The sequence below is a fragment of the Peromyscus eremicus genome, chromosome 12, assembly GCF_949786415.1.
Source record: "Peromyscus eremicus chromosome 12, PerEre_H2_v1, whole genome shotgun sequence".
NCBI classification, from domain to species: Eukaryota; Metazoa; Chordata; class Mammalia; order Rodentia; family Cricetidae; genus Peromyscus; species Peromyscus eremicus.
In genome coordinates this window covers 64,465,928-64,537,666 of record NC_081428.1, presented here as the reverse complement: position 1 = coordinate 64,537,666, position 71,739 = coordinate 64,465,928, and the positions used below count along the sequence as shown (strand labels likewise).

Genomic DNA, 71,739 nt, shown 5'->3' with positions numbered 1-71,739 from the left:
AACCCAATCTTAGGGACCTTAGCAGCCTCCATGTTCTATGTGCTGTGGATATAATGAAAACTGGTCTTTGATGAGCACAAATAGCTATTATCCTAGATATCTTGTTGAGAACATGCAAGCAGATCAAGGAAAATGAATCCCATAGAAATCCAGGGCCTAGTTATTTTGGTATAACTTCTGTGGGTCTGGGCATGTGAAGATGTTTCACCCAATGTGGAGAGGATGTCGCATGTGGCTTCTCTGACCACTATGCAGATGTGGAATGCCTGGTAGAGCTCTGGAAGTGGAGAAGCCTTTGGGCATGCTCTCTCAACACATCTATTGAGTGACCAAAGGACTGCTCAGTGCAGGCCGAGAAATGAGAAGACTTTAAAAAAAGATCCAAGCTCCTAGGCAAGTGGTTCTTCCGTCTGCAGTGGATTCACATGCACATTTGTGTTGGGAAGGTGAGGAAGCTGTGCAGAACTGTTTGCAGGTCCTTATAGCTAAGTCACAACCTGTTAGGACTTGGGTACCAAACTATGCCTGCTAAGAAAAGTTTCTGCTTGGCTACTGGGCCTAATCGAACCTGAATTCCCCACGTGCAACCCACATGACTGTCGTGAGCTGAGTTTAGTTTCTGTAAGTTTCACTCTGCTCTGTGCTCGTCTGTGTATGCTGTTCCCACCGCTTTTCCCGCTGAGGCATAGAAATGTCAAGTTAGCACCAAACACAAAGCCTTACCTGGACGCCTACACCTGTCTCTACATGGTCCCCAGTAAGTAGGTTACTTTTTTCTGCTCTTTTGACTGTGCCTTTCTGGATCGTCTGTTGCTATAACAAAATAGCAGTTCTGGGAGCTAGATAACTTGTAGAGGATAGGAGTTTATTTGGTTAAGGTTCTAGAGACTGGAGAGTCTAAGCACGGTGCAAGCATCTGCTCAGTGGGCGAGCAGGCAGGGCTTTATGCTGCCCTGAAGTCTGGTGGAGGGCGTATCACATGCTACCTTGGATTTCTATGTCTCTGTAAAGCCGTTAATGTCATCACTGAGACCCATCTTCCTGATATCATTTAATCCTATTTATCGCCTCAAACTCTCACTTTCAAATAGCATTGGCAAAGGTTATTTATGAAGAACTCAGTCAAGCCATTGCACACATCTTCTCTTTCTCAGCCACAACTGTGATGGCCAGTCCTAAAACAAGGCCTCGATTCCGTGTCAGCCAGAATGGCTCGGCCTCCCTCTGCAAACCCTGACTGGAAAAACTGCTCGATAGATGTGTGACTCTATTTAATTTCCATAACAGCTCTGCCTAACAGAGTGAATTTCCCAGTTTTACAGAGGCAGAACTTGACAATGGAAGCGGTTTGCCCAGCGCCTCACACCCAGTCTGTGGGAAGCCGAACTGGAACCCACTCATGCGCATCTGACTCCAGAGCCCAACCACAGCCTGCGGAGGTCTTGGCCAAGCTGCGCCCAGGGCCTCCCCTAGGAAGAATCACCCCAGTCAGTTTTTCCACTGCTTCTTGACTAACACAGCCAATGAGGCTTCTGGATCTTCCCATTTCTCAGTGGCCAGTGTGAGTTAATACTGAACTATAAAACATGCTTAACTCATGAAGTATTTCAAATATGTGGTGATATCTAGAGAATAACATAGCAGACATTCTTAGACTCAACATAAAAAATAAATGCCTTATTCTTTTCCTTCGGCTTAATTTTATTTCATATCCCTTGGTTTTGTTTTGTTGAGATAAGGCATCATGTGACCCAGGCTGGCCTCAAACTCCTGATCCCCCTGCCTCCGCCTCTCTAATGCTTCAATTATAGGCATGTGACACTGTGTTCGCCTTTTATTTCATATCTTAAAATATACTGTGGGTGGGGACCTGGGTTCAATCTCAGTACTGCCAAGAAAAAAAATATATAAATTGTTTTTTTTTTTTTTAAGCATTTTTGCAAACATCCATCAATATAAACGGGCCAGTAACCTGTGCTGTTAGAATGCCAACAAATAGCGAAGAGCAGCTAAAATTAATAAATTTAAATGATGTGTTGAGAGAAAAGGCAATTCTAAGTGCACAAAGACAACATAATAGCATCTGTGTGCATTGGAAAGACCAACAACAGACTTCCATCAACACTCAGAGCTGGGCGTCTCATCCTTGACTGGATGTGTCCCTGAGTCTCTCTATTCCTGCCTTTGCTTTCCCTCTTACAAACAGTCCTGAAGTCCTATCTCATCTCCTTCCAACCGACCTCTTGGCCCCAGCAACGCATCCCTGCCAGCTGGACTCTAAATCCATCCGGTAGTTCCCAACGGTCTTCCATGTGTCAGGGCATCATCGAGTGTCTTCTCCTGAAAGGATGTTCATTATGTTCATGCACACGAATAAATTTAGATCTGAAACTGCTTCGGTAGCACCTCAGCCCTTCATTATGTGTTCGGGATCCCCACAGCCTGCTTGGGTGATAAACCATGAGAAAGATCACTGAGAAGGGGTTTGGGTGAGCACGCATGGAGCTGGGAGTGAATGCATGGAGTTGGGAGTGCTTCTTAGCAGCATGGACTGTGTAACCATGGAATGCCGCTTCAGTGTCTTCTGAAATGAAGATGTTCCCGCTTTTTATGGCCCAGCAACTCACTCTGTGGGAGAATCCTAATGGAAGAGTACACGACATGGATGCAGGGTGCACAGCACGGATAAGAGTTGTTGTCTGAATCTTAGATGGTCTTTTAATAAAAACCCAAAGCCAGATATCAGGGTGAAAGCTGAAAGATCAGAGAAGCAGAGCAGCCAGCCCCTAGTTCTTACCTCTACAAAATCCTCAGTCTAAAGAGAGTGAGTTCCTGTTTCCTCACGCCTTGTATACCTTTCTCTGCCCTGCTATATTACTTCCTGGGATTAAAGGCCTGTGTATTTCCCAAGCAAAGGCATGATGTCTCAGGTGCTGGGATTAAAGGTATGTGCCACCACTGTCTGGCTCTGTTTCAATCTCATGCAGCCCAGTGTGGCCTTGAGCTCACAGAGATCCAGATGGATCTCTGCCTCCCGAGTGATAGGATTAAAGGCGTGTGCCACCACTGCCTGACCTCTATGTCTAATCTAGTGGCTGGCTCTGTCCTCTGATCCTCAGGCACATTTATTAGAGTACACAATATATCACAACAGAGAGTGCCCAACACGGATGAAAAGTGAACAACACAGACAAGAACGTTTTCATTATCACTGTTCAAACAGCCATTGAGAGTCAAGTGACGTAAACTCTAATGTGTTAACTAGTGCAGCTTCACACCAGTGGGGTTGGTGTTGCTCCCCACATGGAGAGAGGGAAGGCAGATTAGAGAACTCCTGCTCAGGATCCCACCCTACAGAGGTCAGAGACGACCCGAGGGGTTGGGGGTGTGTACTCAGGTGTGGTGGGGTGTGAGCAGGGAGGAGGGGTGTAGAGTCAGGATGAGACTCTCCCCCGGTAGTGAGGGGAAGGTGTGGCGGGAAGGGTGCTGGCTGCGTGCTGCTGCCTGGCCTGCTTGTGGCAGGGTCAAGCCAGTGCTCAGCAGAGGGCTGTTCCGCTGCAGCTCACGGACTCCTCTGTGACGTGTGCTGCGTCTGACAACACGGAACAGCGCGCACATCACGGTGCCTGTCGTTCCCGCAGGGACAGTGCCCAGGCTGCTTTGCAAAGTCCTTTGGGGAAGCTTCAGATTCTCCAGCAACAACTGGCATTGGCTTGCTGACCCTCTGAACTTTCCGTTTTCTGCCCAAGAAACACCGCTTTTTTAGACTTCCTTGTTTTCAGAGGAGGTCCTCCTCACTCCCAAAGTATTTGTCATTTGATAGGACTGCTCACGTGTGTTATCAGGTAGTTAAACCTGTAGAGTGACCCTCACTAGCAGCAGAGAAAAGATGCACCAGGTACCCCAGGGATAACTGATAACCACAACAGCTAAACCGTGAAAACAGGGATGGGCAAGAGTTTACTGTGTAATTTGTGCATCCACTTCTAGAGAAGAGGACCCTGAGATACAGAGAATCTAAGGAACTTCCCAGTAGCTGCTATGGAGGTTTGGGATGGAGGTTCTTGGGGCCCCGGGGAGCAGCTACCAAACCATCCTACCACTACATGTCACCAAAATTAGGAACCAGCACACATCGGGAATCCTGAAAATGCCCCACGTCCTGCATTGGGACAATCTACCCTACCCCAAGGTCTCTTGATTCTGTTCTTCCTATTGGTTCCTCCATCTTGACATTAGCGGTTCACCTCCCCCCCCCATCTGATTTCATGCACTTTCCCTTCAAACTCAACACGTCTTGTCAGCTATCAAATCCTCTGATGGATTCCAATGCCCACATTCTCAAACTCAGCCCTCCACAGCCTGGCTTCTGCTTTTTAAGCCTCATCTCCTCATTCCTAGTTATTTATTATTTATTTAGGGTATTTTTTTTTGTTTTGTTTTTTTTTTTGTTTTTTTTTTTTTGGTTTTTTGAGACAGGGTTTCTCTGTGTAGCTTTGCGCCTTTCCCGGAACTCGCTCTGTAGTCCAGGCTGGCCTTGAACTCACAAAGATCCGCCTGGCTCTGCCTCCCGAGTGCTGGGATTAAAGTCGTGCGCCACCACCGCCCGGCTGTTTGTTTTGTTTTGCTTTGCTCTTTTCCTTTCTTTGTTTGGAGACAGGGTCTCACTATGTAGCTCTGGCTAGCCTAGAACTCACTATAGACCAGTCTGGCCTTGAGAGATCCGCCTGCCTCTGCCTCTGCCTGCCCATCACACCTGGCTTCATTCCTTTGTTTATCTACTACTTACTAGCAACTGCAGGTTATTAGCTGTACCTACCTGCAGCAGGTACACACTAATCACCGTGATTTCCTTTGTGTTTTTCCTCATCCCCATCCACTCTCTCTACAGTCTCATTCACCATCAAGACCCAGGGGGAATACCAGCTCTTCTGGGAAGTACTGCCTGATGTCTCCAGCCAGATCCTCCATCTCTCTGTTGCTTTCTTGTCACTTTGATCTGAGTCCACCCTGGCTAACATTTACCCACCCGTTCCCCCCATAGACCCTAAACTCTGAAGGGAAGGATTGTGTCTTACTTACTTTTTCATTCCCGGAATCTGACATAAAACAGCGCCAGCTCTTTGGTTCATATCTGATGATCTGTGGCACTCACTCAAGTTCATATCCAGAAGTGACCGCTTATACAACACACCACAGGTTCTCACGCTGAATGTCCGGCCAGTCCCCCACAGAGCAAAATGGCTGAAGCGGAGCTGGAGGCAGGTGGCGGGAGTCCTTTTCTGACTGATGGGAACAAGTGATACTGGACCCTCATAGGGTCCAGTCATGAGGGTCCAGTCATTTGAAGTGAGAGTCTGGCCAGAAGCCTATCTGGAGCAGACTCTCCCTGCCCTCATCTGGGACTCCACAGACTGCCAAGGTGAATCAGAACAAAGAGAAATGGAAAGTTCCTCCTTCAAATTTTGTTGGGAAACTTGAACCCGAAATCAGTGCTTCAGGCCCAGCTTGTCTTGCTTTTCCAGACAGGACTCCCTGACTCTCCCCCTCTGCCCTATGAAAAACTGTCATGGGAGCAGCATGATGCCGCCTGGAAGGCTTTCATGTGGCCTCCGTGCTAGGGAAACACAGTCTGGAGACCCTTAGAAGACAGTTTTGAGAACCTGGCTTGTCTCCCAGGCCAAGCATGGGGACTATTTGTCAAGGGAAAAGTACACAAATAATTGTCAGCAAAATACACACATTTCATTTTCTTTTGAGCCCTTGAATAAATCATCCTGTGTGATCCTGGGACCTGAGACTGGAAGTGGTTTTTTGTCCTGGACCCAAGCCACGGCCTCCAGAGAGAGGAACTCTGTCCCATTTGGACACCCACACGGACCCACACGACACTGCTTTGTTCTCACCCAGCTGGGCAGGCCAGATGGAGTTGCAAAAGTCTGTCATCTGGAGTCCTTTTCCAGGAGTCGGGCAGGTATGGCCACCTATGAGCCTCGAAACCCGCTCAATACATAGAGCAGAGCACTGAGGTCCAGAGAGGAAATTCCTGTCACCAGCTGTGTCCCAAGTCCTGTCAAGATGCCACCTCTAGTCTCCTCTGGAGCACACAGGCAGGTTTCCTGAGAAGCAGGTTTGTTACTGTTGCCGCTGTTGTTGTTTGGAGACAGGGTCTCACTATGCAGCCCTGGCTGACCTGGAAGTCTCTATGTAATCCAGTCTGGCCTTGAACTCACAAAGAGCTGCCCATCTCGGCCTCCTGGGTGCCAGGATTAAAGGTGTGTGCCACTACTCCAAACCAGAGAACTAAGGCTTTGATTGGCTCCTCAAGTTTGGGAACCCACATTATGCTTCTGACCTTTCTGAGTCAAAGCAGGCTGAGCTCATGATCTGAATGTCTCTAGCTGCTCCTCTGTCTGGCTGTGGGTGTCTGTCTCTCCAGTTGCCATTGGTCCATCCTGGGATTTCTCAGGTCCAGACCACCTCTCCCTCATCCCCTCTCCGTCTAAGGCTACACTGGACCCTGGCATGGTCTCAGAGAGACTCTGATGCTGCCGCTCCTCCCTGTCTCCATCTGCACACACTCCTGCCTCTGTCTCACTTGTATACAAAGTGGTGATATTATTCATGAGAGCAGTAGCATCTGCTGTCTCCAGAATCCGGGGCTTTGTGTGGTCTCAGGAGGGCTCTGTAAGACGGATAAGGCACTTTGTATTGGGGAGTTTACTCAAGGTTTAGTACAAGTAACCATTTTGCTAACTGTCTCTGTAGACTTCTAGTACGTACAGTTTAGAGATTTACCAAATTTGTATAATTGTCCCTCAGTACCTGTGGGAGATTGGCTCTAGGAACCCCACAGGTACCAGAATCTAGGTGTGTTCAAATTTCCCATAGAAAATGCTCCGGTATTTGCATATAATATGTGCACATCTCTCCTACACTTTAAGTTATCACCTAATACACTGTGAATGCAGTAGACATGCTGTTACGAAGTATTCTTTCAGGAATAATAAGAAAAAATATGTGCATGTTCTCTATACAAAGATATGTTCCAGATATTTTCAGTCTGCAGTTTAGAGTCATGAATACCTGCACCCACAGATTTGCAGGGTCAACTATAATCTTTCCCCTCCACCCATCCTCCCCCAAGGTCAACCATCAATGAAAGTGAATGCCATTTTTGAGGAAGTCTTTTGTGTGTGAGTGATGTTTCTCTGAAGGCTTGCCTGGCTAGGCCTCAAGGGACACAAGGAAGAGCCATGGGAGCATGGGGCAGTAGACTGTGATCCAGGTAGGCCAGAGTCCTGCTTCTCCCTTTCAGCTGTTGGGTGTGGAAAAATCTCCTGCTCCCTGTAAATCATGTTCCTTCACTTGAAAAGGGATTTCAATTCCTGCTTCAGAGAGCAGGTGTCGTAGACCTGGAAGCAGGTCCAGTGGTTGGTACATAGGGAATGTCTCTCTCCTGTTCCCAACCGTCACAAGGCTGCTATTTCAGATAACACTTCTGGAAGGGTCGCTATGCTGTTGAAAAGAGAATGGTTTCTAAGTCTCTTCCATTTTAATGAAGAGGTACTTACACTAAAATCTGTCAGAATGGCCACTTCATTTAATTTTTTAAATTTTTATTGTTTTTATTTTATGTGTACAGATGTTTTGCTACTTGTAGGTCTGTGTACCATATGCATACCTGGTACCCTTGGAGGCCAGAAGGTGTCCAATACACCTGGGACTGAAGTCACAGACAGCTGTAAGCCACCATGTGGGTGCTGAGAATCAAACCTAGGACTCTGGAAGAGCAGCCAGTGCTCTTAACCACTGTGCCATCTACAGTGGCCCACAGTGGCCACTTTAAGAAGAACCCAAAAAAAGGTACTTTACCTATCTTACAGTGGGTAGTATCTAAGGTTCTTGCAATGCCGGCTAGCTCAGTCGGTAGAGCATGAGACTCTTAATCTCAGGGTCGTGGGTTCGTGCCCCATGTTGGGCGCCAGATATTGGTGAAATTATTAAGGCCACTCCACATAGTTAAAAGGAGATTTATTTAATGGCGTAACTTACAAGTTAAGGGATAGGTAGGTTGTGGGGTCTGGGGAAGGTGTATCGCAGTCCAACTGTGTTCTCTGGAGTTCTGCTTGGCCCACCTTCACTGTCCAAGGTCCTGGAACCGAGTGAGAGCACCGCCCATCCAGATCTCAGGTCTCCAGGCGCCTCCCTTTGCCCTGCCTTGTAGGCATGACAGTTGCCGAAGTCTCAATGGGGTTTGGAACTTCCAGATCAAAGCTGGAATGGCTACCCACTACAGGCTTGTCTTGACAGTCACAACCAATTTAGTCTTATAGACTCATGTGACTTTAAATCTGTAAGCCCCATATTTCATCCAACCCACAAACTTTATTCTAGACTACCTGGACAAACTTTCCTACAACTAGATTTCTGATTCTTGAATTGTCCAATCCTCCTTCCTCTTCAAAGTCAATTTCCAGCCATCTTGTTGGAAGAGTAGGACCCAAGAAGCCATATTGATCTCATATAATACTTCCTAGTCAGAGACTGACCCAGGAGTGGACATATGTCTTTGGATTACACTGGACCTAGTCAGTAATCTCCTTCCCAGAGTTCATCTTCCAGCAAGAGGCTCCAATTTGGAGAAGATGTATAAGGGTTCTTCATACCTGGCCATTTGTTGGGTCACTACCCTAATGATTTGTTGTTGTTGTTTGTCTTTTGTTCTTCGAGACAGGGTTTATCTGTGGAGCCCTGGCCATCCTGGAACTCACTCTGTAGACCAGGCTGGCCTTGAACTCAGAGAGCCTTCTGCCTTTGCCTCCCAAGTGCTGGGGGTAAAGGTGTGCGCCACCACCGCCCGGCTCCTAATGAATCTTAAACATCGGTATCTACAAGAAGCTCTACAGCAGTGGTTCTCAACCTTCCTAATGCTGCCGACCCTTTAACACAGTCTCTCATGCTGTGCTGACCGCCAAGCATAGAATTAATCTTGCTGCTACTTCATAACTGTAATTTTGCTACTGTTATGAATGGTAATGTTAATATCTAATATGCAGGATATCTGATATGCAACCCCTGTGAAAGAGTCATTTGACCCCCTCCCCCCAAGAGTTTGCAACCCACAGATGGAGAACCACTACTCTGGAGAGGCTGCTGGTTTGTGGTGTCCTTACTGGAAGGAAGAAGGCAGGAGCACCGTCTGAAGGCTCTTTCATCAGGGCATCAATCCTGTTCACAAGGGCTCTGCTCTTGTGACCTAATCGCCTTCCAAAGGCCCCATTGCCTAACACCATTACATTGATGCTTAGGACTTCAATCTATGAATTCTGGGATAGGGAGATACAAAGATTCATATTATCACCCCAATACACACCCCAGTGATCTATGGAACCAGCAATCATGCCTAAATTTACACTCCCCCTGGGAGGCTTACTCACAGCAACATGTGAGGTCATGAATTGCTAGCAGGAACTTCCAGAACCTCCAAGTTTATAAACCTGTGTTTGTTCTGATTATCCCTGTCAACTCAAAATGAGAAACATTAACATCATCTATCCAGCATATTGTGTCATACCTCCCTGTGACTGCGCCTACCACACACTGTTCTCCTCACAGCCCCTCTGTATTCAGAGGATTCCTAGCCATCCCTCAGGCTCTCTTTTCCAAGCTTCCCCATGGACTTCTCTCACCTCATCCAGAGTATACTGCACCGTCACCTGGGTCAGCTTCCATGATGTTTCTGTCATGAAGGCAGCACCTGAAAAGCTCTTCATTGGTCGTGCTGACAAGCCTGGATGTTCCTGGTGATAAGAACCATGCATAATTTAGCTTTGTAATGCTTAATGCTCACCAGAATCTCGGGATGTGTTGAATAATGGAAAACCTGTGTTCTTTATGCTTTTTTTAGTTGTTTGGTTGGTTGGTTTTGTTTTTGTTTTTTCTAGACAGGGTTTTTCTATGTAACCTTGTCTGTCCTGGAAGTTGTTCTGTAGACATGGCTGACTTCTAACTCATAGACACTTCTTTCTCTGCCTCCAGAAAGTTGGGACTAAAAGTGTGCACCATCCTGCCTGGCTTGATGACCATCTTAAAATAAGGGCAAAAAAGACCTTCACCCAGGCCACTCATACCCAGTGATCACACTTGGGAAGGCTTTGCAAACCGTAAACCGTGGTGGCAGTTAAGCACAGGAGTGGGGAGGGGTGTCGTTCTCTGGACCCACTACGTGTTCTCAGGACAGCCTGCTGACCTGGCCCAAGAGAAAGACAGAACATCATTATGTCCATGCTTGGTTTGTTTCCATAGTCTTCTAGAATCTAGATAGTTCCGCATGCTGGCCTTGGCTCTAGATCCTGACACCAACTGTGTTCCCTTTTGTCTTGGTGGGTCCTCCCTCACTGAGAGCAGTCAGCTCACAAGAGCACCCGCAGCTGCTCCTGGAGGCCCAGGCATGGCACGATGAAAGAAAGTTACAGCTGATTCCCTGGGCTTCTAATCGGGGCTTTATCTGATAATACCCAGGGATGGTAGGTAGTCAGTGAAATTTCCTTTCCCAAGTCTTCCGTTCAGCCACTCACTCACTCACTCACTCACTCACTCACTCACTCACTCACTTGCTATTTCAGCCTATCCTTTATCCTTGTATAAAACCAGCAGTCACAGCACAGCCCTGGGTGGGTAAAGCTGTCACAAGACTGCAAATATGCTTTCTCAGAGGATTGCACAAAAGTAGCATTCAGCCAGACTCTGGGGAGCAGCTCCCAGCTGAAGCCATCATAGGAGCTGACTCTTGAAAGGACGGCCAGGTGCCCTTAAGGAGGATGGGATGGGCTTTCCCTGCTGGGAACAGCTTGTGAAACCCTGGAGATGTACTGTGGGAGGGCAAGTTGCTCAGAGCGTCTCTGTGGCAAAGAAAACTGCGCACGGGCAGAGATGAAACCAGAGCAGACACAGGAAAGAGGGGGACTCGGGAGCCCAATGTTAGCACTCGCTTGGGAATACTATCTTCCTGGAAAACGGGCTCTCTTGTCAGGAAAGAGGGCTCCCAGGCGAGCCACTGCTCATTAGTGCTGAGGAGCCTCTGCTCTGGCTGGCACCCAGGGATCACATGGCAAGTTGCTGAGTCCAAGGAGAACCTCCCCTGCGTGTGACCTGCAGAGAGGTCCCCTGCGCAGAGCCGATTGGCAGCTGCACATGGGGCTTTGGAGCTGGGACCAGAGATCCTCCAGGAGGTTGCGTCGCAAGCCACGCGAGCCCTTCCCTGCCGTGGTTAATTTTTCACTTTTCTCAATGACGAGCCCTTGGAGGAGACCAGCTGCAGGAGCAACGCCTGCTGGGGAACACATGCCTCCCCAGGGGCGGGCGCTTTGAGCCCTGCCGAAGCCGGGCTGCAAGCACGTTGTCCCCGCCGCCGCTCCAGCTGCCACGGGGCCTCCGGGAGGCTGTGCGCGTGGGCCGGCCTCGCGTGCCGGGAGCCCCCCTGGCCACATGAAAGCGCGCCGCGGCTTCCCGGAGCGCCCGCGCCAAAGCCGCGCCCCCGCCCGCAGCCACGCGCTCCAGCCGGGCGCACAAAGGAAATGGCAAGGACGTGAGTCACCCGGAGGCTCGGCGGCCCCGGGCGGCGGGTCCACAAGGAGACCTTTGTGCCGCGCTCCGGAGGACGACCGGCACCCGCTGCAGGGAGGCAGGCATTTCAGGGCGCTGAGTAATGCTGGGGAGACAGGAGAAGGCCCTACAGGAAGAGGGAGCGACTTTTGTGGCCCGCCACTCTGCAAAGCCTGTGCTCTGAGCACTCCGTGGGCAGGCTCAGAGAAGCTAGGTTCCTGTCTACCAGACCCATCTTTTCTTTCTCATACTGCTGACAACCCCCCCCACCCCCACCCCGTCTCTCAACCCAAGGGGGATCTCTCTTGTTTTGCAGAGATACAGTCTCACTATGGTGTGAGGGACTCGCTCTTCCGGTGCAGTTCCCAGCAGAGGTCAAGAGATGTTAAAAATGTGTATGGTAGTGGATGGAGGGAGGGTTGGATGGAATAATTCATTTGTACAGATAGAACTGTTAGGAGCTAGTCCACTTCTTCATTTCTCAAATGGAAGAAATGTAAGCCCAGAGAGGCGCACTCTTCCAGGCCAGGTGTATTTTACTGTGTGGTGGCTCTGAGGTTCAGGGAATGCCCCTGAGCATGACTGACAAGGAAGGGTTAGATTGGTGAAAATCTGCAGGCACAGATAAGGTAACACCCCGGGGACTTACTAAGGCCCATAAAAAAAAAAAAAAAAAAAAAAAAATCAGAAGAACAGCAGTCAGGACTCCAGGCGCTAGTGCAATCACAATTACAGGAATGGGGCAAGCTTGTTGGGCAGTTGGTCTACACCAGGCATGAATCTCTAATCTACTTGGCCCCGAGGAAAGTATTGTTCCGGACAAAGGTGACTGGGAAGTCTTTGCCAGTGGTGGGAACCCACTGGCCATGAGCTATGTGATGGAAACTAAGTAACAGCCTGCTGGCCCAGAAGCTCACTTCGCAGCGACCTCGGAGGTCTCAGCATCTCAACACAGCCCACTTTCAGTGACCGAGAAAGCAGGGTACCAAATGATCCGACATTTTCTACCTGTGAAAAGACAATGATTCGCCCACCACATCCGGGAGTACCAGCATCTATTCCTCCTTCCCACGGCGGGGGCGGGGATATGATGACCTGTCACTGCCCACCAAGATTCCTACAGACGGGACTCAGAGCATGCGCAGACTAGGCTTTGCGCTGAAGTCTCTTTCCCCAATTCTTGTGCCGATTGTCCGCCCAAGGCCCCAAGCCAAACAGCAGGCTTACTATGTAGACAAGCTGGTACAGCACACTCCGAAGCCCACACCCAGAGCATACTGATGGGAGTCAGGCGGTCCAGATGCCCTCCATCTGCAGCCAGGATCATCCCCTGCCTCTGGTCTTGGCTAATTTCTCAACAGAAGCCAACTTTGAGTTAAGGACGGTTGTCATCCTCAAAAACTTACTGAGTTATCCAGAGTTTAAAGACAAGGAAGGAATCCAGAGGACGCCCTGCACCCAAAGACGGTGACTAAGAAGTTGTGCCGATTCCAACCAACTCTGGTCAGCTGTACGCCTCCCTGGACACCATTACCAATAACGATAAAGGCTAGAGGGTTTGCTGGATGCCAAGTGTAGTGCTTGGCCATGTGCGTGCTTCTTCATGTAATCCCTGCAGCAACACTGTGAAATTGTCCGTACCCACGTTTACATTTCCAGGTGAGGGTTGAAGTGCAATCAGTCAGGAAACTTGGCCAAGCCAGGGTCACATGGTTACTAGGTACAAGGGCTGCCATTCAGGGCCGTGTGTCTTTCTCTAAGTTCTTAACCCTCCCACCTTAACCATCCTGGGCCGAGCAAAGCAAGAGATGTCTAGTCATTAAACCCTGGTTTCTTCTGGGTCCTGTCCGAGAGAAAAGCAGCTCTTTCAGTAAGGAAAGGACATATCGACCGCACTGTCGGGTTACCAGAGTTCCTCAGTCTTGGCTTCTGCCTTGTCAGTTTAGGGATTAGGTTTGGATCAGCTTCCGGGAGAGGAACAGGTTCGGGCAGTCTGATCGAGGATGACTCAATCCACAAGGGACTGAGCCAAACCCAATTAATTGATTCACCTGGGAGATAATACCGCCCAGAAAGAAGATTGTGGCCAAGAGCACCAGCTTCGGAGTAGGAGGCAGCTGGGTTTGAAGTTTTCTTCATCACTTCCTGGCCCTGTGAGTCCAGACATCCTGTTCGCTCTTTGCCTCCTACCATCAGACACTGAAGATGGGTGAGAAACAGCGTCTCGTGTGATGACTGCGCCTTAAATAGAATGTGCTGCACAAAATGGCCAGTGGGAGTGCTTGGTGTTTAGTAGATACTCAATACACGGCGGTACTTAGAACCTTAATCATGAACTGTGTTTGGAAACTAGGTTTGGCCATTGAATAAGATCTCCCCTGCCCAGTGGGTAGGTCCTATCTCCCAAAAAAAGAACAAAGAAAAAATCGAGCTCGGATGGATGGACACTGGGAGAGTTCAGTTCTTTCAGAGATGTACTAGCAGCACCCACCCCTTGCCCTACCATCCCAAACATTTCTGTCCAGATGTCTAATGCTGCTTCAAGACTCAGAGCTCTGTCTTCGGAGCTGACCCCTGACTTACCACCTCTCCCCCTAGCTTCCGGTGGTGTACTCTTGTTTTCCACGTGAAGCCCCGGACACATATACCTTCGTCTGTAAGACTGTCCCAGCTGACCAGGAAGTGACCACATGTTGACCAGGCATCGGCACATCTCAGGTACAGAGTCACGGCCATGAGAAACACAGCTGGTTTCTTTCTGAGCTTGACGTCTAGTGGGACAAGAAGCAGGCAGAGCAGCACACCCCGTCATTACCGCTTCTGCCAATTGCTAGGGGTGAGGAGCGGTGGCGGGGAGGGAGGGATGCAGGATGTGATAGAAAATCCAGGAGGGAGAAGTGACTAGAAAAGGCCTCAGTGAGGAGGTAGCATTTAGCCTGAGGCCTGAAGGACAGGGAGGAGCCAGCCCTGCCAAGATCTGGGAACAGAGGGTTCCTGGAAGGAACAGCTTTTCCCTTTGGAGGAGGGACGGGACTTGATGTGTTTCTCATGCTCCGACCAGGATGGAGCAGATGGTGGAAGGGTGGGGGAGGAAGAGCCACGGGGATCGGCAGCAGCTTCCCTCCTCTGTGCGCTGCGCACCCAGCTGGATGTTTGATGTACAGTCAGACTCCTTGACATTTATTCAACACCTACTCCGTGCCGAGCCCTGGGCAGGCACGTTCCTCCTCTCTCACTAAAGCCTCCATCTCCCAGCCCCCTCTCCCTGTACACCAATGCCTGCTCTTGTGTTGTTATTCATTCTCTGTGGGGTTTTGCCCTCCCTGGCCATCGTCCTCCCCTGTTAGTCCGTCAGCTCCCCTCTCAGGCTTCTTGGTATCTCAGCACATCAAACTAAAAAAGGGTGGTCGTGTTTGCAAGGTTTCGGACAGTACTTACACCCTTCCCTTTGTCGTGGGCAGCTCCAGTGGTGGGAGATGATAATAACAGAAACGGATGCTTTCCAGATCGAGTTTGTGGAAACACAATGGGTGCCTCCCTGCCACGGTTGATTTGGTAACAACCCTGACGAGTGTGGTTTAGGCCAACACGTTCTTGGTACTACACACAGTGGTCCATCACACCCTTTAATGTGTTCGTTTCTACTTCCCCTCTCTTCCTGTATGATCTTTCCATAGGCCTAAGCTCCGATGGAGCGAGGTGGTCTGGACAAGCCATGTAGACTACACTGCCTTCCTCAGGAAGGAGTCCATCTGTCCCATACTTCATCATTAGGAACCCACCATGAACTCTATAGATCCTGTCCCAGCAGACAGAAAGATGGATTCAGCATCCTGTGCTGTTCAGCTAAAGAACTTTAAGGTTGACTGTGTACAAGGCTAAGACGGAAGTACCAGAAATAAAGTTACGGGAAGAAGGTGAACTTTGAGCTTTCGTATGACAGAAGAGGGGAGGACCTCAAATATGGTTTTCATCACGAATTTCTTTTTCTTTTTTAGCACGTGATTATAAAGAATGCTGTTTTGAAAGGGCCATTTGAGAGAAGGCGAAGGAAAAAAGGAAAGCTGATAAAGGGCTTGCAGTGATAGGCAGGCGTGAGGCCAGCAGAAGGCGTTTGGAGACTGTGTGGGAGGTTACTATGTGATGTAAGGGGCTCACAGCAGTTGCTTCACACGATGTGAACAAGCCCTGGGGCTGGGACCAAGTACAGAAACTGAGTGAGGTACGAGTGGGTGAGGGTGCAGAGCGGGACCGTTACTATGGAGACGATAATCAAAGTTTCCCAACCCAAGCCTCCAGAAGCCAGAGACCACTGAGATGTCACACGGCATGGAAAAATACTGGCCTTGGGTTGGAATCGGATTAGTCTAATCTCTGCCATTGATTAGCTGTGTACCTTGGATCGAGTGGCTTCGGTTTCTGAACCTGTTTCCTCAGTTGCACAATGGGGGTCACAACCTCTGAACCTCTGGCTGTAATGTGTAATGAACAAGGCTACCTTCAACTGAGGCTAAGAGCCCAGGCCTTTCTCCAGGTCCTCCTTGGACTCGGCTCTCCTTCCTCCCTGTATGTTGTTATCTTCCGTCAGCATGACCTTTGGAGAAAGACAAGCTTTCAAATCCTAAAGAACTTTGTCGGATGGAGTTTCAGGCTATGGGACACCCAAAGCAGCAGGAAATCATTATCTAGTCTCTAAATAATACGGCCGTGTCGGATCCTTACACATCCCTCCCGTGGACACTGGTGTACCTTGCTTGCTCTTTTAGTTTGATTCTCAAGTGAGAAAAAAAAAATGTTTACTTAAAGCAATGAAAAGGGCCGGGCGGTGGTGGCACACGCCTTTAATCCCAGCACTCGGGAGGCAGAGCCAGGCCGATCTCTGTGAGTTCGAGGCCAGCTTGGGCTACTAAGTGAGTTCCAGGAAAGGCGCAAAGCTACATAGAGAAACCCTGTCTTGAAAAACAAAAACAAAAACAAAACAAAAAAAGCAATGAAAAGGTAGTTATGTTATTATGGTCACTGGGAAGAGGGCATATGGATTTCTCCCACCCTTTCCAACTTGGCATTTCCTCCAAAGCCAAACTACAGAGTTTACTTTGAAAGTGTTAGCAGAAAAGGAAAAGTATATTGCCCAGGAGGGTAGAAGAGGCCACCTGACAGTTTTTCCGGTCCTGCTTAAATGGCATCAATGCCCCTGTGAGGGAACTTCAAGCTGAAGGTGAGGAACTAAGGCGACGTAAAGAGCTGGACTTACCAGGTTGGTCCAGGACCTTCTGTGTCTGGGGCCTGCATCTGCAAATGAGTGAGCCATGCGTGGTCTCCACTTTCACAGGGAGTCAGGACAGGGATATGTTAGACTATATATTTTCTTCCTCTCCAGATCACCAAATTAAAGTACAGGGATCTGAAACAGAGCAAATTTACAAAAGGTGTTTTAGCCTATTCTGGTGGCTAAACAGATAACTAACAAAATACTGCAAACTGGATAGCTGATAAACAAGAGTGTATTTCTCACAGTTCTGAAGGCTGGGATATCTGCCATCAAGTTGCCAACAGATTTGGTGAATGAGGGGTTCTTTGGTTCATAAATGCTGGCTTCTTGCTGTGTTCACATGGTGGGGGTGGGGGACGGAAGATCTCTGGGGCTCTCTCTTACTAGGACTTTAATCCCATTCACTAGGGCCCCACCTCACCATCTAGTCACCTGCCAATGGACCAGCTCCTCAAATCATCACAATGGAGGTTGAGTTTCCACATATTGGGGAAGGAGGCCATGTCTAAAAATTCAAGGCACAGCAAAATGCCATCAGTGTGTTAACAGGGAAGATGAAACATAGACATAAGAACCTAGAAGTGGGGAGTTTCACTTCAAGACAACTAAAAAAACTCCCTTGGGGCAACTGTTACCTCTTTGAGTGAAGTATGATCTCACCCTCAGGTATACAAGTCACCAGAGCCTCGTGTTAGCTGTGATGGAGGTGTCTATGGGTCTACAAGATGCCAGAGCTCCATGTTAACTGTGATGGGATGTGTCTATGGGTCTACAAGGAGCCCAAGCCCCAATGTTAGCTGTGATGGGATGTGTCTATGGATCTACAAGTCACCAGAGCCTCATGTTAGCTATGATGGGATGTGTCTATGGGTTTACAAGGCACCAGGGCTCCATGTTAACTGTGATGGGGTGTGTCTATGGGTCTACAAGGAGCCAGAACCCCATGTTAACTGTGATGGGAGGTGTCTACAGGTCTACAAGGCACCAGGGCTCCAAGTTAACTTCAAGGAGGTGTCTTAGCCTGGACCCAATAGAGGCTTGTAGTTTCTGTGAAGATCTCAGGAAATAAGAATGAGAGAGGAAAATGAATAAAAGAATAACAAAGAAAAAAAAGAAAACATAAAGAAGAAAAAACAACTTGGGAGGCAACTGCTGATCTGGTCTCAAGGGGAAGCCGGCTTGAAAACTCTACCCCACCTCTAGCAAGCCACGTAGATGTTCAGCCCAGAGGTCACCGTAGGCGCTATCTGAAAGGCCAGATGGCAGTATGGGTTTTCTCAGGCATGAGGAAGAGAAGACACAGGGAAGCCTGGGGCAGAAAGTGGGGACTGAAAGCAGGTGCAGCAGTCAGCCAGGACATGCAGGGCTGCAGTGAAAGGCTGGCTGAGAGGTGGAGGACGGAGGGGGAGCTGGAGGGGGGAGAGAAGTCGGCTCTCAGCAGCAGTCCGTGCTCTCCTACCTTTCTGTAGCACTAACATTTCTTGTTAGGACATAACATGTTCTTGTAAGGACATAACATGCACAAAGGATTTGGGGCAATCAGGCTTCTTGGGGGGGAGGGAAACAAGGGATGATGAACAGAAAGAAATGAAAGGAAAGGAAGGCGGGAAGAGACATTTCTAGAACCTCGGGCAGATTCAGATTTTCTAACTCCTTTCATTAGCAGTTTTCAAAATTAGTTTCCTTTTTGTAATCGTTGCCATCAAAACCCGTGCCCTGAATAAGATGTGCAAACCCTTAAAACAGCACGTGTGAGTTTCCTATCCCAGGTGCCAGGCACTCTCCCCAGAGTTCACGCTACCAAAAGTCTCTGTGAATTCCTCCAGAAGTACTGTATGTACATGGACACCTATGTACATTTTAAAAATTTACCACTGAACATGGGCTTAGTGCTGAACAGTGAAGTCTCACCACACACGAGGCTGAGGCAGGAGGATCAAAAATCCAAGACCAGTATGACTCCATAGTGAGTTTCCAGCCAACATAGGCTATCCAGGAAGACCCTGTCTAAAAAATATAGAACATACAGAAATGCATTTAGACCTTTTTTTTTTCTTGCTTTGAGGCATGTTTCATACAAACATATGCAAATGTCCTCCACTGAAAAACTGCTTCACAAGGCTCCTCTAAATTGACCCTCACAGTTTAACAGTCTCCCTTTGCTGGGCCCTTGTGTTGGTTCACACATCATTTTTCCTCATGGATGACAGTGCCCTGCTAAACACACTTATGTGTCCTTCTCTGTACACATATCTCAAGCTGTTTGTAAGAAACATTGCCAGGGGCAAATTTACCAAAAACTCTGTGCGTTTAAACTTTTGGTAGATGGGCTGGAGAGATGGCTCAGAGGTTAAGAGCACTGACTGCTCTTCCAGAGGTCCTGAGTTCAATTCCCAGCAACCACATGGTGGCTCACAATGAGATCTAGTGTCCTCTTCTGGCCAGAAGTCATACATGCTGTATACATAATAAATAAATAAATCTTTAAAAAAAAAAAAAAAAAAACTTTTGGTAGAGTTTGTCAAGTTGACCTTGAGGGATCCCTGCCGCAAGAGAGCTGGCTGATGTCATCTGCTGGTGTCACTTCCTCCACAGGGCTTCGCAAGGCTGATGTCATCTGCTGGTGTCACCTCCCCCACAGGGCTTCGCAAACCTTAGGGGATCGAAGAGATGAAGAGCCAACCTGAAGGCTGTTTTAATTTCCATCTTCTTAGTTGTTTGTGCTAGTCAACATTTTATCATCCTTTGATGAGCGGATGTTTGCCTCTTTCTGAGACCGCCTGTTTAAGAGCCGGATTAACCGACACACACACACAAGCTGTGTATAGGCTAAACCCTACAGCCGCATTAGTCACAGGCCAGCAGGGGACAAGGGGGGCCATGCAGGCCCTGCCACAGGAGGAGGCCTACCCCAGACAATGACACATGCTATACTAACAGTGTCACTGGGTGAGTAAAGAGTGCCACACCACAGAGTCAGGCTGGTCATCTAGACAGGTGTCTAGATGACACCTGCCTGCAGGAAGTTATCTTTCAACCAAAACCAAGAGGGAGATTTCAGAGTTAAAGGGCCAGAGGATGTGGGACAAATCACTCCCAGAGGGAGGCAGAACACAAGTGTGAAGACTCCAAGATGTGGGGGTTTTTTTGATTGTTGTTTTTTCGAGACAGGGTTTCTCTGTGTAGCTTTGTGCCTTTCCTGGAACTTGCTTTGTAGACCAGGCTGGCCTCGAACTCACAGAGATCCGCCTGGCTCTGCTTCCTGAGTGCTGGGATTAAAGGCGTGTGCCATCACCGCTGGGCTAGGCTCCAAGATGTTAAGTGAGAAATTCAGGTGAAAATGGTGTAGGATGGTGGGGAGGGGGTAGAGAGGAGGAAGTGATTACTGACTTCCTCTCAGTTTGTCTGGGAGTACAGGACAGCAGCTGAAGAGTCAGTGAAGTCCCTTCCTAACCTAGCTGGTCACCAGACACATCCAGTACTACATACACTACAGAGCTGCTGAGGAGTGGGGACTTTCTCAGAGGCTGCACCAACAAGTTTCCCACATGTTCCAGTTTCACGGTTCAGTGTCGTGGAGCCTGTGAGGGATGGGAAGGTGGAAGGGGGCAGTGTGGCAAACTCAGAGATGAGACATCAGCTGGGTGACACTTGGCAGCATGGTCAGCCAGTGGTGGGGTCCCTATCGTGTGCAAACCGGGAGGAATCAAGATGCCTACTCACCAGGGGCTACCTTTTCTCTCTGCTTGGGCACCAGACTCTGTCTTTACCCCAGTGGAGCTGTGGCATGTCCTAGACAGCCTGCCCGTCCCATTCCAAACCAGCTCCATCCCTAGGCTAGGCCAGCCCATCCCGGGAGTCCATTCGCCCTCCCTAATGATGCTGCCTTAGCAGGATCGCTGGCAACACAGAGGTCAGCATGCCTGCTGTGGGAGCTGTGGCTTCCTGAGGAGCGAGGAACACCCTGTCAGGGGTGGTGGCCAGTGGAAGAAGCCAAAGAGAGTTCAGAATTCACTCTGTGAAGCCAGTGCCTGAGAACTACCCAGAGGTGGAATTCAAGAAACAGTTTGATATCTAGGTCTACAGTTGAAGAGTGAGCTGGGAGAGACATAATTTCGGACAATTCGTCTTTCAAAGCTAAAACTGAAAGCCACTGAAAAAGATCAGAACATCCAAGGGTATAGAGGGAAGCTGGAGTCAGGGTTGTTACAATAATTCCACTAACTAAAAGCAGAGTTAAAAGAGTTTACAATTAAAGTACATTATGTAGATATACGAGAATGTCACAGTAAAGCCCATCATTTTATACAATAAATGTACATAATCATAACTGCAAAATAATTCAGGTTAGAGTGACAACTTAAGATGTTTGGTGACATGTTCTTCTGTGTACATATACTTCAGGGGCACTCTGCCTGTCACTTAAACTGCCTCTGCTGAGTGAGGCCTTGGAACACGGCATGCTGTCATCGGCCAAGGTCAATCTAGTAGGAGAGTCCAGGAGTACGGATTCCCACCCCAGTGCAGGCAGAAGCCTCGTCCGTTAGAGTGGGAGGGTGTCCATCCTGCTCCTCTTTGAAAGTGCCCATCTGTCTCAGCTCACAGGGAAGGCACTGAGTTTGCCGCTGGAGAGGACCGTTTGCAGGACGCCAAGGCCAGAGAAGCCAACAGGGCTTGGGGAGGGAAGCCACAAGGCATACATCCTGATGGCTACAGCCCATGTTCTCAGGCGCATCACGCTCTGCTCAGGAACAGCACTACCCTCAAGTCCACCCTTGCTGTGTTTTAAAAGTTCTGCTTCACGTTAGGCACAGGAGTCGTAGATCGGAAGTGCAGGAAAGAGGCGAGGGGAAGGGATCATACATTCTCAGGTTCCATCCCGAGGGGTCCAAAATCTTGGCAAAGTCTCTGGCTGTGCCAACATATGGGGCAAGGAGCACAAGCACCCCATTGCCTGCCCCTGTTTCCTCTCACTCTACAACACTGGTCAAGGCCTGCATAGCCATCAGAATTTTCTATAATGACAGGTATGTTTTGTGTCTGAGCATTGGCAGGGTCTCCATTAGCTGTCTGTAACCGCTGTGCACCTGAGATGGGCTACTGTGAATGATAAACATTTTTGTTGTTGTTGTTATTGGTTTTGGTTTTTTGAGACAAGGTTTCTCTGTGTAGCCTTGGCTGTCCTGGAACTTGAACCCCTAGAGATCTGCCTACCTCTGTCTCCCAAGTGCTGGGATTAAAGGTGTGCGCCACCATTGCCTGGCGAATCAAATGGGTTTTTGATGTCTTTAATTCTAACTAATTTTTATAGTGTATTCATTCATTCCTGTTGTCTGTAAAATGATACCACAGAGGAGATGAGTTATAAAGACAGGAGTTTACTTGACTTTCTGATTTTAGAGGTACAAGGTTGAGGGACCGCATCTGGTGATGGCCTTCTTATTGCAGAGTCCCAGAATAACACAGGACTTCTGGCAGGGGCTTGAGAGTGCCCATGTATTTGTGAGTGTGTATTCTCCCTTTCTTCCTCCTTATGAAGCCACCAGGATTCAATTACAGGGGCTCCGTCCCGATGACTTTATCTAAAACTAATAATTTCCAAGGGCCTCACCTCTAAGCACCATAGTCCGATTAGGGTTCCACACTCTTGATACGCCACTGTGGGAACCAAGTTATAACACATGAAAGCACAGCACATAGCCACACACGGCTCATGGCTGCTATAACGGATAGCACAGCCTGGATGATGCCCAGTTCTACTGGGTACCACTGTTTTGCTTGGACTTTGATCATGTGGCTCTGAATTCCTAGTGGCAGGAGCCAACACAGACACTCGGGGGAGCCTTGTAACTGGAAGACTGCGCAGGGCTAGATCAGCCATGATCTCTGCCAGCAGACTCTTTTTGCTCCTTTTTAGACTTCCTTTATTCAAAGTCTGAAAAAAACCCAATCCCTTTCTTCAGAAGCTCACCGACCTTTGAGAATAGACAGAAATTATCTGTTCAGGCCAAGAGGCCATGAAGGGATTTTCCCTGGGGCAACAGTCTATCCTGCACACCAGAAGCATAAAGCTGGGAACTTGTTGGATATGCAAATCTGGGGCCACACCCGGACTCTTGAATCAGAAATTCCCGGGGTGGAGCTGACAGTCTGTGTTTTAACAAGCCTGCTCACTCCGGTGCCCTACGAAGTGTGAGAACCACAGCTCCAGAAGGCTTGGGGCAGTGGTGGGTGGGGGCAATGGGAACACAGGGCTCAAGATTCCCAGAAGAGCCCCAAGGACTTGAACATGAATCTGCCAACGAGTTCAACATGCAGACATGCCCCGGCAGAGGACCTGCACCACATGCCGGGCATGTCCTGCACCACATGCCGGGCATGTCCAGCACCACATGCCGGGCATGTCCAGCACCACCTGCCCACTGCCATTGCCTGAGTTCTGAGTACCTTCCAATATACGTTTAGTAATCACAAAATAATAGTTTGTTTATATTGCATTGTTCAGGGTAAATTGTAGGATATTTGAAAAGTAAATAAAATTGTATTGTTTAAGACAATGTTCTTGATTAGACTTCCTTTGAGTTCTAAATTTAACTGAGGGTTATCTCAGTTTAAAGTTTGGAAAGTCTAGTACATGTACCTACTGAACTCCTCCAATTCCTTCCCTTTGACTTCTTTAAAGAAAACATAAACCTTTCACACAAATCTGTTCAAAGACAAAAAATGACTAGCTAAAATGCTTCAACTTAAAATCCCTTTATTGCTGGATGATGGTAACATATACCTTTAGTCCCAGCACTTGAGAGGCAGAGGCAGGCAGATCTTTGTGAGTTAGAGGCCAGCCTTTTCAGAAAGAAGTTCTTGAATCTAATGTCCTTTGTTCAGCCTTTTTCCTGACCATTACCAATAACAGCTTGTAACCAACTCCCTTTAAATGATAATAAATATTCATAACCCTTCTTTTGGGAACGTGGGCAAAATGCTGTGGAACAATCTTTGTACACTGTAAATATGTATTACTCTCATTGGTTAATAAAGAACTGACTGACCTATAGCTGGGCAGGAAGAGATTGGGCGGGAGAGCCAGACTAGGTGGATGCTGGGAAGAGGGAGGGTGGAGTCTGGAGTAGCAAGCAGACACAGAGAGAAGCAAGATGGGCATGCTGTACTAAGAAAAGGTACCAAGCCACATGACAAAGCATAGATAAGAAATATGGGTTAATTTAAAATGTAAGAGTTAGGTAGTATCAAGCCTGAGCTATTGGCCAAGCATTTGTAACTAATATAAGCCTCAGTGTGTTTATTTGGGAGCTGCTAGCAGGACAGAAACTTTCATCTACGCCAGCCTGGTCTACAGAGTGAGTTCCAGGACAGCCAAGGCTATACAGAAAAACTCTGGCTCAAAAAAAAAAAAAAAAAAAAAAAAAAAAACCCAAAATAAATACATAAATATTAAAAAATAAAATCTTGGGTTTTTTTGTTTTATTTTGTTTTCTTAGACATTTATGTTCTCCATCAACTTAATTCCCCAGGAAGTCTATGTACCCACACTCTTGCCACACATATACCTACTTCCTGGCTTTGAATGAACAAACCAGATAAGCAAACTGGTTAAGGCTGGACCAAACTAAGGATGAAGTGCTAAGTGGGAAGCTTTCTTTAGACATTCTTGCCTGGATGCTTCTCTAAAATTTCCTGTGTTAATAAAAAAAAAAAAAGAACCACAGGTTCTTCCTTGTCTATCTCCTCACATTCTTGACTATACCAGGAGTCTTACAATCTGAGGGCAAAGTTCAATAAGAAGATATATATAAAGTAGCTAGCTTGGTAATAAGCATCTGAAAATCTACTCTACCACCCTTTTCTTCTTCCATAAAAACTGAAGATAGGGAATGGAGAGATAGTTCAGCAGTTAAGAGCACTGGCTGCTCTTCCAGAGGACCTGGGTTCAATTTCCAGCACCCACATGGCGGCTCTCAACTGTCTGTAACTCCTATTCTAGGGGATCTGACACCCTCACACAGACATACATGCAGGCAAAACACCAATGCACATAAAATACAAATAAATTATATTTTTTTTAAAAAGGAATATAAGAAACCCAGACCTTAAGCTAAACTACTGTGACAGCTAGATTTGAATCTAGCCAAGCATCACGTGATTGTGGATAAGTTATTGAAATATTCTGTTTGGGGTTCTTTACCCTTGGAGGGAGAATTTAAAAGTTGCATCTGCCTCATACATCTATTTCATAGGGTCCTTGTACAAAACTTTTGAACTGTTTATCTTAGTTATTATTATTAGTGTGAGGGATGTGGGCATGTGAAATGCACGTGTTGAGGTCAGGGGATGATATTATGGCATCAGTTCTCTCTTTTCATTGTTACATGGGTTCCTGGGGTTGAACACAGGGGCCAGGCTTGTCACTCATTAAGCACCTTCACCTGCTGAGCCATCTCACCAGCCCCAGGATTAAAGAAACGCACTAAGTGCCCGGGACACTGGAACATAGCAAACACACAATTGAGGTGGTCGGTGTTACTGAAATGGCTCTCAGTTCTTGCCCCAGACAAGAAAGGTTGACAAGAGCTGTGATCTACAGATTAGTGACGTGTTCCCATCCACCCAGCTTTTTGGAGCTTTTATCAACTCCCTAAGCACCACACATCTCCCACAGTCAATTTGCTACAGTTCCATTCAGTGTTTCAGAAATATTTTTAGGAAGAAGAGATAGAATAATTGATTGATTCTTCTACTTTGTTCCATAAGCTAAACGGTCTCATTAATAAGAAATCCAGAGCCAGATATTGGGGTTAAAACCGAGAGATCAGAAAAGCAGAAAGAAGTGTCCTCACCACTTGGAAATCCTCAGCCAAACAGACCTACTTCCTGTATACCCATGCCTATATGTTTTTCTGTTCTGCATTTCACTTCCTCTCTCCACCCAGCTACATCACTTCCTCTTCCTGCCCAGCTCCGTCACTTCCTGTCTGTCTGTACAAACCTCCAGACCTTTTTGGTTAGTCCTGGGATTAAAAGTATGTACTACCACGCCTGGCTCTGTTCCCAGCGTGTCTTTGAACTCACAGAGATCCGGACAGATCTCTGCCTTCCAGTGATAGGATTAAAGGCGTATGCTACCATTGCCTGACCTCTATGTTTACTATAGTGGCTGGCTTTTTCTTCTGATCCTCAAATAAACTTTATTGGGGTACACAGATAAAATATCACCACAGAATTAGGATGACAAAGTTAAGAATCTAAATTTTTTAAAGCAGAGCATGGTGGCCCATGTCTTTAATCCCAAGCACTCAGGAGGCAGAGGCAGGTGGATCTTCCAGGCCAGTCTCCAGAGCAAGTTCCTGGCCAGCCAGGGTTACCTAGTGAGACCTTGTCTTAAAAATAAATAAATAAATAAATAAATAAATAAATAAATAAATAAATACATCCAAATTTCACAAGTGTACCTTTTTCCTTTTTTTAAAATTTTTATCAGGGCTGGAAAGACGGCTCAGCAGTTATAAGAACACTGACTATTCTTCCAGAGGACCCGGGTTCAATTCTCAGCACTCACATAGCAGCTCACAACTGCCTGTAGCTCCTGTCCCAGGGGATCTGACACCCTCACAGAGATGTATGTACAAGCAAAACATCAATCAATGTACATTACATAAAAATAAATAAATCATATTTTAAAAATTGTATCTCTCTGATCCTTAAAGAATGAGCTGATTCAACCCCAGCATGGTGGCACACACTGCAATCCCAGCACTCAGAAGGCTGAGGCAGGAGCACTGAAAAGTAACTAATATGCTCTTGCAAAATCAGAAACATCACCAAAGGTGCCTACAATTTATCAAATCAGCAAAAGCGAATGTCTGGAGGTGATTGACAGGTGCTCTTCAGGACAAGGGCCCACATCTCCTAGGTGGCCACAGCCCCTGCCCCCTCTGCACAGTGAACCTGGCTGTGCCCCCCATCTGTAGTTTCTGATTTGGACCCTCAGAGCATTTGGGTTGTTACCCGGACCTAACCCAAAGCTTTCAGGGTACAGGTAAAACTTGGTCAAGTGATGTGGTAACTTATGTCCAGAACTGAAAGGATTCATGTCACATGACTCCTTGCCCAGAACATGTTTTGTTTCCAGCCTTATTGAAACATAACAGACATAGAATGGACTGTACATAGGTAAACAGTTGGCTGAACTGAGACATCTGTGGCCCTAGCTATTTTTCTATTGTCGTGATAGGACATCAAGACCAAGCCTGCTTATGAAGAAAGTACTCATTGGGAGCTTGCTTAAGTTCCAGAGCGTTGGAATTCACCATCATGGCACCGAGCGTGGCCGCAGGCAGTCAAGCATGCGGCTGGAGCAGTAGCTGAGAGCTTACATTTCATCTACAAGCACAAGGCAAAGAAAGAGATGGAGAGCTAATCAGGAATGATGTGGGCTTTCAGTGACACACCTCCTTCACAAAGTTCTGCCCACTGGAGAACAAGCATTCAACAAACATATGAGCCTGTGGAGGCCACTCTTACTCAAACCACTACAGAGTGTATGTATAGTCACCAGAGTATGAGAATGTCCATCATTCCCAACGTCCTTCATGCCCCTTGGCCAGGCCTCCCTCCACCTTTTCTCTACATCACCTTGTCTTCCACCCCAAGTCTTCAGCAACACTGGTCCACTTTCTGTCCTTTGCACCTTCTGAAATGGTATACAAACGAAGTCCTACATCATGTATTCCTTTCAGTGTGATGTTCCATCCTCCAGGAGGAAGTAAACTTTACCGCCGAGCTAGATCCTGGTTCAACTGTTTGTATTCTTTTTTTAAAAGATTTTAATTTTTTATTTGTGTGTGTGTGTGTGTGTGTGTGCTTGTGCTTGTGTGTGTGTGTGTGTGTGTGTGTGTGTATGCCACATGTGCAGATGCCCAGAGAGACCAGAAGAGGACATCAGATCCCATCCCCCAAGCCCCGCTAGAGCTAGAGTTATGTGAGCAACCTGATGTGGAAGCTGGGAAGCGAACTCAGATCCTCTGGAAGAGCAGTAAGCACTCTTAACCAATGAGCTTCAGTCCCTCAGCTGGTTGTATTTTGTCCAGCAAACCCATCTTGAGATTCATCCACACTCTTGGACATTCCAGTAGCTCACTCCTTTCTAACTTTGTTTGGTATGCTGTTGTATAACTACATCACAACTTTATCCAGTTGTACTATTGGTGGGTATCTGGGTAGTTTCCAGTTTGGGGATGTTACAAATGCAGCTTCTGTGATATTTTCACATGAATCTTTCTCTAAGAACATCCTTTAATTTCTCTTAGGTGTATGCCTAAAAGACTCGGAGGAGAATAGCTGGATCTTATGTAGGTACTTGCTTACTGTGCTGGCTCGTTTTATGTCAACCGGGTATATGCTGGAGTCACTTTGGAAGAGGGTATCTCAAGTTGAGACAATGTCCCACCAGATTGGCCTGTAGAAAAGAAAGCCTGTAGGACATTGTCTTGATTGATGATTGCTGTGGGAGGGCACAACTCACTGTGGGCAGTGCCACCCCTGGGCAGGGAGTCCTGGATACTATGAGAAAACAGGATGAGCAAGCCATGTGGAGCAAGCCCATAAGCACTCCTCCATGGCTTCTGCATCAGCTCCTGCCTCCAGATTCCTGCCTTAAGTTCCTGCCCTGACTTACTTTTTCCTCCTCAAGTTGCTTTTGGTCATGATGTTCTATCACAGAAACAGAAACCTCTACCTAAGACAGAAATTGGTACCAGGTCCTGAGGCATTGCTGTGGCAGAGCTCACCATGTGTTTTAGGGAGGATTGTGGTGGGATTTGAACTTTGGGCTAAGAAAAAACCCATTGAGTATTCAGAGCTTGGTAAACTATTGTGGGAACGCTTGGTTGGTGATTGATGTGAAAGGGTTCAGCTCACTGTGGGTGGTGCCACCCCAAGGCTGGTGGTTCTGCATGGTATAAAAAAGCAGGCTGAGGAAACCATGAGGAGCAAGTCAGTCAGCAGCATCCTCCAGGGCCTCGGCATCAGTCTCAGCCTCCAGGTTCCTGCCCTGCTTGAGTTCCTGTCCTGACTTCCCTCAGTGTTGGACTGTTACCAGGAAGTATAAGCAGAAATAAACCCTTTCTTTCCCAAGTTGCTTTTTGTCATGGTGTTTAATCACAGCAATAGAAACTCTAAGACAAATTTGAAAAGAAAATGGCCAAACTTTTTTATGAGTAGTTGTGCCATTTTGCTCACCCATCAGCAATATCACATATTCTTCTTTTTTAATGATCTATTTTTATTTTATGTGCATTTGCTGTGGAATAATCCTTCTGTACACTGTGTGAATATATGTTGCTATGATTGGTTTAATAAACAAGCTGACTGGCCAATAGTTGAACAGGATAAAGTTAGGCAGGAAACCTAACTGAGAACGATGGGATAAGGAATGGTGGAGTCAGCCAGCCAGATGCAGAGGGAGCAGGAGAGGAATGTGCCATGCTAATAAAGGTACCACTATGAGAGTGTAAGTAAAAAATATAGGTTAACTTAAAATGTAAGAGCTAGTTAGTAATAAGCCTGAGCTATTGGCTGAGCATTTATAAGTAATATTAAGTCTCCAAGTCAGTTACTTGGGAAGTGGCTGCTGGCTATTTGAGAGCAGGTGTTTGGGACAGGGAAACTTCTACCAACATGCATTGGTGTTTTGCCTGAGTGGATGTCTGTATGAGGGTGACCGATCTCCTGGAACTGAGGTTACAGACAGTTATACTGTCATGTAGGTGCTGGGAATTGACTGGGTCCTCTGGAAGAGCATCCAGTGCTCTTAACCTCTGACCCATTTTCTCCACATACAGACTTGGCCTGTATTGCCACTGCTAACCATCTGTCCCAATCTGTTGGCTGCTCTTCCCACTGTCTGGGTCGTTATCAGAGTTCATGATGTAGTTTAAGTCCTTCTGTGAAAAACTACAGTTCCTTTAAGTAGCTTTCATTTTGTTTTGTAAATGTTTTTAACAATCCTTTTTGAGCAGTCCAGTTTATTGGTTTTTAATTTTTGTTTTAAGGTGTTGCTTTTGTGTGTGTGTGTGTGTGTGTGTGTGTGTGTGTGTGTGTGTGTGTGTGTGGTATGTGTGTGTCAGTTTTGAGAAATATTGACCAAATCCTAAATCACTAAGATTGGGTTTTGTGTGGGCTCTGGAAGTTGTGGAGCTTCTTCTCCTCTTCGGCCTGTGGCTAGCAGTCACCAAAGGTCTGGGACCTGTGTGCTTGAGACACTTGCTCAAGACGACCTGGCAAGTCGGTGTGAAATTGGCTCCATGTCACATGACCCTTGCCTTGCGTACTTAAGAATCATTTATAGAATTGACTTATCATGCTCCCGAAATCATGAGCACACCATTGCCAGTGGTGTAAGACAAGGCTCTTTTGAAAAATTATCTTTGGTCCTCTTGCTGGCTCAGGGTATTTATCGTCTCAGAGCCCAGATCTGTCATTTTTCCATTCTGTGTCTTTGCCAGCTGGCTTCCTGGGAGCTTCTGCTTCATAGCCCAGTGGTCAGAGACAGAAACACCGTCTCCGGATCTCCGCTTCTGTCGCTCTCCCCCACCCCAGCTGAGGCCAAGCAGAACTTCAGGCCCCACTCCGCCTTCCCCAGCACTTACTTCAACTCCGGCCATCAGTGCCTGCTGTGTGTGTCCCTTCACCAGAGGTCTGAGAGCCTTGTCTCCTGTGGTTCCTCCTACAGCTTTATAACTTTTCCTTTCCTACATCCGTCTTTAGGATATCTAAGATTCTCCTTGTGCACCATATAAGTTAGGGCTCTAACTTTAATTTTCTTCAGCGTGTCCCAGAGAGGGCATTAGAGAGGATAAATTGAGCCAAGCATAACAGACACGGCTATGAAAGCACTATGAAACTCACTAATCTGCACAATTAATATATTAATTATCGTCTTAGTTGAGTTTCTATTGCTGTGAAGAGACACCTTGACCACAGCAACTTTTATAAAGGAAAACATTTCACTGGGGTGGCTTACAGTTCAAAGGTTCAGTCTGTTATTATCATGGTGGGACATGGTGCAGGAAGACATGGTGCTGGAGAAAGCTGAGAATTCTACATCATTGATCTGAAGACAACAAGAAGTGAACTGAGACACTGGGTGTGGCTTGAGCATATATGAGACTTCAAAGCCCGTCCCCATGGTGACAAACTTCCTCCAACAAGGCCATACCACTTCAACAAAGACACACCTCCTAATAGTGCCACTCACCATGAGCTTATGGGGGCCATTACATTCAAGCTACCACCAGCAAGCAACATGGGGAATATTTCTCCCACCAGGGAATGAGGACCCACATCACATTTTAATATTTCCTTGCCGAGGGTCACACTTCCAGAATCAGGAATGGCAGGGACTGGATGCCAACTCCTCTGGTCCCAAGAACATTCTCATCAACAAGTCCTACTTTCCAGTACAGACAAAGGGACTGTCTCTACAGCAGGATTGTTGCTTATGGGTTTGAACCTCCAGAAAGTATTTACCTTAGCTTGGTCCAGATAAACTGCAGCCATAGAGGCCACTGCTCTTGGGACCTCAGCTGGGACTGCATCTTTGACTTGGAACAGTTGCATTCTGCTGAACAAAGGAGCATGAATATTTGTCACAGCATTGATCACAGCTATAATTACAATACCTCTTGTGTTGTAATTATTTCTCATCTGCCTCTCTCCCAAATTCTGTCAAAACACAGGCTCCCTCTATCTTTTTTCTTTAAAAGAAAAAAAAAGTATTTTATGAGTATGAGTATTTTGCCTGCATGTATGTATGTGCACCAGGTGCATGCAGTGCCCATGGAGGCCAGAAGAGGGCATCAGATAGAGTGGAACTGGAATTACAGACACTTGTGAGCCTTCAGTTGGGTGCTGGGGATCAAATCCAAAGCTCTTACCTGCTGAGCCATCTCTCCAGCCCCCATCTGTTTGTAATTGTGCCCTGAAGGTGAAGCTCCATACTCAATAAATATCTGTGGTATGCAAGGCAATGGTGGTGAATGCCCTTAATCCCAGCACTTGGGAGGCAGAGGCAGGTGGATCTCCAAGTTCGAGGCCATCCTGGTCTACTGACAGGAGCCATAAGCCTAAGTGACCCTTGACACACATGCTGCCATATTTGGGCTTCTCTCCTCTTTTCTTAGATCTAGGCCTTGCGTAAGTCTCCATAGTACCAGAACCTCATCTCACAGATACCAGAACCTCTTCTCAGATATCAGGTGAATGAGCTGCAGTTAAGCAATTAGACAAGGGTAGATAGATAACCTTCAGAGCAACATTTCCTGCTGGCCCAACAGCCCATAATTAAGTCTCTTCCTGCTTGCAACCCCCATAATTAAGTCCCTTCCTGCTCTCAACCCCCTTTGCCTACCTATATATGCCTTGAGAGGAAAATAAAATTTTGGAGCTTGATCAGACGTCCTGTCTTGCTCTCATTCTTTGTGTCTCTTGTCCCTCTCATTCACCGGCCCTCCCTTTAGGTCCCTGTTGAAGACCCCACAGGCCGGGGCAGTCTACAGAGCAAGGTCCAGGATGGCCATGCTACACAACACCCCTCAACACATACACATCCCTCCACACACCCCTACACACACACACACACACACACACACACACACACACACACACACACACTATGGTATGCACCAATAAACATACAAATAAATGAATGCATTTCTACACATTCTCAGCCACTCTCTAGGCACCTATCAGACTGGCCCAAGAACCTACATTAGCATCTCTCCTGCCAAGACCATTACTACAGTGCACATCTTCCAGGGAGCAGCTGTACTTGCCATGAGACTTCACATTCAGCACGAAGGCTGGCTCAAAGTACAGCCTGAAGGTCAGTACTACCAAAGCACATGGCTCTCCAGCCCAAGTTCAGGCAAATTCTGCCTGAGGCCCCATGTCCAAGACCTCCCATGTTAGGGTCTTCATCTATGGCTCCGTCTCAAATCAATTCTCATGAGTTCTGTACAAAACAGACCCTCCATCAATGTTGATGGATGACAAGCTCTTTATTCTTCTTGGGAAGCTGATTTTTAATCTGTCTCATAAACATGAATGGAAAGCAGAACTGATGGGTTAGTAAAGAAAAATGCTTCCAGCTTCCAGTAATGTGCCGATCCCTGCCTGAGTGCAGAAATATCCGCCAGTGGAGCACAACACAGCAGTCGTAAACAGTGTTCCTTGAACGATTACTCTGAAAAGAAATGTGACCCTTAGCACTCCATAGATATGAGCCTGATCATAAAAGCCATTAGAATATTCTCTCGGACTACCCAGGTCCTGGTTGAGTGAACTTTCTATTAAATAAGGAAACCAAATACTAAGATATATAAAGAACTCATACTGAACTAACCTAGTAGAGCAGGATAGTTTGAGACAAACGTTTTGTAGTCAGTAGAGGGTTCAAATTCTACCTCTAATTTTCCTAAGTAACTTACCTAGGGCAAACCACTTCTTTGAATTCATTTCCTCATCTATAAACTGCGGTATGATACTTATAAAGTTGTTGGAAGGTTTAAATGAGATAGATGAACAAAGCTCCAGGAAATGTAGGAATGGGCAGAGACGTAAGGGCTGTTATTGGTACCAACAGTGTACTGTTGACATCTCAGGAGCGGAACAGGTAGACGTTGGGCTAATGCAGAATAAATGGTGAGATGGAATCTCGGGGGGAAAGCCAGTTTAGAGCTAGGTTTGGGTAAAAGGGAAAATGGTCTGGAAAAGAGAAATCAGAAGGAATGAAGGTCTGGTGAACACAGAGAGGAATGTCAGCTCCAGCCCCTATTCTAGCTGTGGTCCCCACTGAAGAGTCCCAGGGGACAGGCTTGTATTTCCTCAGACTCTTATACAGTCTTGTGTTGTTGCTAACATTCTATTGAAGTGGACTCAGACATTCCACCAAGCATCCCCGTGGAGCTCTGTGGGAAGGTGCTAGGCTGACGACTTCCACTCCAGCCCATCTTCTCGTCTACTTAAGGCCAAGAGAAGAACCCCAGTTAGTGAGGTCCCTGACGGCACACAGACCCGAGGTTCACATTGGAAATCCAGTGTCATCTTGACTCCTGTGTTCCAAAATTTCTCTTCCCTGAGGAGGAGATCAAATGTAAAGATTTGCTACTCGGAATGGATGGGTTGCCCAGAAACCCTGTTAGAGTTCTGATTCTAGGACCCCACCTCAGGCTTCAGAAGGAGCCTCTGTGGATGGGACCTCAGAACTTCCTGTGTGGACTAACATTAATGATGCCCTGATTTAAGACCAAAGTTAAGTGAGTCAGCCCATCTTTGGGCCACCTGCTTCACCTGTGGCCGCCTTTTACTGCATAATTATAGATGTCTATTCCTACACAGGAGAACGGGAATTTCACTCTAAAACACAATCAACAAAGCCTAACCAGTTGGCATTGCTTGATTCCAGGCAAAAGAAACCAAATACCACAGAAGGAATCTAGTTGCAGACACAGAACCGGTTATAAAATCAGAAGAATCTATCTCAGAATGGAGAGGGTCCAGGGCAGGACCTAGGGAGCAGAAACTAATGGACAGGGAAAACTCCTACAGGAGATGACTTCCGGGAGCTTTTGGTCCTAAATGAAAATTCCCAAGAGAGAATCTGACTGGTCAAGGCACGATCATATATGACAAGCCCTGACACTCCCCTACCCCTTCACTCCCTCAACCCCCCTCACCCCACCAAGGAAGCAGGATACCCCGAGGATGGAGCTAGAACGCCTTCCTGCACAGTGGGTTGGATGCTCCTCTGAACACAATCAGGTGCCATCCCCGCATGCACATGGATAGAGGCATTAGGAGAAAGGTTCCCAGCCTTCCTAGGCCAGCAGACTGCAGAAGCCTGGAAATGCAAATGTGTGAGACTTCAGAGACATGAAAGGAAACGTGAAAGTTTTCTTAGAGTGATTGGGGGCGTTCAAAAACAAGGAAAAGCCAAGCAGAGGCAAGCGTGTGATTGGATGTAGTTGGGAAGGCCAAAAAGAACGACCTTATGTAATGACTTCAAGAAGCCACGTGTTTGGAAACTTGTGGGGGCAGATGTGCTTCATGCCCACAGGAGGGAGGAAAGCAGACTTCCTGAGGTGTCTGTGAGAGATTGTAGCGGAGGGCAGAGTGCTCAGACGTATCCTCTGCAGCCTGAGCCTGAGGACTAAGCACATACAACGCATGCGTGACTTCCAGAGGTGGTGCAGAATCATGGCCTGGAACTAGGAGAGAAACAAGGCTTGGGTGCAGCATTGGGCATGCGCAAGTGCCGAGGCCTGGCGGCAAGAATCTAAAGGGGTGCCAGGTGGTAGCGGCACACGCCTTTAATCCCAGCACTTGGAGGCAGAGGCAGGTGGATCTCTGTGAGTTCGAGGCCAGCCTGGTCTACAGTGTGAGTTCCAGGAAAGGCGCAAAACTACACAGAGAAACACTGTCTGGAAAAAAACTCAAACCAACCAACCAAATATACAAAAAAAAAAAATCTAAAAGGGCAACATTGTCAGGATGGAGGTCTACAGATCATCCCACATGTAGATGTTGATAGACTTTTTTTTAAAAAGATGTTGGAAATATCAACTTTTTTAGTAAAGGCATTAGAAAAAGATCTCAAAGCAGAAAACTCACTAGTGCTTCAGAGTACTTAGTGTGACAGGCCAAGAGGGAGTTAGATGTGACTTAACAGACATGGCTTGTCTGCTGCCGCACATCAAAAGAGCAGGCCTGATTAAGCCAGGCATATTTAACTTCATAGTGTTGCACCCATTTCGTGAAACCCCCAGAGACCACCAAGGAGCCGGTTTCCGATGCAAGCACATAAGGGTCCTTTTATTCAGGTTCAACCTGGGCCACTGCCCAGCAGATGGAAGGAAATGTGGCAGCGGCCACGAGCCCAGGTGTAGAGTTTTTATAGGGAAAACCACAAGCCGGGAATTGGCAACTTGGGATTGGACAGAAGGGATATGGTGATTTTTTTGAAACTCTTGGTCTAGACTTTGGGCACAAAACCACATTTGAAACCATTGGGTTAAACTTTTGGCGGGGAACCACAACCTGCTGAACAGGATTATCTGGACTGCTCAGAAGGATTATCTAGATATCTTCAAGGGCCATAAACCTCAGACAGGATGTCTGCAGGAAGACACCGCTCTGTATCCGTTCGAGTTGTCATGGCACATTCCTGAGGTCCTTCCTGGAACTGGGTACAGCAGGTGGTCTGAGATGGTGGCCCTTTCCCTAAAATGGAGCCTGTAAAGTTAAGTCTAGACCTTCACATTAGCCTGTGCTAAATAGTCTTTATTGGTATTCAATATATTAGCAGGTTGAGTCATGGGGGTTTTGGTGAGATGCTGACATAAATAAAACTGTTAAAAACTGACCAAAAAGTATGAGAGTCACTATTAGAATGAGCATGTGGGTGTAGGAGAAGGAAGCCGAATATGAGCTGGGCGCTTGAATACATGTGAGGAAACATCACATCGAGCCCCATTAGCATTTATAATTAAAATCTATTGTCTTAGCTACTTTTCTGTTGGCATGATAAGAAACCATGACCAAAGCAATTTATAAAAGAAAATTTATTGGGGCTTATTGTAAAGTGACTTCATGACCATCATGGCCGGAGCCATGGCAGCAGGTTCTGGACCATGGCAGCAGGCTCTGGAGCCATGGCAATCACGGCTCTGGAGCAGTAGCTGAGGGCTTACTCTGATTCACAAGCACAGGGCAGAAAGGGCTAACTGAGAATGATGTCAGCTCTCAAAACCTCCAAGCCCACCTCCAATGACACCCTTCCTCCAATAAGGCCAGACCTCCTAATCCTTCCCAAACAGTTCCACCAACTAGGAACCTAGCATTGAAACATATGGGCTTATGGAAGCCATTCTCATTCAAACCATTAAATTTTTAAATGAAGTTTTTTAGTGCTGCATGCATATATATTCTATAAATAGTTGCATAAGAAGAAATTTGCCTTTCTCTGTGGTATCTGTTCATTTTTTTAATGAAGCAAGGACTTTATGTACATAGTAGGCATTTCACATACAGTGAATGATAGAGTATATATGTATGGTTAGATATATGTAACATATATCATTATTTTTATTATAATTTATTTTCAGCTGGCTAACTCTAAAGAGAAACTGTCAAAGGTATACAAAACCACTTGGTCAAGAAAGACATCAAGCACATGAAAATCTGTAACTTGTCAAGTGTCTCAATACCAGTTGAAACCAGACTAATGCCTTGGTTTTGATCCCACACTGACCCCCTCCAAGTAAAGTGAGAGAGACTCCATTCTGAGGATTGAACCAGGATGGTTTAAATGAAGCCAAGGGGCTGAGAGAGTGAAACTCAGTGGAAAAGTGCTTACTAAGCATGTGAAAGCACCCTTCCTCCCCCCAACCCCAGGATCATAGTACACAGTTCGGAACCCATGACACATTTATCTCTGGGGCTGGCACATCTTGTTAGGAAGTCAATGCACAACCCAAGAGATGCTAATGCCATTCCAGGAAGTGGAGGTGGGGGGCAAAGGTACAACAGACCCAAGGCTTTGAAAAGTCATATTGGGGGTATGGTGAAGGGGGGTGGGGAGGTGGGGGGGTGGGGGCAGTCCTATCCACACTTTCCTAGAAGTCCTATTCCCTCAACAGGGCCTTCTTTTAGCAGGAAATTGAGGTAGTCCCTTCTGAACTCTCAGGACGCTGGAGCCCACAACTCAAGGACTGACAGTCTAGTTCCAGCTGACCACACACACACACACACACACACACACACACACACACACACACGCACGCACGCACGCACACCGTCTAAGGAATCTCTCTGCGGTGTTGTGTGCCCCCTCAACCCATATACTCCTTGTTCATTAACAGCAGCAGCGACAGTGTGATTTGGATGCCCAAACCATTGAGGATGCACAGTTGGTCCATGATTTATTTCTCTGTTCTCCCCAGTGCTTAGCATTGTGCTTTTATTAAGCTAGTGCTGAATAAAGACTTCCAAAAAATGCTAAATAATATAAACTCTGAACACAGCTGTATAACTGATGGGGAGTACCTAATTTAGCAACATTTTGCTGGTTTGTGCTTTGGGGTACAAAATAAATATGCTTTTAAATGTTTCCCTCAGAGGACTACAAATGTAGAAGCTAAGTCTCTGGCACATAATAGGTTTAAGAAATACTGACTGATTAAATGTATATTCTGTATTGTGTATGTATACGTTTTCCGCTTTGATTTATTTTTTTAGCTGTGTTGAACCCAGAGCCTCATGAGTAGTAGGCCAGTGCTCAACCACTGGGTTATACTGTGACCTCTGAGTGGATAAGTTAACCGAAAAAATGCACACACAGCCTGCACGGAAAGATAAATGCACAAATTAATGGAAAAATTGCAGCAAGCCTCAAATCAAAATGAAAAAAACAAACAGGGAGGAGGTGTCCACGTCACACTGAAATGCATTGGAAAGGCACCATGCCACACGCTGGAGGAAATGTCTCCGACCCGTCACACCGGTGTCACTGTATGACACCACACAACACAGAAGGTGCCTTCCAAAGTTTCTCCAGTTAACTTTCAGACTTGCCTAACTTTCTGAGGCGAAGAAGCCTCTTTGGGGGAAAACCCCGAATGAGATTATAGCTATAAATAAACGCGCTTTTAGTCCCCTTTCTAAATTGCACAGGTCAGAAGGCTTTCTGGGGTCTGGGTTTTCTTTAGTGAGAAAGACGTGCAAATGAGGAATTAAATGGGAAAGTCAGACCTTGTCTGGAACGTGGCCTCTCTGCTTTTTAATAGGCCTCTTTTCCATTTGGTTTGAGATAAAGTGGCCCCAATTATTTTAAAATCCTTTAAAGGAAAAGATATCCATAAATTACGTTGCGAGCCTCTCCTGGTTTCCCAGAGAAATTAAATTCTTACCTTAAATGACTTAAATCACATGCATAGAACCAGACAAAACTCCCTTCTGTCGCGTTACAAAAGACAGACCCAGCAGCACAGAATTTCCGAGCTAAAAAGATAAATAGAAATAGATATAAACACACCCCAGCAGCAAAATTCAATAGTGAGATCAAAGCCAAACTTCCTCCTCCACAGAGTTCCCCTTCAGATTTTTTTCCCCTCTTTTGCACCATAATCTGAGCCTCAGAAACGTTGGTTCCTATTCAGCCTCAAGATCAAACAGCTCGCACACATCTGCTGGGGTGGAGGTTTCCTTCTTTCTTTCTTTTTTTTAGAGGCATTCAATAACTGGTGGGGTGAGGGGGGAAGAGGAGATTGAACATCAACATAAAGACAAGAGCAAAACACACCACCTCACTCTTGCCCATGCAAACGACGGCCGTGGGAGGGTTGTGCGGACGCGTGAATATTTGTGAAAGGTAATGCCAACACACTCCAAGAGGAGGGTTTTTTTGTTTTGTTTTGGTTTGGTTTTCTTGTTGTTCTTACATAGTTTGCCGTAGCAGTGAACATGATCTGGTTTGTTGTTGTTGTTGTTGTTTTAATTGAGAAACTGTCACTCTATTTTATCTCTTTCCAAATGGAAATCCTGTCCCTGACCTGTTTCAGAATAGGGTAGGCAAAGGCTCAGCCTGAGCTCGGTAACCCAGGCAGCTGCAGGCCCTACACACAGGCAAAGACAACCTAAGGTGGCATGGTTCCCGGTGAACAGGAGAAGGGCAAAGCCAGAAATGTTGGGTGATGCCCAAGAACGAAAGCTTCCTGGAGGAGGTAGCCTTCAGACAAGGTCTTAAAGATACTGGGGTTCTACTAGAGAAGTAGATGAGGCATGTCTCAGGCAGAAGGACCTAGTATAATTATTTGGTTGACAGAAAAATTCAAGGATGAGGGGCTAGGGAGATGGCTATACGAACATGAAAACCTGAGCTTAGCTGGCCATAGCAAGGCATGGGTGCAGTCTCAGTGCCAAGAAGGCAGAGGCAAGAGGTCTTTCTGGAACTTGCTGGATAACCACAAGAGCCCAATAGGTGAGCTCCAGATTCAGTGAGAGCCTGTCTCAAAAATTAAGACGGATAGTGACCGAGGGAGACGCTCAACACCAACCTCCAGTTACAGGTGTGTACACACAGAAAGAAAGAAAGAAAAGAAAAGAAAGAAAGAAAGAAAGAAAGAAAGAAAGAAAGAAAGAAAGAAAGAAAGAAAGAAAGAAAGAAAGAAAAGCAAATGCAGGAATGCTCATGTGCCTAGGTAACTGGCGTGGTATGTAGAGGCTGGGATGGGAGACGCCATGGAGACCAGTGGCAATCTTGGCAGTAGAATAAGAGATTAAAGCCGTCGTTTATTACCAGGTTGTATTTGTCCACTCTTACGTTTGTCTTTCCTTCCAGCCCAGCTACTCCTTGTCCTCATGCATTCTTGACCTTCTGTTTCCAAACAGGAAGATTTACAGCGTACAACTGCCCTCTGTCACTGGTGCGGACGAAGAAGCGACGCGGCTCTCCTTGCCCCCAACCCCATCGCCTGGGACAAAAACTTCAAAGGAACAATCGAAGTGAACCCCAATAGACAAGATGTCCTCACAGTTTCCTCTTCATTACATATGGAGTTTCTCCTCCACAGCCCTACTATTTAAGGATCCCTGTTGGCTTCTGAGATTCCCTGACTCAAGGCATCCCAGGGAGAGTCTGTTGTTGGTCACATTAAGGAATGCTAAACTACTGTAACAAATCACCCAGAAACTCAGAGGTCCCATACAGTGTTTATTTCTTGCTTGGGCAAACATTATGCTCTTTAGCTCTTAAGGGGGGCTGTCTGCAAGCTATCTTGGGAGTCTGGGGTGCTGCCATTTGCCACTAGCCTGAAGTGTGACCCTGGACAAAGAGCTTCCTTTTATGGACTCACATTCTTCAGTTACAAGATGGAGCTGATGTCCCTGCCCATGTAGCTTATAGCACTATGGTGGGTGTCAAATGCTTAATAAGTGATCATTACAATTGTAAAAGTCAGTAACATGCGTTGACTTCTTATTATCCGGAAGGCACAGTACTGTACGTTTTATGGACATTATTTCATCCAGTCCTTACAACAACACTGTCACAAAGTTCTGCCACCTTTACTCTAATCAGAAAGTGAGAGGGACATTTGCGCTCGTATATGAAGTACAGCTATAGCATGTCTGGTTCCCTCCCCATTAAACTTTGTTCTTACTGATCTTCTTTTTAGCAATACTCTTGGCCCGGATGTGAAGACGGCTCGTTCCCCACCTCCACTCCGGCATCCAGCTCCATGTCATCTTAGAGAGGGTGCTCAGGGCTCTCTCAGCACACAGTAAGTGCTTAGGAAATATTTGTTGAATCTGTGTGATCTTTCACACTGCCAATCACAATGGGAAAAACAGCCCTATGTGTTATTTTCCTTTTCTGTCCAGAGCTATAGCAAACCACGGGGGCACTGGATCCAGAATGTTGACACCCTCACAGCCTAGAACGGAGAAATCCACCAGCTGCAGCCTGTCAGCTCTCCTGTTGAAAAGACTCGGAGCGGGAGGGGATACGCTCCCTCTCCGCCAGTTCCCAGGCATCTGGGTCCCCTGCTCAAGCCATAATCAAGTCATCATATCTAGCCAGTGTCTCCTGGATCCTGTCACTTCTGAATGAGGAAAAAATTTGCTGACAAATTTCTATCAGCAGGACGTTGGTGTTCTCCTGCGAGGCTGGATGAAAAGCACCTGTGACGTCAGCAGCCTCCCGACTTCCGGCTCCTGCCGGGAACTTTGAGGTTGCAGGGTTCTCTGTTTAGCCCCTCGCAGCCCACCTGCCCCTCTGAGTCCGGTTCAGGCCCGGCAACTGTTTGGACTGCATGGAATGAGCCCAAGGCTTCCTAATTGTGGGTCTTGCTGACTTGTGCTGGTCGAAGAAGGCGACTCTGCCCCAGATCAGGAAGCCGACGGGCACCAGCCAACCCTGGCCTCGACATTGTCCCCACAGTTAGGAGCATTTATTTGACTGAGTGCCAGGACAGTTCATTATAACTTATAAAAGCTCTGGTTTGAAGGAAGGGCTGCTTTGGCCTCTCTATATGCCTGATGGACTTCACTCTGAGGCAAAAAACTGTGAGAATAACAAACCAAAAACACTTCTCACCCTTCATCAGAAAGACTCCCCCCCCACCACCACTACCAGAGAATTTTGCCGGGGAAAAGGAGCCGAGAGGATAAAGATATTGGTGGAGCTTAATGCCATAAATCTGATTAATTTACCTTGTGACAGTTGTCACAAAAAAGTTAAGGGTCAGAGTCTTGCCTGAGAACTGACCTTTCACCAGCAGCCAAGACGGGTCACAATGGGGGTCTACAGGCCTTTCACAGCTACCTGCTGCTTTGGACAATGCAATTGGACACAGTGTTCAACATGATGGAGAATACCTCAGGGCCCAGTCCCTTGTTCTCTCTGTCTGTGAACTGGAAAGCATCCAGGACCGCCCAGCACCTTCACTTTCCAGATGGGACCAGACAAGAGCCACCTCGGGGGTACAGGGACAGAAAACACAGAGCGCTCTCCATGGTGCATTTGCAAACTCATATTTACTATCTTATAGCTATGCAAAGACCATCAAGTCCGGGTCCTTCATTAAGGAAACACGAGGGACCATGTTGCTCTCTATACAGAATGCAGTCAGTGCCTAAAATATGGAAGGTCCTTTGGGATCGAAAATGACACACAGGAAGATATGCAAGAAAAGCATCCAGCCTCCCAAGCCTGGGAAACGCAGGTTGGCGCTCGGGTCGCTCTTTGCTTCCTGTTTCATTTTCGTTTTGAGACAGGGTCTCACCTATCCTCAAATGGCCTTGAATTCCTGACCCTCCTGCCACAGCCTCCTGGCTCCTGGGTCTCAAGGTGACGTGAGCCACGACGTGTCGTGGGGCTTGCCTCTCTTACATTCCATCAGCGCACAAAAGGAATGGAGAAGAGCTGGCCCCTCTGCTGCCGTTCACATTTTATGTTTTTTTTTAAAAATATCTCTCAGACTGAGCGGTCTGGTGAGGCATACCTAGCTGGTCCTCCGCCCCACCCTCCCACCCCCACCCTCACCCCCACCCCCCCACCCCCACCCCCACCCCCGCCCCCGCCCCCACCCCACTTCCCGGTTGCGGTGTGTTACCACCTGGGAACGTCACTTCCAGAGATTTCTGTGTCTCTGCGTGTTGCCACCCAGGGCTGCCAGCAGCGTTTGCAGCTTTCTGGTTTTGTATTTCATCTCAGCCTTAGCGGGGCGTGTTCAAGGAGGGAGCATCTGGTAGAACGGCACCGCGAAATGGGAACCAGACGCTCAGTCAAGCGCCACCGAGAGCTGTTTATCCGTGGAATTAACCTTTTGTTCAGCATTTGCTTGGTGGTGGGCTCGGGCTGTGCTTTTAAATTCACATCCTGCCCTGTGTCTCCAAGAGGCGCCCCCCCGCCAGGTTCTGCTGAGTCAGCGCTTCACACGGCCTGGCAGAAGCGGTTCCGAGCAACTGGCAGCCAGGAAAACTCTCGCAGCATCCCCCCTACCCCACCCCACCCCACCCCACCCCCCTTTCTGGCAGTCACCATCGGCTCCCTGTAGATTTATGACAGCAGCAGATGGGCCCAGGTGGACTCAAGTGAGAATCTCAGACAGGCCCAGCTCCTCTGCCCACTGAAATGGTGTCTAGACAAGAGGGAAGGCTCGCGCGCCTCCTAAATTCACTTTGAAACAACTCAAAAGTGTGAAAGGAATTTACAGCCACAGGAAGGTCTGGAGCACGCAGGCAAGGCAAGACACCAGGGTTGCTCTGGGGGAAAAGAGCAAATAGGGGGAGGGGGAGAGGGAGGAAGGGAGAATGGAGGGGGGGAGGGGAAAGGGGGAAGGGGGAGGGAAAAAGGATGTTTAATAGAGAAGGTGGATGCTCAGTTTGCCCCCGACACCAGTCTTGCCCACCAGCCTGTCTCCCAGGTGGTGATGGACACTGACAGGCAGGCAGATTGTTCACCATGGTTCAGCTCTAAGAGAAAACAACACAGCTTCACGCGTCAGTCTGGAGAGGGTCAGTTGGCTCTGGGCATAGTCCCGGTGGAGGTGGTGGTAGTAGTTGGTGGCTTTCATAGGTTTCCACAGAAGCCCCAGATAGAAAACAGATCCAAGTGCCGCAGCCCTGGCGGAAGACGTAGGTGGCCAGGAGCCCAGCTTCCTGATACACTGCTCCCACCTCCCCCCACATTGGGCCCATCTAAGGAGAGAACCCCGAGAAGAGGGAACTAAGTTCCTCTGAGCCCTGGCAGCAGACACTCTCCCTCACCCCCTAGGCGAGCTGTATTCCTGGGTATTTGACCAAAGACAGACTGCTGCCATCAGAGGAGAAACAGAAGGAAGTAAGCTTGGGGCTGCCGTGGCAGACACGTGCTGCGTGTGACCGAAATTTCCTGGACCTGTCCCAGGTCCCACCCAGATCCAGATAACCAGGCTTCATCTGGGTGCCATGTGTCTGGCGTCTTAGAGTTCATTTTGCATTGAAAATATAAACATCACATTAATGAATTCATTCATTCATTTTATGCTTATTAAAAAAAGGTTTACTTGTGACTTACAGTTGTTTTTTTTTTTTAAAAAAAGCACCAAAGTATAAGGAAACAAAACCAGATAATCAGCTGTGAGTTCACCAGCTTGATGCTGGTGCTAGGACCATCTTCAATAGGATAAATGTGACATTTGAGAAGGTACCTTTTAGTGGAAAAATTGGTGATCGACTAAGATATAATTTGAATACACACACACAAATGTGAGTTTTGGAGGACCATCCAGTCTAGCAATTTAATACCAAATATCAGCGTCTGGAAAGACAGACCCTGGTTTGACAGTTTGGTAGGGAATATGAAATCCCAAAGAGCAATTTGAAAAAAAAAAAAAATTAGTTACAGAAAGGATTGTTGCAGTGGTCCAGGGAAGCAGTCCCAGAATTCCAGAGAGAGCCAGGATTTATCACCCATGAAGTTCGGGTAATACAAAGGGCAGCCTGGGCCGGGGAACCTTCTGGAAGGGTATCTGAGGGTGGGGAAAGGGAAAGGTGTCTGTGAACTCCACGAGGCAGTCGGCGGCGGTGAGGGGAAGAAGGCCAGAGGGTACTGCCAGTGACTGTGATGTGGCCGCAGGGCTGAGAGGAAACGGCTCTCCCAGCCTGCTATTAAAGCAGCTGTGGTCAGGCCCATGGTGACAGCTCAGCCCTGGCGTGGAACCTAAGACGCTGGTTGCCCCCCACCCCCACGTTGGGATCTGTGGGGATAGACAGTTCTCCAAAGCCCTGGACCAGGATACGCCCTCCAAACTCACTCTAGCGGCTTAACTGCTCTGTGCCTGTACATTCTCCTGCTACGCAGATCACTGAAGCTGTACCTTCCTTTCCACGGCTAGACGTTTGCTTAAAATTCCCCCACCTCCCTACAGGCTCCCGTGAAGTGAAACACGCGCATCTTAGATGCTTATTCAAGGCTGGCAAATGAATATACCCATGTGACCCATCACCCAGCCAGAAACAGAATATTTCTGCCGCTCTAGAAGTTTCCTTCATGGCCTTTCCTAGAGGCCCTCTGTCCGCCTATGGCATGAAGTAGCTGCTAGCCTCATTTCTGACCCCTGGACTGGATTTGTTTCTCTGCCATGCCATATACGTGGAATGATGCAAAGTGTCCTCTTTCTGGCTGGTTCCCTTGGCTTGGTGTGTTTCTGTGACCTGTGTTATTGCAGGTTCCAGTAATCTGTTCTTCTTTTCTTCTTTCATTCTGAATATTATTTCACTGCATGGATACACCACAGTTTGCTCTTGATTCCCACACCTGTTGTTGGACATCTGGGATGCATCCAGTTTAAGCTTTGGTGAGTAAAACTGCCATAAAAATTCCTGCGGAGGCCAATGAGAATCCACCTGATTTCATTCTGCCAGGGCAAATACCTGCTAGCGGAATTGCAGGGTGGTAGGGCAGGGCAGAGGTGTGTTAAAATTCCAGACAGATTTCCAGTGTGGTTGTTTAGAATTTCACATTCGAAGGAGGAATCTAACTATGGCTCTTGTGTTTCACACAGGCCCATAAACACCTATACTATCAGGAGGGCATATGCTGGGACATATGCCTGCAAGTGGCCATGTGGGAGCTGTGACAGTGGAAGTAGCTGTCATTTCCTCCCTTGGTGAGTAAACCACTTGAACAGGTGATGTCTAGGATGTTCCTAGCTCTGCCATGACACACAACCTTCCACCTATTTTTAGGCAAGAAAACATTAGCGATTATCTTCATTAACAATTGTTACCTACTTTGCAGCTTATGAATGGAGTTATTTGATGCATCATCGAACAGCTTCAGGCCCTGGTTGGTTGGTTTTATGTCAAGCTAGAGCCATGTGGGAAGAAAGACCCTCGACTGAGAAGATGTTCCCCATCAGATGGGGCAAGCCTTGATTTTTCTTGATTCTTAACTGATGTGGGAGGGCCCAGCTCACTGTGGGTGACACCACTCCTGGGCTGGTGGTCCTGGGTGCTGTAAGAAAGCAGTCTGAGCAAGCCATGGGGAGCAAGCCAACAAGCAGCTGATTATCTGGGTTTGTTTCCTTATACTTTCGTGCTTTTTCTAAAAAAAAAAATCTAAAAGTCACAAGTAAACCTTTTTTAATAAGCATAAAATGAATGAATGAACTCATTAGTGTGATGTTTATATATGGCCTCTGCTTCAGTTCCTGCCTCCAGGTTCCTGCTTTGGGTTCCTGCCCTGACTTCTCTCACGAGTGGAGTGTGAGCTGAAAGTTGTAATCTGAAATAGATCTTTTTCTTCCCCAAGTTGCATCTGGTGATAGTGTTTTATCACAGCAATAGAAAGCCTAACTAAGTTGAACCAACGAAGAAGCATTATTGGCTCACAGAGCTAAAGCAAGTCCAGAAGCCAAGGCTGGGGTTCGCACAAGGAGTGAGCAAGCTTCTGCAACACTTCCACATGGTTTCCCGGCTTTGCCCTCCTTTTTTTGACGGCTCCAGCCCTTCCTCAGTTTAGAACTAAAAGGAAGCAGTCTAGCCCTCCCTCCCACACACATAGACGAGAAAACACCATTCCAGTGGGACTTTCTTATGCACAAGGGATCTTCTGTCCCAGAAGCTTCTGGAAAACTCTCTTTCATGTCTCATCAGTCTAGTAAACTGTCTATATCAGTCTACATGATACCCTTCCCAAAGCAACCTCCATGGGCAGGATAGTGCCCTGAGATTACTGGTGTGGGGCTGAAGTCCTGGGTGGTCAGTGGCTGGAGTCCTGGGGGGTGTCAATGGCTGGAGTCCTGGGGTAGGGGAGTCAATGGTCTATTAAACTCACTAGTTTTACTAAGAAGAACAAGGTGAAGCCATTTTTCCCCCTAAAGTACTGTGTGGAGATTGATCAAACAGATTCTTCAAAGTGGAAAGGGACGGATATTTGATAGACAGCTAGACCCTGAAGTCTTCTTCACAGGTAGAGAAATTTGTAACATGGTCCTTACAGAGACCCACAGAATCGTAAGGGAACAGCCAGAGGCCAGGGCAATTTGGGAAGTGTGGCAGGTTGAATGTGATCGTAAACACCTTTCAGCTTTCCCTGTCCTTGGAAGTCCTTTCCACCTCCTTTGAACCGAGGCTGGTCTTGTTCTGACCCACAGAATGTGGTAAAAAGCAACTGTAGAGCGTAGGCTCTAAGAGGTCTTGGGCGCCTCCCCTCCTCTCTGGCATCACCCCCACACCGTATCAGGAAACTTCCCGAGCGATAAGAGATCACACAGAGCTTCCTGCCAGCACCAAGGCACTAACCCACTTCCCGTCAAGTTGACACATGACTGTGGCCACGTGAGTGGTGCAAGGGACAGACTTGTGTATACTGAACAGCTTTTTGTCAACTTGACACAAACTAGGGTCATCCGGGAAGAAAATGCTTTTACCAGATTGGCCCTTAGGCAAGTCTGGGGGATGGGCATTTTCTTGATTAATGATTAATGAGGGAGAGCCCAGAGCACTGTAGGAAGTGTCACTCCTGGTCAGGTGATCCTGTGAGGTGTAAGGAAGACAGCTGAATGTGAGCTCGAGGCACACTCACTATTACCTGGGATTTGAAACAGCCCATTCCATTCTTTTTTATTTTTGTTTGTTTGTTTGTTTGTTTTTCGAGACAGGGTTTCTCTGTGTAGCTTTGCGCCTTTCCTGGATCTCGCTCTGTAGACCAGGCTGGCCTCGAACTCACAGAGATCCGCCTGCCTCTGCCTCCCGAGTGCTGGGATTAAAGGCGGGCGTCACCACCGCCCGGCCCATTCTTTTTGTAACTTGTACTAGAATGTTGTGCAGCTATAACCGAAGATTCTGCTCTCAGATCCTTCCACCCCTGGTCCCTCATGGCTCATATGGAGTCCCTTCCCTAGTGCAACCCCACAGCCCCAGGGAAGAACTTCAGCCATCTGCAGTCACTCTCAGCTCTCCCAGCTGAACAGTCTGGATTCCCAACCTTTTTTATTGATGCTGGAATAAAGGAAGGTGGACTTAGAGCAGTTCAGGGGCCATCTCAATGACCAGATAGATGATGCTGTGAAGAGTATCCTGAAACAGTGAGCCATGGCCAGAGCCTTCCCCTAGCAGGTTTGGACCAGTCCTGTGAGAAAACCGGCGAGTCCATTCAGTGTAGACTCAATTTAGGAAAAAACATCTTGATGGGCTGAAAGGGACCTGTAAAAGGAGGGACATAATAATTCAGGTGGTACAGGTTCAAGAATGCTCTTTCTCTCTCTCTCTCTCTGTCTGTATCTGTGTGTGTGTGTGTGTGTGTGTGTGTGTGTGTGTGTGTGTGTGTGTGTGTGCATGTGTGTGTGTTGGGTCAGGGAGGGAAGAACATGATGTAGTGTGCAAAGCATCAGGCGGAGAGGGATGTGCAGGGCAGACGTGGGCAGGAGAGGAGGGGCAGACCGGGATCCTGGCTTCAGGGAGTGGAGCCAGCTGGGACAGAGCTTCTGTTTGCTGGTTGCTTCTGCTTCACAGTAGGAAGGTCTCGGGAATGTCAGGGCCTGTGATTGATGGGTGATACAACCCAAGAATTCTGTGTCCAGTGTGATTGACAGCAGGAGACAGACTCAGTCTGGCAGGGCCTCAGTCCCATTTCCCTCCTGCAGAGAGTTCTGGGCTGCTGTGAAGCAGGCTAAGTCCTTCCAGCAGAGCAGAAAACCCTGTCAGGGGAGGTCCTGGAGGCTAGTGTGTGTGTGTGTGTGTGTGTGTGTGTGTGTGTGTGTGTGTGTGTGTGTGTGAAGCTGCCTTAGATGTCCGGGGCCTGGACCACATCTCTTTGTTCTCCTCATGCTCTGAAGCACACTTTACACACAGGGCTTCTAGAGGCCTTGATAAATATTTGTCTCAAGGGCTTTGCTGCAGTCAAACAGAAACTGCACATCGACACTCTGGGCTGAGATTACTCCAGGCTTCTCCTTCTCACTGACACCTGGCGTCCCACCTCCACCTCTGTGAGTCTCAGTCCTCGAAGATCGACATATGGGCACACAGTGTATTGTGGGGAAGGACTAGAAAGACTAGAACAGGGCCTGACACTAGGAGAAGATACCCCCACCCCCACACCCCGTTCTCTGTGCCCTGCTTTAAGGCAAGCAGCTCACAAGCCCGGGGTATATGTGGTGGGGGAGGGGAGATGCTCTACAGGAGGAGAAAAACAGCCAGTCAAGGAACCACAGTGCTGGAGTAGTCTACACAGTAGGTGGGCAGACCCTCGGAGCCCTGCATTGGACTCCCACCTACCTTCTCTCCTAGAGCAGCTCCCGTTAGCGCCGCCCGCGCCCGCGTCCCGTCCTGTGTCGTGTGTCCTTTCCCCCCTCTCCCCCCCCCCCACTGCTGCTCGCACATGCCCCCTGTTCTTACACCCCAGGAGTGCTGTGCCTTCCTGAGAGTTTGCATTGTCCTCTCTGCAAATCAATCACCACATCCCTAGAAGTCAGACAGCCAACCAGCCGACAGGCCAGCAGCCTAAATGTGGCCCCCAAGGAACCGCTGTGGATCTTGAGACAGAGCACACGCCGTACACTCAGGTTAACCCGCAAGGAACTAGCTGAGGCTGGATCAGGTGGTTACAGGCTGTGTGTGGAGGCTTATGTGAGCACAAGGGTGAAAGCCCAGGATGAGGTCACTATGACCACAGTGTGAGTCACAAATACACAGTCACAGAAATATGGTGCATAGAAACATGCCTTTTTCTTAGAATGAAACAAACTTTTCTTTCTTTTCCTTGTTTTTGTAAATTCATATTTTTTTATTTGTTAGCTTGTTTATGGAAACAGGGTCTCATTATGTGTGGGAGCCCACAAAGGTTTTCTAGTGAGATCTGAGCTTGCTTTACACAGCAGGGCTGCATTAGGGGATGGCTGGACCACACGTGTGGTTATCAGGTGTTTAGAAGGGTCTGTACTTGGCTGTGCTGGGGGGAGGTCTTTTGCTCCACTCCTTGGCATTCCTTAAAAGCCCTTTAGAAGAGACAGAAGGGGCTGGTGGGTTTTGACCCGGGCCCTCCCGAGGCTATCCTATGTTTCTATCTGTCTCTCTCCTCTATACTTCTATCTACATATTCCTCACTTCTCCCTGCTCAAGAGTACCCTGGGGGAGAAAGTGGGGGCAGGCCCCCCCACACACAATTATGTAGCCCTGGTTGGCCTGGACTTCTCTCTATATGCCAGGCTAGCCTCAGACTCAGAGATCCATCTGCCTCTGCCTCTGCCTCCGCCTTTGCCTCTGCTAAGATTAAAGCAGGTGCCACCACATCTGTCTCCAAATTATTACTTCTTAAATTAATTCTAAATTGTTAGACTAGCCTGGGGCTGGAGAGATAGCTCAGTGGTTAAGAGCCCTGGCTGCTCTCTCAGAGAACCTGGGTTCAGTTCCCAGCATCCACAAGACAGCTCACAATCATCTGTAACTCCATTTCCAACATCCTCTTCTAGCTTCCTCGGGCACCAGACAGGCATTTAGGCAAAATACACATGTACATAAAATAATTTTTTTGTAAAAAAGGAATGTTTTTAAAAAATTAGATTATCCTATAATTTGGTGAGGAGGGATGCAATAAAAATTATGGCACTGGATTTCAATACCAATTATAAAGCAGAGGTACCTTCCTCCAGGGAAGCATACTGTTTAAGGTGGAGATAGAGTCCTGGGATGTGCAAGTGACTTATCAAAAACTCCTGGACACATACTCCCTTTGCGTTGCATCTTCAGATCACGAGGCTTCTGAACAGAACTCTGCAATCCAGCTCACAGGCAAAGAAACAGCCGAGCACCCTCTCAGGGTCAGGAAGCTGCAGGGTCCCAACATCTAACTGCCCCCTGCTTCCTGCTGCCCCCACTCACCAAGCAGCTCGAGACCACAAGGGCAAAACAGCCAAGTCCCAAGGGGCATGCATGGGGGTACATGTGAGCGCCAGGGAGAAAGGCTCTTGGTGGTGTTCCTTCTCTTATCTCGATGTGGGGGTGTTCAGTGCCCTTTGTGTAACCCCTGAAGGCTTGCGTTGGAGGCAGAGTTTGCAAAAATTGTCTCCGGGCTGTGGCCTTTGCAAAGCCTTTTGCAAAGACTAGGGCTGTTTGATAATCAGATAAACTTGGAGCTGGAAGGGACTTTAGAGTTTGCCTACTTGGCCCTCTGCCCTCTCCACCCCCCTTCCTGTGTGTGTGTGTGTGTGTGTGTGTGTGTGTGTGTGTGTGTGTCTGTCTGTCTGTCTGTCTGTCTCTCTATGTATGTGTGTCTCTCTGTCCTTGTGTGTGTGTCTCTGTCTCTCTCTGTCTCTGTGTGTGTCTGTCTCTCTGTCTCTGTCTGCTCGCTCTGTCTCTGTCTCTCTCTGTCTGTCTCTGTCTGTCTCTCTCTCTCTCTCTCTCTCTCTCTCTCTCTCTCTCTCTCTCTCTCTCTCTCTCCCCTGCCCTCTCTCTCTCTCTGCAGGAGGGAGTTGCAGCTCACATAAGAACCATGAGTCACCCAAGGTCACAGAGTGATGGGAGCCAGCAGAGGCCTGGGGTAAGAAGGTGAGTTCAGGCCACCACCTTGTGCACCCCTACCTGAGGAAGACTGTCAAACTTCTGGAAGGTCCCCTTCATACCGGGCCACATCTTTTCTCCTTCTACCCACTCTCAGTTCAAGTTGCTTTGCCATGGCTGACTACAGGAAGAGAACTGGGGAACACTAGGCACAGAATGGTTTCGGCAGATAGGTTCAACCATCATTTGGCAGTGGTAGACAATGCCCACTTATGCCCCAAGATAAAAACAAACAAACAAACAAACAAATAAATAAATAAATTAAAATAAGTTTGAAGTAGTACCAACAGAAAAAGAAAATCCTGAGACTTTTACTAAAATCCAGGCCCCTGGGCCCCATGCTGGTGTAGGGGCTGGAGAATGTCATTTTCAACAAGCATTTCTAGGGACGTTCACAACCGGGGCAGTGTGGGGACTTCTTCCTGAACAGACTACAGCCGTCCTTCCACTACGACCCCTCATTGTGGCATCATTGTGGCATTCCAGGCTCTTCAGCCCCAGTCAGTTCCTGACCCACCATGTTCTTACATACCAGCCTCACTGATTGTTTTCATTTGTTTTAAAAATTTGGTTTTGTTTTCTTACATTTATTCAGTGTGTGTGTGCACCACACATGCAGAGGAGCAACCGGCTCTCTCCTTCTAATATGTGGGACCCTGTGATCAAGCCCTGGTCATCAGGCTTGGTGGAAAGCACCCTTACCTGCTGGGCCAGCTCCTCAGTCCCTGCTTTTATTTTTTGACAAGGTCTCCTTGTGTATCACAGGCTCGCCTAAATCTCACTGTATAGCCAGGCTGGCCTGCTCCTGCCTCAGGTTCTCATGTACTGTGAACTCAGGCTTCTTTCATCACACCAGTATTCATTTAATTTTTTAAAAATTGCATTCAAGTGGCAAGAGCTAGCATACACGACATGCCTCTAAAGTCAGACGCAAGCGCCCTCCTATCAAGCCCTCTACCGGATGGGGGAGGGCGCCATCCCCACCTTACATCTCAGGGATTGCCAAGTGACTTTTCAGAGAGTGACCCCGCCCTCCTAGGCATCTCCTAGCGGTTCAGGCAGACCGTTCCCTGCTCTTCCTCTGGATGGCGCTGTTCTCTCTGCCTGCCTTTTCTGTTTCAGCTCACTCTTCCCAATCCGCACCATCTTGCAAGGTGTCCTGCACTTCATGGCTAATACTGCAAAGGATTATGGGTACCTTGTCCTCTGGCCCCCCGCTCTGGGACACCCCCACCCCCCGAGTTGACCGCAGTCGTTTCTCAGCACTCATTCCACACAACAGCACATAGGATAGACTTAAAAATCCCTTCCAGGTCATGTGACTCAAGCATTCCTAAGTGCGGAGGTAAACTCCCTTATGAAGGTCTCCCTCCCTCTGACTTGTGACTCTGCCTGTTCCCCCAAGATGCCGTGAATACTCTTGCTGTGGGATGTTCTTCCCAGTTCATAGAAGGCCCCAGATGTCGGTATGGCTTCTTTTCTCATTTCCTTCAGGGCCAGTTTCTTCCATCTACAGGCTGCCCAATCATAGGCAGAAAACTACAAAGCCTTCACTTCCTTACACATGGTGAGCAGGGAAGGGAGGAAGACAAGGTCCCCTCCTCCCCCAATCAAACAAACTTTGAAGAAGGATTGGACTCCAGCCTGACACCATCTACTTCCGCCCCCATCCTGGAGGCTGATCTAAATTGGGGGAGGGACATATAAAATAATTACAAAGAGAAAATGAGGTGGATCTCTGTGAGTTTGAGGCCAGCCTGGTCTACAAAGTGAGTTCCAGAAGAGCCCTGGCTGTCCTCGAAAAAGAAAAAGAGGAGAGAGGAGGGGGGGGGGGGGGGAGGGAGGGAGGGAGGGAGAAAATGAGGTACAAAGATAAGTTTTTACACAATTGGCAAGTGCTACAAACATTTAAAGATTTTAGAAGCATCATTTTCTTAATTATTTTGAAAGAGGAATACTCTTTTAATTTTTATGCTTAGTTTTTTAAATTAACTTTTTAATTCTTTGACAGTTTCATACCTGTATTCAATTAATTTTAACCTCTCTTACCCCATTACCCTATCTCACTCCCCTCCTCCTCACATTTACGCCCCCTTTCCCACCAAATACACCTCTACTTCCCTACCTTTTTTTTGTGCTCACCCACTGAGCTTAATAAGGTCTCTCTGCATGAGCTTGGGTCAGAGGTTATTTACAGAGCACCGGCAGCTTATCAGTGGTTAGACCAGAGAAGAAAGCAACACCCCATGCCACCACCATGAGCTGTCACTAGTCCTCAGGGAGGGGCGGGGCTTCGTGAGCCTTTCTCTCTTCCGTGGTGAAATTCTGGCAGGCCCAGTCTTGTGCAGGTCTTGTGAGGGCAGCTATGGCCGGAGTGAGTTCATGAGTGCATTGCTGTGTCCTGTCACATTGGTACACAGAAGACTTTGTTTTGAAGCAGTCTTTCCTCATCTCTGGCTCTTGGAACCTTCCCCCCGCCCCCATAACACTTTTTTAACCTACATTTTTTTAATCACTTTTATCACTTTTTTATCACTTTATTGCTTCTTCATACACCAATGATTTTGTTATACTATTTTTAACTGAAGTAGCACAAAGATAATTTATTCCTCTTTCAGGTTTTGGTCAGAATTTGTTCATTACTAGAAGTTGGGATGCATCAAATTTAAAGATTAATTGATACTAATTTTGTAGCACCCCAAGTCTGTTTATAAACATAAGAATTTCACACAGTTTCATTTGGAAATCAGGAAGCACATGATAGAGCTGGGGCATGGTGGCGCATGCTTTACTCTCAGCACTTGGGGGAGGGCAGAGGCAGGTGGATCTCTATGAGTTCGAAGACAGTATAGTCTAAATAGTGATTTACAGGGCATGTAGGGCTACAAAGTGAAATCCTGTCTCAAACAAAACAAAACAAAACCAATACACACACAAAAGAAAGAAAGAAAGAAAGAAAGAAAGAAAGAAAGAAAAGAAGAAAGAAAGAAAACTCAATTTAAGTAACACTTTATTAAACATAGTTGTATAGAACTTTGCTTGGCCAGGCATTCAAAGAACTCTCTGTTTGCTAGGATAATAAAATGATGAAGTAATTTAGACACATTTCCACAGGCTGACTTTTAGCTCCAATCCTTCAGAAACGTGCATACCCTCCCTTACTCACATCTCCACTCTTCAATTCTTTGGAGGAAGGGAGACTCTGGGAATTGAACTCGGGGCCTTGTCTAGGCAAGGCTAGTAGTGTTCTACCACCGAACTACACCCTCAACACTTGGGTTGGTTTTTGTTGTTTTTTTTTTGTTTTTTTTTTTTTGTTTTTTTTTTTTTTTTTGAGCCAGCGTCTTACTGTGTAGATCAATCTGATCTTAAAGTCACTGAGTAACCCAGGATGGCTCTGAACTCATGATTTCCCTGCTTCTGAGAGTTTAAAAAATTACCCCATGCCTCAGTGTGACCCTTGTTCTGAGGCTCAGTGCTGGGACAGCAAGGAAGGTGTCATGGTGACAAGGGATAAGCAAGGGGACAACCAACCACACAGAGGTGTCCCCAACTCAAGGTCTTGCTAAGTAGTGAGCCCAGTATTTAGGGTCATTTTTACCCTACTTGGCTCCAGGTACGTGGGAAGGAAAATCAGAGGTAAAATAGATAACATTCTTAGCCAACTGAGGTTAAAATATCTGAGTTCTGCCAAGTTTATGAAGATAAATGGGCATGGAAGACACTCGGAGGCTGACAGTTTCCCACCCCCCTCCTGCCACCCCTCGTGAAGCATCCTGTACTTGAAGCGAAGGCCTGCCTGCTCATTCCACCTACCTGCGTGAAACATTTAGGCAGTTGGGTCAGTGAGTTAAACCAAGGGAGGAGAACACCTCCCCCTTGACCCCACAACAGTTTATTTTCCTTCCGTGAATAACCTCACCACACTGCAGACAAGAGCTGTTCTGTAGAACAAAGCCTTGATGAGTTCAATTACAGAGGATTAAGCGGAGTCCTGCTTAAAAACATTTTGGGCCTTGTGTTTCCTTCCCAGGGCTTCCATTACCCCAGAGTCATTTATAATCCTCCTGACATTCTTGGAAAGCAGGTAGGTGGCAAGGATTATTCCCTGTAGTCTCAAAGCTCTGGTTTGAACAAGGCCAAAGTCTGGCAAATGAAATATAATTAGCGAATTTCATTTCAAAAAAAGAAGAAAGAAAGAAAGAAAGAAAGAGAAGAAGAAGAAAGGGAAAAAAGGAAGTTGAACACTGAAATCTCCACTCTTGTCAACTGCTTGCCCGAAATGCCATCTGACACTTTTTATGACGGGGGTAGGCAACTTCTCAGCCACATTTTCACTGGGAAGACAGCATCTGCTTTTCTTTCAAAGACAAACTTTTAAAGGAGCTGAATATTGTCTGCTGTTTTATTCCTTCTCGAAGGGATTACAGAGGGAAATGGCTTAAAGATTAAAGCTGGACGCTTCTCATTTAAGGAGCTGTCCACTACTGCTGTTGGCCAAGAGGTCCTTGATACCCATCTGAAGATAAATAGTTAATAAAGGTGTTTGGATTGCGACATCTGTTGCCATCCTTGGAAGCTGCCCTTAATTGCAGGAGTGGAGCATCAGATCTTCAGAGGGCTTGGGAGACAGAGATGTGATTGGGGTCACCAGGTTACCCAGAAGTAAAATCCCATCCTTATCTTTAAAATGCAGTGTCCAATTGATTGTCTCTGGATCATTACACACAGTACATAGAGGTAAAGGCATGGAGGAGAGTGGTCAACATTATCCTTTTCAAGATACTTTCAAAATAAACCGTCGTGGTGCTTTGATTTCTGTGAAGGGTTCCCAACACGGAGCACCAGCCAAGGCTCAGAGATTGGAACAGCCAGGATACACGAATTCATCCAAAAGATTTGCATCCGAAGGACAGAAGTGTTACTAGGACCTTGTCTGCTTTTTCCACCGTATAGCCTTGACACAAACACCAAATCTCTCTAAGGAGGGGCAGCTGGATGAAGGTGCAACCTGTAAGTCAGAGCGTTCCCGTGCGTTCCCAAGCTAAAAAGTCGGAAGGATAAGTGACATGCTCTTAGCAATAAGATGTAATAGGCATCGACCACCAAAGATCATCTTCCATTAAGACAGAAGAACGAAATCCATCCAGGCTGTACCATTTGGTCAACATGTGACCTTGAACAAGTCAGTTTCTTTTCTGGGCTGCCATGGCTCCATCATTAAATTGAAGAAAGGACCAAAATCATTTTTACCATTCTCTTCAGAATCTGAACTGGAAAATCTACTTTCTCTATTTCCATTGGCAGCTAGACTCTGAGTCTTGTTCTTGGGGTCTATGGCTCCTGAATTGGAGAACCCACATCCCCTCAAAATAGAAACTTTCCAACAGAGGAAGCCCAAGCTTGGTGATTGGTACCATGGCTTCAGAGGACGAGGACTTGCGGTCCTCTAGCTCTGGAACACTAATGTTTAGTAGCTTTTGAAGGAGGCTGATGAGCGAACATGAAGGTTCCTCAACAGAATCTCGGAAAATCTTGGAGAGCTAGTGCCATCAAAAGAGGACAAAATGAGGTTGGGAGTGCTGGTGCACATATTCAATCTTAGCAGCACTTAAGAAGCGGAGATAGTTAGTTCGAGGCCAGCCTGGACTACATAGTGAGTTCCAGGCCAGCTTGGTCTACATAGTGAGACCCTGTCTCAAAAAAAAAAAAAAAAAAAAAAAAAAAAAAAGGAAAAAAAAAAGAAAATAGAAGACAATATGATTTTGAATAATAGTTTTTTTCTTTACAAAGCTTTAGAAGGTATTCAGATAACTGTTGCCGTATAACCAGGCATGGAAATTTTGAATCTGCTGACCTCATATGTTATCCTCAAGCTTGACTGAGTAAAACAGGAGTGAAGTTGGGATGAACCTCCATGGTGACGCACAAATGAAAGGTATCTTTAGGTTGAATAATATTCGATTATTTTTTTTATAAAACAAAAAAATGTATTTAAACACACACACATACACACACACAAAGACAAAATGACATTTCACCCACGAGAGCTGTAAAAAAATGGCCTACTGGCTTCTGAGATGACGAATTCTCTGGATTTCCTCTTCCGAATGAGCAGTCGGAGCTGAAAGATCACCCCCAACACCGGCCTGCCACAGGAAGCCACTAGATTTAAACAGACGAAGGAGCCAACAGTACCCAGGCAGCCTCTGCTGAGAAAGGAACGTGTGAGCACACACCAGGGTGAGCTCACTGCTGCATTTTATATTCTTAGAAGAGATAAGAGGCATCCAGGGGTGTCTGCCTTTCTCTCTTTTTGACACCTAAAAGGTCAGCGTTTAGAAGCTGGGATCTCGCAGGATCTGTGAATGTGAGAAAGAGTCCCGGAAGAGGTCTGCCAACTTTGGGATGCTGAGAAACCGTTGACTATCCATCCTTTCTTCCTAAAACTAAACTGATTAGGTCACATGTATTTCGACAGCATCAGAAGTTGCAAGGATCTTGTGTCAACTCTCTTGTTACAAGGACCACAGAACTCAGTGTTGTGTATAAAATGGAGTAGGGGGGGCATTGAGCTGTTTGTAACAAAATTTGTAAAGATTTTTGGCATACAGCCATACTATAGGATACTGCTCAGCCTTTAAAATCATCACACTTTAAAAAAATAATTCATTTATCTGTATTTTATTTGTATTGGTGTTTTCGCCTGCATATATGTCTATGTCAGATCTTGGAGTTACAGACAGTTGTGAGCTGCCATGTGGGTGCTAGGAATTGAACCTGTGTCCTCTGGAAGAGCAGCCAGTGCTCTTAACCACTGAGCCATCTCTCCAGCCCCCGCCATTGTACTGTAATATGAGAGATAGTTACACACTTAAAATTATCATGCAACTTTATCATTGCTCCTATTCTCATCCCAATCTTAAATCACTCAGGAAGGGAAGGAAGGTGAAATTATCACTCTTCTTCCTTTAAACAAACCTGTGTACAGGCACACCCCTGCTCAGATTCCCCCTCAACTGTTCACATGTCTCTGGCCACCACCTCACAATCAAGCTGCCCTAATGAGGCCTGCACACTTCGCGAGTTTTAAGAGGGCTGACGATTGCTTGCTCCCGTTCGAAGGCTTGGGTGCTTTCTGCTCTCCAGTAACCCACTAATATATTTATGCCAAATTCAGAATCACACAGTAGGAGTCATCCCGAGGATACAGCTCAACTGGAGTGTGCCTTTGTTCTTTTTCCATGGGCGAGATGCTTCCGGCGGCCCACAAACGAGTTCGAGCATTGTGCCGGGCAGCAGAGAGTGCTCCTCAGCCTTTGCACTAATCCCTCTTTGCTAACTAAGCAAGTCAAGCTTAGGGAGCAGGGGTGGGAGGAAAATTATATAATTTGAGTTAATTGGTTTGGGGCTCCCCAAAGCCCCAGCTGTATTGAAGGGAACTGTTTGGTCTTCAAAACCCAATTAGAGACATTCAGCGGATGTAAAATAGATTTTATTCTTTTTCTTTCCAAGTTGTTGTCAAGAGACTGGCCTCCATACCATACAAGAAAATATTCTTTCATTGCTGCTGGCCAAAGGCATCCTGAAAACAGGTAGTTCTAAAGGCGTGGGGCTGAATAGAAAGGCACATGCTAAGCAGCTCATTTATTTTACAGGTTCAGGAATGCAGCCCTAGTGATAAGATAGGAACTTCAACGACCCTTGAGGTACTATAAAATGTGTGCTCACTAATCAAATGCTTTGAAGAAACAACTTCATCTGCTTTTTTTTAGTAGAGATTGGTTGGACAGGTCTGAAGCGTTCAAGGTTGACTTTCCTAGATCTAAAAGAACCACACGTGACTTCCTTGGTTATCAATGTGTGAGCAGTAGCCACAGAAATCGATTCTCAGCAACCACAGTTTGAGTTTCCACGTGGGCAGACAGTGGGAATCACGGCAGGGTTAAAGCTATCTGAGGCCTCCTATGTTTCCAACAGTTTATGCTTAAAACTGTTTGTTTGTTTGTTTTTTTCTGATGACCCCAAACATCATTTTTTATCTATCTATTTCTTTATTTCGGTTTCTTGAGAGGGGTCTTTTTAGCTTTGGCTGGTCTGGAACTCACGAATGTAGACCAGGCTGGCCTCCAATTCAAAGAGATTCCCCCTGCCTCTGCCTCCTGAATGCTGGGGTTAAAGGCGTGCGCTACCACTCCCGACCAAGATCATCCCTTTTTGTGGAAGGCCTATTTGACCTAAAAAGAAGCTAGAAGGGAGAGCCCCGACCCTTGTTTATAGAGCCATAGCTTGGTGCAGCTGATGCACAAATTCTGCTCTCTCCAAAGAGAACACCGTGTGCATAGCACAGGAAAGACAAGAAGATCCAATCTTATCTTCAAGGACTTGAAACCTCACACAGATGAGATCTGCAGAAACGACTGTACGCCTAAGAGTACGGATGCAAAGGAGAGGGTGAGCAAAGAAGCGGAGATCTAATCAGAGATGTCCTGAGCTTATCGAGGTGGAAGGTGGGTCTTGAAAGCTCCGGGTGGTCTTCAAAGCTGTGACTGCACATGACAGAAGAATCATGCATCATTTTGTTGGGAAAATTGTTTCCAAAGGGAAGGAAGAAGAGGAAGGAATAGATAAAGATAGGAAGTCTTCAATGAGTAGTCTGGAAGGCATGGCACAGTGCTATAAAAATGGAACTGGTGGCGTGCATCTGTAGCTGTGGAAATGGAACCACTGTTGGCATGCATCTGTAGCTGTGGAAATGCAATCACTGGTAGCATACATCATGGCTACAACATTTGCAAGATGAGACCAGAGGATCCCAAGTACAGGGCCAGCCTCAGCTACACAAGGAGTTCAAAACTGTTTGGGCTACATGAGACCCTATCCTAACAAAAAGCAAAGCAAAAAACAGAGAAAGAAAGAAAGAAAGAAAGAAAGAAAGAAAGAAAGAAAGAAAGAAAGAAAGAAAGAAAGAAAGAAAGAAAGAAAGAAGAGAGAGAGGGAGAAAGAGAGAGAGAGAGAGAGAGAGAGAGAGAGAGAGAGAGAGAGAGAGAGAGAGAGAGAATGCAGCCAAGAATACTGGTGGAGAACAGTTAAAATTACATTTGAGAGACTAGGCCAGGTGCCTTGGCTACTCAGATGAGAATTTCAAATTTAATTTTAAGAATAGTAGGAGGCTATCTAACTATTAGAGGTGGACAGTGTCAGGATCCGTGCTCTGCTTTTCCCCCAAGGGCCTTGGCATAGTGGACTGTGGAGGAAGAAGCAGCGAGGGTTTCAGTGGGAATGAATCTCAGCCCCAAGAGCAAACTCAGAGTAGAGAGTTTGTATCACTGTCACCACCATCCTCCCACCAGGCAGAAAAAAGTCTGACCCACTCGGAAACAAGGCACACATCTCCCATGACCAGCCAAAGAACTCTTTTTTTTTTCCTTTTCTTTTCTTTTTTAAAGAAAGGGTTTCTTTGCGTAGTCTTGGCTGTCCTGTGTAGACCAGGCTGGCCTTGAACGCACAGCGATCTGCCTGCCTCTGCCTCCTGAATGCTGGGGTTAAAGGAGTGTGCCACCGCCACAGGACTAAAAGAACCGATTTCGAGATGGGCTGACTGCTTCCTGCTTGCTTTGCAGGTACAACTGAGTAGTACTGGGTGCTGAACACCTGGCCCTGGGGGTACATTTGTATATGAAACAGATATGTATCCCTGTCTCAAGAAGGAAGTGATTAGCTCCTGCATGGGACCCAGTGTCCTCATGGAGAGCCAGTTTCTAAACAAGAACTTGCAGAATATCCCTGTTCTCTGAGAGCTAAGTTATCACATAAATTTGAAAGTACCAAGAAGATAATGTTTTCAAAAGTAAGGGCTTTGAGCCGGGCGGTGGTGCCACATGCCTTTAATCCCAGCACTAGGGAAGCAGAGGCCAGCGGATCTCTGTGAATTCGAGGCCAGCCTGGTCTACAGAGTGAGTTCCAGGAAAGGCACAAAGCTACGCAGAGAAACCAAAAAAAGAAAATCCAAAAAACAAAAAACAAAAAAAAAAAGTAAGGGCTTTGGAGGAGACAGGTCAAGAGTGTGCAAGCTGTCCATGAGTTGAACAGCAATAACAGCAATGTCAACACCCAGAGATGCCGCCGAGCAGGTGGGAGATACCCCGAAGCCAAAACACACCACAGGCCAGAGGCAGGACTGAGTCAGGCTTGTTGTAAGTAAGATCAAGAATGGTGGGCTGGTGGGATCACTGCATGGGTAGGGGCGACTGTCACCAAGTCTGACGACCTAAGCGTGATTCCAGGGCACCCGCACGGTGGAAGGAGAGAACTGATTCCTGCAAATTGTCTTTTGACCTCCTCATACACTCCATGGCAGGTGCCCACTGACATCCATCGACAGATGTGCCCACCAACATACATAGACAGACAGACACAGACACACAGACACAGACACACACACACACACACACACACACACACACACACAAAATAGTGTAACTAATTATTTTTAACAGAAAGAAAAATCAAAATCTTGAAGTTGCACAAAGAAGGGTGGCCACACATTGTGTAAAAACCTCAAAATTAATGTTTTTAAAGGCAGTGATGTAACAGGAAGCAATGGAAAGGGAGAGTCCAGCCTTGAAATGTGGCACTGTTTGTACGGCAGGAGAGGGACCCTGGCAGCCGACTCTGAGACAGTGTCATAAGGCAATGGGTATATCCAGCCATTCGGACATAATGCCTCAGGCATAAGCAATAGCATACCGACACTGTCTTACACGGATAGCTCACTACACACGAAGGTTGTTTTCTGGGGCAATGATGGGCCAGGCAAGAGTTTCCGTGTGTTCTCAGATGAGACTGATTCTGCCCACCCAATGGGGAACTAGAATTCTCATCCACATGTCATTTACTGACACATCACACCCTGTGAGCAGGATCCTCTCAGGAGTTCACCAAGGGCTGGACCTGCGGATGAGCTGGCGTCTCCAAAGCACAACCAAACCATAAAGAGAACACCATCCACCAGGCCTGTGGTGAGGGCATCGCATACACGATCTACTCCTTACAAGCATCCTACTTACAATTCTGGGTTTATGGATGATGTTAAGGAACCTGAATAATGTCACGTGGCTAGCAAATGGCTGAGCTAGGGTTCAAGTCCACGTTGTTTGACTTCCAGCTGGGTGGCTAGGTATCTAGGGAGTCTCCCCAGGATTCTTCTATTGTTCACCATCAGCCTTACAGAAGACATTGGGGTGAAGACAGTCAGGGGAGCTCTGAATGAATGACCTCATCAATCTCACTCACTATGTAGCAGGCAAAGACTCTTGTGTCCCTTGATCCTTACTAGCCTCCTGGGAAACACAGGGCAGGGTCACCTTGTCCCTGTGCAGAGGGCATGGAGATTCACGGAGATGAGGCAGCCGGCAGAGATTGGGGGCCGGCATGTGAGACCAGTTTCTAGCAGTCACTTCCTCTGACTTCTAACCGGTCCTCATTCCAGCGGCTTTGAGGAGCACTGTGAGCCTTCTTCTCACATTGGCACCCATATACGAGCACAGCCAGTGCCCTCCAGAGCAGGTGGCCTAACGGAGACACTCAGAATGACTTGATGGGACCAAAGTGAGTGGCCTCAGAGCAGCTATGTACCTACCCACCTACGTCTTTTGTCTGATTCTAATCCCCAAGGAGAGGACCATAATAGCCATAAAGTCCAGTGCTTGCTTAAGGCGGCCTTGACTTAGACATTTTCCTGTTTTACCTCACCCGGATTCTGCCAAGTGGCCACAGTCCTCTGCCTCATTTTACAGGTAAGCATCGAGGAGAGCAGGGCTCCGACGGCTTTGTCTAGTATCATGCTGCTCCTCGGCAAGCGATTTCACCCTTCCTGGCACCAAATCGCCCGCTGTGATCCGACCAAGGCCCTCAGTGGGACTCAGTTTCCCCATGTGGGAGGAGAAGGGAGTGACCTTCACTAGCAACAACACCTTGATCTTCCAACAGCTTCGTGCAGATTTCCTTTTGACTTTGACCCACTGGAGGACACCCCTGGGAGGCTTACATTTTATTTGCTGCTTTTAGCTTTGCATTGAGAAAGAGCTTCAAGGCCGGGCTGTGGTGGCGCACGCCTTTAATGCCAGCACTCAGGAGGCAGAGGTAGGCGGATCTCTGTGAGTTCGAGGACAGCCTGGTCTCCAAAGTGAGTTCCATGAAAGACGCAAAGCTACAGAGAGAAACCCTGTCACGAAAAACCAAAAAAAAAAAAAAAAAAAAAAAGAGAGAGAGAGAGAGAGAGAGAGAGAGAGAGAGAGAGAGGGCTTCAAAATCTAAAAACCCAAGGAAAACAAGCAGAGAGCTCACACCAACTCCTCTTTACTGCAGGGAAAGAGATGGAGTGTCCCCAAGCCCAACCTGTGGAGAGTAATCCCACCTGTCATTGAAAGTTGCCAGGGGAGGGCCGGGGCTGACCCTGTGGGGCCCTAATGGGAGCCTGTGTGGGAGCCGCCCTTGGGGATTTTTCTCATTAACTGATCACAGGTGCACCAGGCCCTGCATAGTGTGGCCGTGTCAGGCAGGCCCATCAGGGACCCACAGCTGGTGGGCTGAGCCCACACCCCCTTTTCTTTCTTTCCTCCCCCTCCTCCCTTTTGTTTATCTCTTTACCGAGTCAAACAATCGGGGGGGGGGGGGGAGACCAAATCCTAAACAGCCTTTGTTTCTCCCACCCTGTCAGCCTCTTTAAGCCAAAGAAATGAGATTCCGAAGCAAAGCCAGGAGACATTCATCTTCCCGAAAGTTAAACAAGGATGGCTGGCTAGAGATGGAAGATAGGATGCGTCTGTCAACACACCCTGAACGGAAGATGGGCGCGAGTGGATGAGGGGGGCAGCACCAAAGCCTCCCTGCTCGGTGGAGTTACCTGGGGAAGTCTCCAAGCACACTGGGTGGGGAGCATGCCCCCCAGGAGGCAGCCAGCAGGCCAGTAGCTTCCCGCTCCTGGGTAGGAGTCCACTTTGTTCAGGTCACCCTGCACCTCCACCTAAATATCCCCCGGCAACGGAAGGAAAGCTGCAGAATCCTGGACACAAAAGAAGCCTTTGAGCTAAGCTCATTCCTTCATTCCTCAAGCAAAACTTACTGAGCACATATTCTGTGCCAGGAAGGATTCGAGTCTGTGCCCTTCAGAGCTCACACATGCGTAGACGAGTTAGATAACAACGAATGTATCCTACCCAACGTGATGGGCACAACCATGAAGGAGAGAAAACAGCACAGGATAAAGAAGAGGAAGTGGGATTTTAGAGTGGACGCTCAGGGAGGTCACCCTGAGTAAAGACGTGTCTGAGCCCTATGGGAGTCTAGGGTGGTTTGCTCCACAGAGGAAGAGCGTGGGCAGGTATGAGGCAAGGACACATGTGGCCAGCCCGAGAACAAAGAGGGCATCAGCTTTCATAAATGAGATGCCAAGCTCAGGTCTGGGTTCCTGGAGCTTGCCACTAGGAAGAGAGCCAGTATCCAGCAGCCGACCTGAGAGGCCGGGAGGAAGGTTACGGAGGGAGGAGGAGTTTAGGGCTCCATGAATAAGGTGGATTGTGTTTGGTAAAGGAGCGAGTTTCCTTGCAACTGACTGTGGGTTGAGCATCTTGCTTTTCACTGGCTTCTTGGGGACCCTGCATGTAGCTAGAGTTTTCCTGCCTTGCCCACAGTCAGGACAAATCTCTGTCACCCGCCAGTCCCACAGCAGCTCAGACCCAACCAAGTAAACACAGAGACTTATATTGGTTACAAACTGTATGGCCGTGGCAGGCTTCTTGCTAACTGTTCTTATAGCTTAAATTAATCCATTTCCATAAATCTATACCTTGCCACGTGGCTCGTGGCTTACCGGCATCTTCACATGCTGCTTGTCATGGCGGCAGCTGGCAGTGACTTTCTCACTCAGCCTTCCACTTCCCCAAATTCTCCTCTCTCCTTGTCCCACCTATACTTCCTGCCTGGCCACTGGCCAATCAGTGTTTTATTTATTAACATATTTGCCATACAGAACATCCCACAGCACTTCCCCTTTTCTTTTTTTAGAAGGAGATCACATTTCTAATCAACCTGTTTTAAATAAAAATATTGGTTTTCCTCTGTCCCACACCAGAGGGCTCTTTTGATTTGGGACACGAGAATCTCTTAACCTTTTTTTTTTTTTTTTTTTTTTTTTTTTCCAGCAATATGTCTAGGTTTAGAGGGGGAGTGAGCCAATTCCATCTCCAAAGCCAGCTTGGTATATTTGGGAATTTGGGCATAGCATCTCTTACTACTTCCTGCTGGAGGGGGGCGCTGTATCTTATGGGGACACAAAGAATATTTTAGGATTATGGAATAGTCTGTGAGGGTGTATTGTCTGAGCCAGTTGCCTTGAAACAGTTCTGGATGTTGGATCATCTGGGCCTTGGTGTCATCGGAGACCTTTCAGGGGGTCTTGGCTGGTCAAACCTGATGTATCTTAATCTGGAACAAATCCATAACCTTTTGCTTTCTGTGGAAACAAAAGCAGAGCCTCCTTTCCAAAGCAACATATCCTTACATCCAAATTTTGAAGTCAAGGTACCTTTAAATATATACATTTTGGCATAACTCAACAGCTTTTGCAATCAAATGTTTTTCTTCAGTTATGAATATCAAAGAGAACATAATCCAGGCTGTCCTCAATTTTTTTTTCCAATCCTCCTGCCTCTGCTTCTTGAGTGCTGGGGCAGCAGAGTGGGGGGGGGATGAGGAGGCAGGGACAGGAACTGGGGAGACTATCTTTTTGTAAATGTTCTCAGAAACCTCTTCATTGAGCTGAATCATAGGTTTTGAGTACTAGAAGAATATTCCTTCAGGTTTTTTTTTGCTTTTCACAATATAATAACTATATACACAATACATTCAACTGTAGTATGTGTTATTACAGTTTCTTCGTCACCTTTTAAAGTTTAGATATCAGCAAAACAGTTCATCCTGTTCTGATTACTTGCCCATTCCCTTGGTGTAAACACACATCAAGGCGCATCTCAGCTAACCAGCATGGCATGGGTGAATGCAGAGCTGAGGAAAGATGGATGACCCTGAGGAGCACCTCTGTCTGCAGAGCGGATAAAATAGATGTGAGCAGCCCCAGAGACACGCACAGTGGTAAAATCCAGTGAAACAATTAGGCAATTATAAATTTAGAATATTAGTTGCCTTTCAAAATAAAATCTAATTAATTGTAATTTCAGTTTTAATAATGGCTGTTTTTAGTAACCTGCCTATAAAATTCTTAAAAGTTGAGTCACTAGCCCTGCCGAGCTAGTAGCACAGCTCTGTGTTGTTTTTGTTTTATTTGCTTGTTTGTTTGTTTTTCCTCAAGACAGGGTTTCTCTGTGTAGCCCTGGCTGTCCTAGAACTCACTCTGTAGACCAGGCTGGCCTTGAACTCACAGAGATCCGCCTGCCTCTGCCTCCCGAGTGCTGGGATCAAAGGTGCACCACCACGCCTGGCCAGCCCTGTATCTTATTCATGTCTGGTCCAGCCTTCACAGCAGACTTCATAGGATCAGGATCTTTGTCTCTTTCTCCCTTTCCACAGGAGCTGTGTGCAGTGAATGATGGTTTCTCTTTTTTTTAAGTGTTTTATTTATTTTTATTTTATGTGCACATTTGTCTCTGTGAGGATGTCAGATCCCCTCGAGCTGTAGAGCTGCCATGTGGGTGCCGGGAATTGAACCCGGGTCCTCTGGGAGAGCAGCCAGTGCTCTTAACCTCTGAGCCATCTCTCCAGCCCCAATGATGGTTTCCTAACAGCATTAACACTGGGAGGGCCCCACAGAGCCTCATCTCCACACCAGAGCTTTACAGAGCAGGCCACACGAACCCCCAGAGAGCGGTAACTGGCAGAAGAAGAACTCAGCACACCGGAGTGGATGGTAGAGCTAGTCTGACCTCAGCTGACCGTCCGGCGCCTCCTGCCATAGCCCTGTCATTCAGAGTTCCTCCCTGTGTTAGCTAATTTCCTGTCACTGTGATAAAGCACCATGCCTGAGGCAACTTAGACAAGACGGGGGTCGTTCGGGTTCACAGTCAGTAATGGCAAGGGCAGCATGGCAGCGTGGCAGCGTGGCAGCATGGCAGCGTGGCAGCGTGGCAGCATGGCAGTATGGCAGCGTGGCAGCATGGCAGTATGGCAGCGTGGCAGCGTGGCAGTGTAGCAGTGTGGTAGCGTGGCAGTATGGCAGTGTGGCAGCGTGGCAGTATGGCAGTATGGCAGCATGGCAGTGTGGCAGTGTGGTAGTGTGGCAGTATGGCAGCGTGGCAGCGTGGCAGCATGGCAGTATGGCAGCGTGGCAGCATGGCGGTATGGCAGCGTGGCAGCGTGGCAGCATGGCAGTATGGCAGTGTGGCAGTGTGGCAGTATGGCAGTGTGGCAGTGTGGCAGTATGGCAGTGTGGCAGTGTGGTAGCATGGCAGTGTGGCAGTGTGGCAGTATGGCAGTGTGGCAGTATGGCAGTGTGGTAGCATGGCAGTATGGCAGTGTGGCAGTGTGGCAGTATGGCAGTGTGGCAGTGTGGCAGTATGGCAGCGTGGCAGCGTGGCAGTATGGCAGCGTGGCAGTGTGGCAGTGTGGTAGCGTGGCAGTGTGGCAGCGTGGCAGTGTGGCAGTGTGGTAGTGTGGCAGTATGGCAGTGTGGCAGTGTGGCAGCGTGGCAGTATGGCAGCGTGGCAGTGTGGCAGCGTGGCAGTGTGGCAGCGTGGCAGTGTGGCAGCGTGATAGCGTGGCAGTGTGGCAGTGTGGCAGTATGGCAGTGTGGCAGTGTGGTATCATGGCAGTGTGGCAGTGTGGCAGCGTGGCAGTGTGGCAGCGTGGCAGTATGGCAGTGTGGCAGTGTGGTATCATGGCAGTGTGGCAGTATGGCAGTGTGGAGGCAGGCTGCAGGCTGCAGGCAGCATGGCATGATGACAGCACCGGGAAGCTGAGAGCTCATTCTTTAACCAAAAGCACAAGGCAGAGAGAGTGAACTGGAAACGGGACATGGCTTTTTAAAAAACATCCAACAGTGGTTATAATAGACATTTATCTGCGGTGAGGCATCCACAGAGCAAATAACTCCTGTGATTCAGGTTGAACTAACTTCATTAAAAATAAGATGAGACCAGGCGTATCCACAAGCCTCAACCAAAAGTCTCTCTCTCTTCTTTCCCAAAGAACATCTTTCAGACAGAGTTCAGGGGAGAACTGGTCCTCCTCATATTTCGCCCACTGCTCCATAGGCAAGATCTTATGCCCCAGGGTCAAGTCCGGGGCTGCTCCATAGGTAAGATCTTATGCCCCAGGGTCAGGTCCCGGGCTCTCTTAATGAGAAACATTCTGTTGTTCTGAAGGTCCTCAGGAAGTCTTCTTAGGACTCCTTTCACATCTCCAGTCTCATATGTTGTACCATCTTGTTAATTTTTGTTTGTTTGTTTCTTTTTTTTTTCTTTCTTTCTTTCTTTCTTTTTTTTTTTTTTTTTTTTTTGATTTTTCGAGACAGGGTTTTTCTGTGTAGCTTTGCGCCTTTTTCCTGGAACTCACTTGGTAGCTCAGGCTGGCCTCGAACTCACAGAGATCCGCCTGCCTCTGCCTCCTGAGTGCTGGGATTAAAGGCATGCGCCACCAACGCCCGGCTGTTTGTTTTTTTCAAGACAGAATTTCTCTGTGTAGTTTTGGTGCCTGTCCTGGAACTCACTCTGTAGACCAGGCTGGCCTCGAACTCACAGAGATCCACCTGCCTCTGCCTAAGTGCTGGGATTAAAGATGTGCGCCACCACTGCCTGGCCCATCTGTAGCTAGAGTTTTCCTGCCTGGCCCACAGTCAGGACAAATCTCTGTCACCCACCAGTCCCACAGCAGCTCAGACCCAACCAAGTAAACACAGAGACTTATATTGGTTACAAACTGTATGGCCGTGGCAGGCTTCTTGCTAACTGTTCTTATAGCTTAAATTAATCCATTTCCATAAATCTATACCTTGCCACGTGGCTCGTGGCTTACCGCGTCTTCACATGCTGCTTGTCACGGTGGTGGCAGGCAGTGTCTCCCTCTGCCTTCCTGTCCCTCAATTCTCCTCTCTGTTAGTCCCGCCTATACTTCCTGCCTGGCCACTGACCAATCAGTGTTTTATTTATTGACCAATCAGAGCAATCTAACATACAGACCATCCCACAGCACCCATCTCATTAATTAATGGTACATTAACCATGTATCGTTAACCTCAGTTTGTTACATCCTGCAGCATTATAATACCACTTTCGAATACCAGCAATCACTTGCTTGGCACTACCACATCCAGCCTGCCCACCAGTTTGACCTGAGAGTGACACATGACATCTGATTTCAAAGGCTTCCCCCAATGACATACTTCCTGCAGCAAGGAAGCCCACCCCACCCCCCAATCAGCCCAAACATCCCTACAAACTGGGAGCCAAGTCTTCGAATGCCTGAGACCAAGGAGACATTTCTCATTCAAAACACCACGCTAATCTATAAGGAACAATAGAAACAAACACCACCGTGCCTTCCGGAGAGCACGGCAGCGGTAATTAGTGAATAGCACATTCGTTTTCGGTGTTTGAATCACACACAGTGGAGTGTGTTATGTGCTGTTTGAGCGACTTAAGGACGATGTCCTAGGCAGCTAGCAAAAAAATACATGGTGAAGTCTATCTTGCCATGTTGTGTTAGCTTGTAGATATTTACTAGCTATATACAGAATGAGATAGGCACACTTTTTTTTCTAACCTCTGTATTTCATCACCCTTCCCCCATATGATACTTCTGTGTCTTAGCTGAGGCTATCCCCTTCTTCCTAGAATGCCTCTCCTTACCCTTTCCCTAGCAAATCAAGACTCAGATATCATGAAATCCTCGCTATTCTTTGAGGGAGGCACAAGCTGCCCAGAACCTCGCAGGCCTGTGCAGCTCTGGCACTCTGATGGAATACCGCTATCTGTGTCATGAATTTTAGTCACTGCCAGCAGGCAGATCATACTGTCTTCAGTCTTCAGCCTGGCTCCTCGGGTCCTAACAGCAAGATAAATAATAACACAGCAGTCACCTAAGCCTTCGCTGGGAGGTCCCAGTGATGGGTGGCTTGATGCAGCTATGACTCAATACTGTGCCGAGTTTTTCATCAATATGCAGGCAGCATACCACCTCACCCCTCTGCAGCCTCTCCCTGGCTTGACTTCAAATGGTGCTAAAAGGAAGCCAAGTCGCCTACAGTTTCTAGAAGGTAGGTAAGTTATGTTTGGATCACAGTAGCTTTCCAAAGCGACAGACTCCACAGCCTGAGCTAGCACGCCACCAGTACAGGGTGAGGAGCTGAAGTTCCTGTTTGATGGCAGTCAGGATCACCTCCAAGTTCTTGCCAAGGTCAGCATGAGGCCACAAAGCACCACAAGGCCAGCAGGAAGGTGGCCTGACTCTGACACACCAGCCATGGAACCTTGAGCAAGCTGCTTCCCCCTACCCCCTGCTTCCTCATCTATAAAATGAAAATAATAAGCTCACTACTCACAGTACACAATGGGGTGATTGTGAGGACTTCAGTCAGTGGCACATGTGGAATGGCAGTTACTATTCATAGCGAAAAGAATAAAGACATTATATTATTATTATTATTATTATTATTATTATTATTATTAAGATGGTAGGGCAGGGAAGAAGAAAGCTGGGCAGAAGAGAATGAGTAACCCCTAGGAGATGGGAGT

General features: G+C 47.3%; 2 long non-coding RNA genes across 3 annotated transcripts; one reads left to right on the top strand and one right to left on the bottom strand.

The window, feature by feature from the left end:
* Positions 1-32,933: 32,933 nt before the first annotated feature.
* Positions 32,934-34,075, bottom strand: LOC131922688 (uncharacterized). Of its 2 annotated transcripts, XR_009382360.1 has the most exons (3): positions 33,968-34,075; positions 33,382-33,658; positions 32,934-33,137 (listed from the first exon to the last, which is right to left on the bottom strand). It is a non-coding gene; the product is annotated as an uncharacterized LOC131922688 (long non-coding RNA). The 2 variants fall into 2 exon arrangements; XR_009382359.1 differs by lacking the exon at positions 33,968-34,075 and having other exon boundaries at positions 33,382-33,961.
* On the top strand, positions 33,862-42,058 carry LOC131922687 (uncharacterized). The gene is made up of 4 exons (XR_009382358.1): positions 33,862-34,209; positions 40,340-40,860; positions 41,125-41,229; positions 41,330-42,058. It is a non-coding gene; the product is annotated as an uncharacterized LOC131922687 (long non-coding RNA).
* The last annotated feature ends 29,681 nt before the right edge of the window (positions 42,059-71,739 follow it).